This window comes from Pseudorasbora parva, chromosome 14, assembly GCF_024679245.1.
Source record: "Pseudorasbora parva isolate DD20220531a chromosome 14, ASM2467924v1, whole genome shotgun sequence".
Lineage (NCBI taxonomy): Eukaryota > Metazoa > Chordata > Actinopteri > Cypriniformes > Gobionidae > Pseudorasbora > Pseudorasbora parva.
The window spans coordinates 45,873,284-45,945,372 of record NC_090185.1 but is presented as its reverse complement, the minus strand read 5'-3'; the positions used below and the strand labels follow the sequence as shown (position 1 = coordinate 45,945,372).

General features: G+C 39.7%; 3 protein-coding genes and 1 pseudogene across 3 annotated transcripts; 2 read left to right on the top strand and 2 right to left on the bottom strand.

Moving 5' to 3' along the window:
- Positions 1 to 24,260: 24,260 nt before the first annotated feature.
- LOC137039811 (N-lysine methyltransferase KMT5A-like) lies at positions 24,261 to 28,240 on the bottom strand. The gene is made up of 5 exons (XM_067415084.1): positions 28,233 to 28,240; positions 27,886 to 28,130; positions 27,560 to 27,775; positions 27,023 to 27,458; positions 24,261 to 24,481 (listed from the first exon to the last, which is right to left on the bottom strand). Exons 1-4 carry the CDS (start codon positions 28,238 to 28,240, stop codon positions 27,085 to 27,087), a joined length of 843 nt encoding a protein of 280 aa, XP_067271185.1. The 3' UTR covers positions 24,261 to 24,481; positions 27,023 to 27,084.
- LOC137039660 (uncharacterized) lies at positions 27,923 to 35,711 on the bottom strand. The gene is made up of 6 exons (XM_067414945.1): positions 34,812 to 35,711; positions 31,035 to 31,311; positions 30,492 to 30,818; positions 30,195 to 30,387; positions 28,279 to 28,629; positions 27,923 to 28,130 (listed from the first exon to the last, which is right to left on the bottom strand). The coding sequence occupies exons 2-5, from the start codon at positions 31,046 to 31,048 to the stop codon at positions 28,282 to 28,284; spliced, it is 882 nt and encodes a 293-aa protein (XP_067271046.1). The 5' UTR covers positions 31,049 to 31,311; positions 34,812 to 35,711; the 3' UTR covers positions 27,923 to 28,130; positions 28,279 to 28,281.
- Positions 35,712 to 53,288: 17,577 nt separating this feature from the next.
- LOC137039810 (uncharacterized) lies at positions 53,289 to 57,558 on the top strand (annotated as a pseudogene).
- A 538-nt stretch (positions 57,559 to 58,096) lies between these two features.
- Positions 58,097 to 62,983, top strand: LOC137039658 (uncharacterized). The gene is made up of 9 exons (XM_067414944.1): positions 58,097 to 58,127; positions 58,648 to 58,708; positions 58,791 to 58,841; positions 58,931 to 58,975; positions 59,078 to 59,139; positions 60,341 to 60,395; positions 60,512 to 60,553; positions 60,657 to 60,810; positions 62,699 to 62,983. Exons 2-9 carry the CDS (start codon positions 58,706 to 58,708, stop codon positions 62,893 to 62,895), a joined length of 609 nt encoding a protein of 202 aa, XP_067271045.1. The 5' UTR covers positions 58,097 to 58,127; positions 58,648 to 58,705; the 3' UTR covers positions 62,896 to 62,983.
- The last annotated feature ends 9,106 nt before the right edge of the window (positions 62,984 to 72,089 follow it).

The window sequence follows — 72,089 nt, the reverse complement described above, 5'->3', positions numbered from 1 at the left end:
ATATATGTAGAAAAATAGATGGTATATAAAATCAATACATGTTGGCTAAAGAAAAACATCTATGGTATAAAAGTTTAATGGATTACGTGTAAAAGTTTACTCGTCCATTGTATCTATGAGGACGAGAATAAGATGATGAAACATAAGTACCAATTCACGGTGGTATTGGGCTAACTGCCGACCCCTTCTATCAGATTCCACATCCAGGATTGATTTCATGGTATGGATACAGCGAAATATTTCGCAGTACATATTTCGAATGAAATCATCATGGCTGCGCGTCTCGAGACGTGAGGCTCGAACCTCACTCCCGCATGCATCTAATCTACGTCGAGTGTCGCGCAACTCACTACTCAGCTCAATCAATCTCCTGTTTGCGTCACGCAACTCACTACTCTGCTCAATCAATCTCCTGTTTGTGTCGCGTGACTCGCTACTCAGCTCAATCAATCTCCTGTTTGCGTCACGCAACTCACTACTCTGCTCAATCAATCTCCTGTTTGCGTCACGCAACTCACTACTCTGCTCAATCAATCTCCTGTTTGTGTCGCGTGACTCGCTACTCAGCTCAATCAATCTCCTGTTTATAGCCTCATGGCTTGTGCTAAACTGTTGACCTAATGTCTCTATAGAAGGTGTATCAGTGTGTGGGGTGTCAGCAGGGGTAGGCACAGGCGACGCCTCTTGGACTTCGATGTCTTGTTCCGATGGCGACTGAAAAGGATATGGGGTATGACCCGCGTTTGAGCTCGTCCAAGAACTACTGACCCAAGCGGCACGTTGAGGCGTATTCCAGTTAGCCGCGTCGTCGGTACTTCCACCCGGCCCTGTCACGTAGAAATATAACAAAAAAACTTAATGGAATAGTAGAAATTGAGTTTAAATAAAATAATGTAGCTAATCTCACCGTCGGGAAATAGACTGTCACAACTCAGCGCCGGACTGTTCTGCGGGGGAGGGGGGCAAAGCGATTCTCTGGCCTTCTTTCTCAAAGGCTCGTCGCTAGGTTCAGAGGTCTGGTCTAAACTCGATGTGGTAGGGACTACTTGATTCTCAGTGTGCTGCGGTGGTGCGGGGTCTGGTCCGTCTTGGCTATCTGTTACGCTGACGGTCTCCTCTTCATCGTCTTCTCCAGTGAGGTCGACCAGCGGGAAGTCTGGTTGAGTTAGAAAATAAATGAAATCTAAAATAAATAAATAAATACGGTTGTTTTCTCATAGAACATTGAGAGATAAATATATACAAAAATATATACATAAAAATATAGCTGCTACGGTTTTATTTTACCGTCCGCAGTGCTGTCCGCATTGATCGTCTGAGTGCTCGCTGTAAATAAAAATAAATAAATAATTAAAGATAGCAAGAAAATTTAAATAAGATCGTTTTATAATTTATGAATGAATAGAAAAAAGATCGCTGCTAGGTTTCAATATCCAAACCTGCCGGGAAAAAACCTCTGTTATGAATGGAAAACAATTGTGAGTCGTTATATACGCCTGTTTGATGACCCGCCTACAGATAGATGACGTATAATGGCTGAATCCTGAAATAAAACATTATTTTCAGAATGTTATATCACTCCGACGCACTAGGGTGAGCAATTTCACCATAACCGGATATAGTTTTAACTCCGGGGGAGTGGGTGGCGCTGGAGAGCCGGCTGTCGTCCCGTATCAGCGATGTGGGGTGTTATATCACTCCGGCACGGTAGGGTGCGCAATTTCGCCATTACCGGATATAGTTTTAACTCCGGGACGGCCGGCGGCGTCGGAGAGCCGTAGGCATTTAAGACAGTGACTAAAACATGATTTTATGTTTTTAAAATATACCGTAGATATATCAAAAACAGATCGATAGCCCTTGTGAACCGGATAAACATCAAAACTACTTTTGCTAGAGGATATCATAAGGTTTAAGAGCTGTTAGCAATGTAGCACGCGCCGCTAAGCTAAACCACGTTTTCCTAACAGGTGCCGTGCTTCATAACCACGAGGGTAAACAGTAATGCTATGCCGCCTTAATAAAAAACAAAGATAACGCAACGGTGAATAACGATTTAGCGTAAGCAGAATTAAAAAACATAAATAGAATAGCTAATCGCAGCATAGCTGCTAAGCGGCTATCGACCGCTTCCTGTTAGACCGACGTTTTCATAATAAAAGTCCATTATAATCACGTACTGGTAAAAAACGAATTTGATATAAGATTTAAGCGGATAGAACAACCTAACCGAACGGTCGCACCACGCACGGATTTAAAAAACAAATAGTGTAGACAGAATATGTCTTTTTGATATATTTTTAAAATGAAATCTAATTACAATCAGATTTACAATCTACATTAATAAGTTGCGTCTGTCACAAAATATGTTTTAAAACGTCATAGCGGTAGTACATTTATATTAAACTGATATGGATTTAAAGCGAGTGTGTTACAGAAAATCATCAGACCATCAATGCATGCTTGAAATCCACAAATAAAACAGCATAGCAGTAGAACAATCCACACAACATTTATATTAAACTGATATGGATTTAAAGCGAGTATGTCGCAGAAAAAACATCAGACCATCGATGCATGCTTGAAATCCACAAATAAACCATTATAGCAGTAGAACGACGGTTAAAGCAATAAGGCTGATTATACTTATAACAGATAAAACATGTTAATAACCAAATTGTATGTTCAAAGCATTATAGCATTAAATATAAAGAAAAAAATACATACCGTTTTGCATTTTTGCTGAGAGGGATGACGAGCCGTGATGGTATCTCCAAAATAATATCAATGGTTTTCCCGGACACAGAGACAGCTTTATTTATATAGAAGATAGCGTATATTGTAGGAAAAAATACACCGCCGCGTCCAATAGATGGCGTCATTGCACTATGAATTTTCGTCTCACAGGTCACGACCTGTGGGGCCTTACACGGCTTGCTGTCAGACACCCCCAACACCCGTGGATGAGCTACGTTTCAAAATGGGATAATTGGCTCGTATATTACCAGGGATCTGAAGCGGTATAGATATTTACGGCTAGCAACTGTCGGTAATACACACGCACACACCACATCCCACGGGTGAGAGAGGCTACTTCGGAGACATTCGGATGCGTGTTAAGAAACTATGTTTTTAAAAAAGATGTGCCATGTTAGATGCAGACTGTCTAAATATCTCTAAATGATTTTGATGGTATCTCCAAAATATCTATGGTTTTCCCAGACACGCAGACAGCTCTATTTATATAGAAGATAGCATATATTGTAGGAAAAATACGCCGCTGTGTCCAATAGATGGCGTCATTGCACTATGAATTTTTGCCTCACAGGTCACTAGCGTGTTGTGACATGTGATACAGTGTAGCATATTTCACGGCATACTGTCACACACCCCGACAACCATGGATGAGCTACGTTTCAAAAGGGTAGAACGGGTCCGTATTTCAGGTGAGATCTGAAGCGGTATAGATATTAAAAACAACAAGCTGTCAGGATTGCAAACGCACACACCCGACCCCATGGGCGAGAGAGGCCGCTTCGGGAGATATTCAGGAACTTTTGTTTTTAAAAGATGTGGAATGTTAGATGCGGACTCTCTAAATTACTAAATAATATCTCTAAATGATTTTGTGTGAACCGTTTCATACATTGTATTGCTTTATAACCAGTGTGTTTTTTCTTCAACTCTATAAACACTTTTTGATACAATTTGCTAATTTTTGTGACTCCTTTTTATTTAAAACCGAAATGGATGGTTCAGGGTTTTTTTATTAAGCTATTTTATAAACATTCAACTTTTGCAGGGTAGATTTTCGTTTATATTATTTTAAAAAACATATAAGACTTAACAGAGAAGGCTTGTGTGAGACACACTTCACAGTACAGCATGATAATACGGAATGAGGAGGAGGAGGAGGAAGCTCCTGATAGCCTCAACTTCAAAGGATAAAACTTTCCGTCACAAATATATATCATACCCTCTTCAAAGGATAAAAAACAACATATATTATCATTATTAACGACTTCATATATTATTAACGACTTCAAAACATCATATATTATACCCTCTTCAAAGGATAAAAACTTTATCATACCCACTTCAAAGGATAAAAACATCTGTCAAAACATTATATATTATACCGGTAATCCCCATCAACCCCGGAAGGTCAAAGGGCACATCATAAATTATACCCGTAATCCCCATAACCCCCGGAAGTTCAAAAGGTCACGTCATAAATCATACCGGAAACCCCTCCATGACCGTGACCCCGGAAGTTCAATCGGGCAAAAGGTCAAAAGGTCAAAGCCATAAATCTTTTTGTCATATGCCGCATCCTATTACTACTGTTGTGTTTTTTACAGTGCATGTTTTGAATATCTTAGGTCAGTTCAGCAACATCTCTGGTTATAAATTAAATATGCATAAAAGTGATTTTTTTCCAATTAATCAAACCACAAGAGCTCTTTCGGCATCAACTCTCCCATTTAAATTAGCCTCAGATAGTTTTCGTTACCTGGGAGTTACAGTAACACGGAAACACACAGATCTTTTTAAAACGCAACTTTATTCCGATCTTGGAGAAAACAAAAGAGGATCTTGCTTAGTGGATTACTTTACCACTTTCACTTGTTGGTAGAATTAATGCCATAAAAATTAATGTTCTACCAAAATTTATTTTCTTATTTCAAAATATCCCAGTATTCATACCAAAAGCATTTTTTTAAAAATCATTAGATCAAATTATTTCTGATTTTATCTGGAATGGGGGTCCAGTAAGAATTCAGAAACTATCTCTCCAAAAGCCTAAAAAACTCGGTGGATTCGCACTTCCGCATTTCTTGTTTTACTATTGGGCGGCAAATATTCATACTATTTTATATTGGAGTCAATCACACTACGGTCTTTGCCATTGGGTCCCGACATGGGTTGAAATCAGGGCTGGACTGGTAATCTGGCATACCGGGCATTTGCCCAGTGGGCCGACGCACTTTGGGGCCGGTAGTGTTTTTAAAAAAAATAAAAAATAATAATTCTGTACCAAAATTTTGTAATAATTTTGTATAATAATGTGTAATTTTGACAACATTCAGTGACAGCGGCCCATTGGTTTGTCTTCTAAATTGACATGCCGCCGCGAGAGAGACCTCCCCTCCATATTAGGTGCTTTTTTCTATGTATTCATTTATTAGTAGGCCTATTTGAGCGCATGGACCTGCAAAAGGCGAATATCCGCACAGCGCAGCCGCTGACGAACGTACGCTGTGTTTAAATGCTGCTGTATACGGCACTTTGACTCTGAATTTTGTTTTATACAATCTATGGAAACATTACAGGTTCTGTGTTGAATCAGCTGAAAACAGCCGCGAGCATGTGTTCATGACGAGGTAAAGTGGAAAACGGCAACACACACATTCAAATGTGCTTTTGCGTTGGCTTGCACTGAGCCAGAGACAGGCGCGCTCAGAGCTGCCATATATCACAACTTTTCAGTGTTTTCAGCCACATAATGTTTATTTTAGGTTTCAAACGTATACGTACTAAACAATACATTTAGAGTTTGTAAAATACACAATGATGAAAAATGAAGAGGCAATAAATATCCTTTCCATTATAATTAGTTTTATTCATATCAGATACACATTGTGTAAGTAACTTTAAAGTTTACTCTATTCTTCTACCAGTTCACCTGCCACTTACTTTTATGTATTTTGGGAGAATTCACATCTTGTAACTTAAATCTAACAGATCCGATTTTCTGAACTGCGCCTGCTGCGGCGATGGCGGCGCTCATCGTGCATAAAGCTCAACTAACGCGATCATTATAAAGTTGTTTAAACGACAAAACACTGCCACTTGTATATATTTGACAATCGGAATATCAGATATTTCAGGCCATATCTAAAAAAATTGTGAATATTTTGAATAAAAAAGGAAAAATGTCATAAAAGCAGATCATCATTCATTCTCTGTTGTTGCTGCGGTGTGTCACGTGACAAGCAATGACGCGTCACCATGGAAACCATAAAGTGACACATTAACAACGGTCGCTTTGAAAAACAGAATGTTTTAAATTTACGTGTGAAAGGGTTAAACATATTAGCGGATTATACTCTGTTCATTACTGTCTAAATAAACAGGACATTTGCATTTAAATTTGGGTTATGCAGTGTTTTTAAATTATATTTTAAACTGGGGTGTCTTGAAATTGTATGCACTTTTGAAAGGTGCCCTGACTGAAAAAAGTTTGAGAAAGGCTGGTTTAGAAGGGGCATTGTAAGTATTAATGATCTTTTCAATGAGAACACTTTTGTAACATTTTCATATCTATGAGAAAAATTTAATCTCCCAAAAACTCTTTTTTTTTTGGTATCTTCAGACTCGTGAATTTATAAAAAATACATTTGCCCATTTCCCTCATGCACCTCCTAAACAAGAGATCGATCAAATTTTGGAAATGCAAATTTCTAAAGGTGCCGTCTCCAATATTTACAAAACCATTTTTTCATTCACTGCATTCGCAGATTTGTCACCCATGTCTAAAATAAAGCAGAGTTGGGAACTTGACCTTGACCACATTTTTACTGATGAGGAATGGTCTAAGGCCCTTTTTCGTGTTCATACCTCCTCTATTTGCGCTTGTCACTCACTAATACAGTTTAAGTTGCTACACAGAATTTACTGGACAAAAGCAAAACTGTGTAAAATAAATCCGGACCTCGACCCTTCTTGTGACCGTTGCCGACAAGCTTCGGCTACTCTTTATCATACTTTTTGGCTCTGTCCAGCATTGACTTCTTTTTGGACATCTATCTTCAAATCAATCTCTAACATTTTTATTTTAGATATTGAGCCGTGCCCCTTGGTAGCGATATTTGGTCTTAATCCTGCTAAAGTGTCCTTATCACCTCTCCAATCAAATGCTCTAGCATTCTGCTTAATAATTGCTAAGAGGCTTATATTAATGAACTGGAAAAATCCTTCCCCACCCAGTTATATCCATTGGATGCATGACTTGTTGCAGTTTATTCAAATAGAAAAAATCTGATTCACAATGGTCGGTAAATCAGAACAATTCCACATGATTTAGCAACCTTTCCTTTTGTACTTCAAAAAATAATTATTTTTCTAAAATACCTTTCCTTAACACTTAATTCTTATTGGCCTTATTGTCTGGCTCCTCCCTGATTGATTAAGAAACATCAGAAATATTCATAAAATAAAGGGAAACAATTTTTTTTCCCAGAGACTCTCTATGAAGGTGCATGGTGTTTTTGTTTTTATTTATATTTTATTTTTATTTTTTATTATTATTATTTTTATTTTTTATTTTTTCTCATTTTGTCTGTATGTAACTAATCCAGAGAGTAAGGAATGCTTTTGCTTAATTCTACTTGGATTTCTTAATCATTAAGCTGTAACAAATTCTGTATCTTCCCTTTTATAACAACTCTTTGATTGAAAAATATTAATAAAAAGAGTTAGACTAAATATCTCAACGCGTGCGCTTTTCGGGTGTTTCATCGTCGCGCCTGTGGTCTTTTATCTCAAGGGATGAAAGCTAAGTTAAATATGTTGTAATCGGATCGAATCTCACGTTTGCCGAGGCAGTGTGTAGTAGACCATTCCATATGAATAAATATTAAAACAGTATTGATTGGTGGTGATTATGGCTGAATTTTAATTCTGAGGAATTCAAATTAATTTAATATTATCTGACTTTAAGGAGTTAGATATGTTTATTCAGTCTATCATTCAGAACATGTTCATTGGTGGGTGATTATGGTGACATTTAATTCTGAGGAAACTGACTTTGTGAAGGTAGATATTTTATGCCTAGCATCCAAATCATGTTCTCTTATCTATACATTAATCTAAACGAAAATCTTCCGGAGAGCGATCGAGGTTGCTTCCTATGTGGAGTTTTCTGGAAGTCGATGCTGCGATCCGCCGTCTATGACGCTCAGACCACATCGATTTCCAGTTAATGCATGCTGCTCCAGCCGCCTCTAGAAGACTTGCAGCTGGGCAGCAAACGCGTTCGCACAACGAAAAACCTCCCTGACTAAGCTCTGCCCGGTGGCTGCTTCAGGGGGTCGGGCAGGAGGCTCGGTGGGTACCGGAGGCCAGCATTGAGAGGCTGGTCTCCCTAGTAGAGTATTTTGTGGCATGGTTATGCTTCCCGAATATATTTACTTTGGCTCTGAGTCCCGTTGGAAAAAGGGTGCAGACTGCTCAGTGTTCCACGCCCGAGGTCATCGGTGTGGTCTGGACGGTGATGTGCCCTGCCCAGTGGCAGGTTATGTACTGTGTCAGTTGGAATATGATGACGTGTCTGATAGGCTACATAGCCTACCGAATGCAGTCATGTCAGTTTTCTTATTTGCTGTTTTTCTGGTTACCAGTTGAACATATCAGAAAACCAATCATGGAAAATCGGGGCACAAGTCGGTTCTAGGGCATTTTGAGTTATTCACAGATTCTGAAAGTGTAGTCTCCAAGCTTTCCAACGATGTGTAATACATGCAAATCTGATAATATTAGGAGAAGTTGTGTACCTTTGAATGTAAGCATTTAAAAAAGTTTAAAGGGGAGAAATTGGCCTCTAAAGTTTTGCAGTTCTCACCTGTTCTCACCTGCTGGGAGTGACAATAGGGCTCATTTACATAAGCCACACCCCCTGTAAAGCTGCATGGTTGCATAATGCATAGAAATGACAGACGCAACAGGAAAAATCTGACTGCATACTATTAATAATAAAGGATAGCAGATGCTAACATATCTAAAAGCCCATTATAGTAATGATGGTTTTCGCAAGTGATATGATGCTAACGTTTACAATTAAAACGACAGTTAAGAACAATTGGTAGGTATGGGAAGGTCTAAACATGAGATAACGTGTGTGTGTTCTTAGAATGAACACAAAATGACAAATATTGATGTTTATGGAAACACACCCCATAAGAAACAGAAAAGTATTCTTGCAGATCTCGTTGCCTTACCATAGAGCGTTATCTACAGATCAAGCGTGATAACAGGAACATTAAATCATCTTAGAGAGAGTTTCATCGTGTTGACTGTCGTAACTGAACGTGACACACACACACAGTTTAAAGCTGAACGGAGAGTGACTGACATCCGCGGCGGAGGGAAGCATGCATTGACGTGAACTTGAATTTAATGACTTAAATATTAATCTGTCCCTCACATTAAACTATGGAATGGCTTTATAACACTTATAATATAGAGCACAAATCGTTGATGATGCTTTATAATGTTTTTGTGCCTTTTGTGTGGCGCTGGAGCTTAACAATAACACAGAATATTATACGCGCAGTATCACATTTGGATCGGTCCGGTCTTACTGATACCCAATCTGGCAAAAAAATGGCAGATCGGAGCCGATACCGATGCTGAGTATCGGATCAGTGCATCCCTATTCAAAACAATCCTCAATGCCTCACCCCACTCCATGTCTCCAGACATATGCGCATCTTATGTATAACCTATCTTACTCAAGCTGCTTGTTTATATATATATTTTATTAAACGCAAAGTTTTTCATTTTAAAAGCATTTTTTTTAAAAGCAACGAGGAAAAGAAAAACCTTTGAGTTACCACCATGCAAATTCAAACATTTAGTTCTTTTAATTTTAATGAATGCGTGGATAACACGCCTATCCTTCCATTAAAAATAATGGCTAATGCGGTGCTGGGATATACACAAACTTACCAACATACGTTGCATACTTTTTGGAATGACTTATCATGAGAGGGAGAAAAACGTTTTAGACGCATAACAGCGGTTAATGGAAACGCCATTATTTCGCAAACGTTTTTTAATCGACATTTATCAGCCTAAATATCGCAAAGGTTTTGTGCAAATCTGTAATGGAAACGCGGCTACTGAGAGAGCAGTCCAAACTAATTCAAGTGGATTCTGGCCAATAATGTCCAATAATTCATGTCCTGCCACTCTCTTTCCGCAGCTAAAGAATCCAGCCGTATGTTGTACATAATGTCTGGAGGAAGTTTCTGGCTACAGGACTGTCTCCCATGCAGAGAGTTCTCATATAAAAGTAGACTTATAGTCATTTACTGTATAATTACAGTTTTTTTAATCATTATTTTACGAGGTGTAACATTAAGCTGTAGTTCAGTCATGAAACTCTAGAGGGTGCAGATTGATTTTTGTCCTTAGCTTGCAGATTGCATGTAATCACATCATTAACACATGGCACAAGCTGATTGGCCACTGCTGAACCTGCAGCCAATGAGGTAGCTTGCTCAACATTTAAATAGACTGGTTCAGTGGTTGCTGTAAGCTAGCCCTTTAGTAATGTTGCATGGGGTGCGGGTATCAATGAAACTAACATGGTGAAAATTACGTTTGATGGTTTATAATTTGTGTTGATACAAAGAATGAAGACTTAAGCTCATATAAGCAAGCTAGCATGAGAATATGCATTTTGAGTCAATGAAAACAGCAGGAAGACAACCTTCCTGTGATGTTAAAGGCAAGCATAGCTTGGACGAGAACACATTTTAAGTGAATTTAGGTATTTTTTTCATGAAGAAATAATTGCATGCAGCATTTGTGCTTGCTCAGGTGGGGTTATCTCCATCTGTATTATCTTTCATCTACATAATTTGTTAAAATGACACATGCATGCTCTAAGATACATTTGAGCCATATTGGCTCAGGCACATAACAGGTTTAAGTCAAACGTAAAACAAACCTAAGGGTTTCATCCTGGTTCACATTACTATTCAAGTAGTTAAATAACTTGTTAAAGTCCAGACACACATAAGTCAAGCCACTAGATGTTAAGCCATGAAGCATGAAGTTGTGTCTAAAAAGGCCAACTGGAGCCTGAAGGTCAGGATGGCAGTGTTTGCAAAGGAACTTCTGAACTGTTTGTCTTTGCTTGGCCCGTGTAATCTTGTGGTCGTTCAGGAGCACCACATTACATTGCACCTCCTCTAGCTTTACATCCATATTTGTCATGTGTGGTGCTTTACTTTAGCTTGACATGAACACATTAATCTTATTGTCCATTACTATGAACATAATGCTTTGGGTGTGTTTCCCATACAAAGACACATCTTGCTGCTTAGCCACAGTAATACTGAAACTGTAATGACATGGTCACACTTCTGTCGTTTGAAACGCGTTGGTTCAACAATATAGAACTGGACTATCTCAACATTATATTTAATTTACACAAACAACTGAAAGCAATCCTGTTTTTAAATCATGCTAACATGCAGTATGTAATTGGTGTAGGTGGGAGTGGGGTAAAGTGAGACATTTTTTAAATGTGCTCTCCAAGTGAATTAAAATTATATATCAGTAAAATTGACACACATTTCCCATTAATTCGGGATGATTCTTAGCAATGGAAATGATCAGAATGTATTCAGGACGAAGGTCAGTGAAAATATATGATTGTTTTTTTTTAAATAATCTTGTCGCTCTTTACCCCAGATTTGGGGTAAACTGGGGTAGTGTCTGGGGGTCAGAACACAGGACCCTTAGAGACCGCTATAGTGTCTGGGGGTCAGAACACATGACCCTTAGAGACCGCTATAGTGTCTGGGGGGCAGAACACAGGACCCTTAGAGACCGCTATAGTGTCTGGGGGTCAGAACACAGGACCCTTAGAGACCGCTATAGTGTCTGGGGGTCAGAACACAGGACCCTTAGAGACAGCTATAGTGTCTGGGGGTCAGAACACAGGACCCTTAGAGACCGCTATAGTGTCTGGGGGTCAGAACACAGGACCCTTAGAGACAGCTATAGTGTCTGGGGGGCAGAACACAGGACCCTTAGAGACCGCTATAGTGTCTGGGTGGCAGAACACAGGACCCTTAGAGACCGCTATAGTGTCTGGGGGTCAGAACACAGGACCCTTAGAGACCGCTATAGTGTCTGAGGGTCAGAACACAGGACCCTTAGAGACCGCTATAGTGTCTGGGGGGGCAGAACACAGGACCCTTAGAGACCGCTATAGTGTCTGGGGGTCAGAACACAGGACCCTTAGAGACCGCTATAGTGTCTGGGGGTCAGAACACAGGACCCTTAGATACCGCAATAGTGTCTGGGGGTCAGAACACAGGACCCTTAGAGACCGCTATAGTGTCTGGGGGTCAGAACACAGGACCCTTAGAGACCGCTATAGTGTCTGGGGGTCAGAACACAGGACCCTTAGAGACCACTATAGTGTCTGGGGGTCAGAACACAGGACCCTTAGAGACCGCTATAGTGTCTGGGGGTCAGAACACAGGACCCTTAGAGACCGCTATAGTGTCTGGGGGGCAGAACAAAGGACCCTTAGAGACAGCTAGTGTCTGGGGGTCAGAACACAGGACCCTTAGAGACAGCTATAGTGTCTGGGGATCAGAACACAGGACCCTTAGAGACAGCTAGTGTCTGGGGGTCAGAACACAGGACCCTTAGAGACAGCTATAGTGTCTGGGGGTCAGAACACAGGACCCTTAGAGACAGCTATAGTGTCTGGGGGTCAGAACACAGGACCCTTAGAGACCACTATAGTGTCTGGGGGTCAGAACACAGGACCCTTAGAGACCGCTATAGTGTCTGGGGGTCAGAACACAGGACCCTTAGAGACCGCTATAGTGTCTGGGGGGCAGAACAAAGGACCCTTAGAGACAGCTAGTGTCTGGGGGTCAGAACACAGGACCCTTAGAGACCGCTATAGTGTCTGGGGGTCAGAACACAGGACCCTTAGAGACAGCTAGTGTCTGGGGGTCAGAACACAGGACCCTTAGAGACAGCTATAGTGTCTGGGGGTCAGAACACAGGACCCTTAGAGACAACTAGTGTCTGGGGGTCAGAACACAGGACCCTTAGAGACCGCTATAGTGTCTGGGGGTCAGAACACAGGACCCTTAGAGACAGCTATAGTGTCTGGGGGTCAGAACACAGGACCCTTAGAGACAACTAGTGTCTGGGGGTCAGAACACAGGACCCTTAGAGACAACTAGTGTCTGGGGGTCAGAACACAGGACCCTTAGAGACCGCTATACTGTCTGGGGGTCAGAACACAGGACCCTTAGAGACAGCTATAGTGTCTGGGGGTCAGAACACAGGACCCTTAGAGATGGCTATAGTGTCTGGAGGTCAGAACACAGGACTATTAGAGACCGCTATGGTGTCTGGGGGTCAGAACACAGGACCATTAGAGACCGCTATAGTGTCTGGGGGTCAGAACACAGGACCCTTAGAGACAGCTAGTGTCTGGGGGTCAGAACACAGGACCCTTAGAGACAGCTATAGTGTCTGGGGGTCAGAACACAGGACCCTTAGAGACCGCTATAGTGTCTGGGGGTCAGAACACAGGACCCTTAGAGATGGCTATTGTGTCTGGGAGTCAGAACACAGGACCCTTAGAGACCGCTATAGTATCTGGGGGTCAGAACACAGGACCCTTAGAGACCGCTATGGTGTCTGGGGGTCAGAACACAGGACCCTTAGAGACAGCTATAGTGTCTGGGGGTCAGAACACAGGACCCTTAGAGACAGCTAGTGTCTGGGGGTCATAACACAGGACCCTTGGAGGCAGCTAGTGTCTGGGGGTCAGAACACGGGACCCTTAGAGACCGCTATAGTGTCTGGGGGTCAGAACACAGGACCCTTAGAGACAGCTGTAGTGTCTCAGGGTCACAACACAGGACCCTTAGAGTGGCTATAGTGTCTGATGGCAAAACAAACAATCTGTTAATATCTGTTGGTTCATTGCTAGTGTTACTGCATTTCATGGTAAGACAATTTATCCTGTACAAAGTGTTGCATTGTCGCAGTATTGTGTTCGCTTACAGCCATGCACACCTTTCCCCCAGAATGTTTTCTGTTGTCCCACTCTGCTGTCTAAAAAACACACACAGAGTGAATAACTGACATAAACGTCCTTGTTGCAGACTACCTAATATAATCTGTTTAGGCTGATGCCCCCTGAAAACTGAGGTCTTAACACTTACTGTTATTGCCTCCACCGCTCCTGGTCTCTGGAAGTGACTGAGGATCAGGATTGCTTCACAGTAGTAGTGGAACATGGTCTTTTCCTCTGAAGCCACGTGGTCACCTTCCAGCAGCCTTCCATAAACGGACAGCATGTCTTTCTTGGCCTTCCGGAGAACGGCCTGGCACTCCTGAAGGCTTTTCTTACCCTCTTGGAACCGTTCATACCTAGAATGATATACAACACAACAATGCGGCGGAGAATTACACACATCAGGATCTGATGCAGCAGTTCAGGTGGGTCTTCAAAAAACATGGGGTGGGGGGTTGTTCTGTAAAAATGTGAAAAGCTGTAAATAATATTATATATATATATATATATATATATATATATATATATATATATATATATATATATATATATATATATATATATATATATATATATATATATATATATATATATATATATAAAACTGAACAACCGGATCATGTTCTTGATGTAGTTCAGAATGGTGGCTGGGCCCATGTCAGCGCGCCGGAGTTGGGTGAGGTAGTCTTTGGTCTCAGTGGACTTTAGCAGGAAGTCAAAGCTGACTTCATCCCCACTTGGCTGGATGTACCTCAGCATCCTGGAGACGTCGTCTACCTGTGATGAAAGAAAAAGAGAAATGTGAGATGATGCAGTGAGAAGAAAAGCCACACACCAGCCAGCCACTCACAGACACCCCTAATAAAGCTGTGTTGTATCCGTTCCTTTATGGAAAGTAATAGCTGCTCTACACGTGCTGTGCTACTATATATGAAAACATTTCCCAGTTACTAAGAGCAATACGGAACAGACTTAAATAAAAACTTGCATCATCTTGACCCTGACACTTGTGCTGTACTGCGCTTGATCTCTGAAAAAAATACAGACAGAAGAAAATGAGCTCAAAGCAACCTTACAGTTTGTTCACAGTTTCTGCACTGTGTGTGAGGTTTAGAACTTACTTTTGCCATGTTCAGTCGCTTGGATCGGTGGAGCTGCCTTCATATGGAATAACTTCCGTGCCAATAATAATGAAAGTACATTTTCAAGAAACTGATGAAAATATAAATTGAAACTGAAAAGAAATATCTTTGAAAATGATAGAATAAATCGCGGGCACTTAAGTTTAATGTCAAATCTAGAAACAAGTTTTTGTTTTCTGCTATCCAAGTTATCTGTCTTTATGTATAGTAGATCGATCTTGACGTGTTTATATTCTAATTATTCACATGTCTGCAGTGCAATTTTTGTCATTTGAGTACTTTGATTGCTATCCACAACATTTGTATTATACCCCAACAAATGTGATGCATTCAACGATGTTACATGATGTAATTTAAGCAAAGATCTCAGACTGATCTTTATTCTATATTTATACTTACACTGGAAATACACAAAAACTGCCCACTTAATATAAAGTGTGGAACCTGTGTTGATACCCAGGAACTAATGTGTACGTACACTGGAAATACCTGTTAGTATTGTCTACATTAAGTCTACATCATCCGACCCAAAATTTTTAAGTCAATGTTGTAGGTTTATATGTGTTCAGGTTAGTATTTGTGTTTGGATAAACAACCAGAGCCTGCAAACATATACCTGTCCAGCGGATGGCGATGTGGATCTAGAATCCTAAATGAGCGTGGAGGGAGTGGGCTGATGAGACCAGGCTAAGATTCTCCCCAGGTGATGCCGTTTATCCTGGACTCAAACAATTTTACATAGTTTACTGTAAAGTGGTTACACTATACGGTAACACTTTAAAATACTGTTTCTTACTTAATGCATAACTAATAAAGAGTTACTGCAGTTCTAATGAATAATTCTTCATTAACACTCAAGTCACTAATATTAACTACTAAGGAATGTGTGTTAACTAATCAAAATGTAATAGCATTTTTTAATTGTGTTAAGTATCAATTGGTTAATCAGTAACTATTCAATTCAGTCATGTCTCCTTAAGAACTACTATTAAGTAACTACTAATTCAGCTTCACAAGGAATAACTATTAAGTAACTACTAATTAACAGTGATGCACAGTATCAGATTGAGGCCCTTTCTTCTTCTTTAGTACTAATGTTGTTAGATAAATGTACTACTGTTATGTGTACTATATTCATTTACATTCACTCGCAAATGTGCCGATTAATGTTTCTGTCTGTGTGTGTCCCCACTCTATAATGTTGCAGTTCTTGCAGCATTAAAGAGTACACAGATTCATGAGTGCACATGCAGAGTGCACAAAATGTGAGCGCACACGCAATTTCTGTGAATCCAGTTTTGTGCGAGAGAATGGATTGAGATTCCGCTTGTAAGCAGAGATTCGTTGCTTCTAAACTTGATGTGCTCTCGTGGTGCAATATTAATACTACATTAATGAGGATGTTGATGATTTTTTTTTTTTATGTAAGTATTGTCTGCAACCAGAAGTTCAGGATGGAACCCCATCCCCAATCTAAGTGCCTTGCCAACATGGCTCCGGCATTTTATGTTTATGTGATTCCAAATGATTTCTGTATTTAAGGCAATGACTGAGGGGAAAATGAGAATACAGGGAACCTATGAGTCATTAAAAAAGAATTACCAAATAGTTCTCAAGGAGTTACTTAGAACCTGGAACAGTATTCTAAAGTGAAAACAAACCCATTCATAATTATTGAAGAATTACCAAATAGTTCTCAAGTAGTTACTTAGAACCTGGAACAGTATTCTAAAGTGAAAACATAAGGAACCCATTCTTAATTAATATGTATATGCGAGTATTTATAGGTGTATATGCATGGAAGTTTATATGTATATGCGAGTATTTATAGGTCTATGCGTGCGTCAAGTTTATATGTATATGCAAGTTATTCACAAGTGTGTATGCATTCATTACTTACATTATATGTATTGGTATGGATTTCATATTAGTGTGGACGTGTATTTCATATATGTATTTTGAACGTCCAATAGTATACATGTATATGCGAGTAATGTACAGGTGTATATGCACGTGTGTTATGTATGTATTGATAAGCGAAGTTTGATTTAAATCCTACGTGGCGCCTCATAGACTTCTGTTCATGTAACGCCAATGCTTCTGATTAAAGAAAGGAATGTAAATCACCACCATTGTAACCATTGTAAATGTGTTTATTTGATGTCATCCCCGCCGAAGAGACTGGAGTACGTAAGACAAGAAATAAGGGTTACAATAATAAAATAATGCTTTTTTCTTTTCTTTTCAGGTAGGTCTAACATTAGTTTTTAGGTAAATAAATTGAATAAAGTAATCAAATTAAAAATTACTGCATATTTAACTGTTTCAATTAAATATTAATCCTTATTCAACTTACAAAAGCTATTCAATCAAGAGCAGTGAGTGATTCCTTATCTTCTTTGACATTAAACAGACAGCAGTAAAGGCTACTGCCCCTTTAAGACCCAGGGGTATCGCTTTCTCGACTGTATGTTCACTTAAGGCATATTCAGACTATGTCTGCTTGGATACTCATCAAGATGGACATGTTGACATCGGCTACTTCTTGTGTGAGTTTGTCCGTTCAAGCGCAAGACTTGAAAGAGAACTCAATAGTTGCGCCCTGTTTGTATTAAAGCCCTGCATTTATGCCCGAGCCCGACGGGCCCCGACTTTCTTACTCCCCTAGGGCCGGGCTTCGGGCCAATTTTCAAGTTATACCTAAAACGCAGGCCTGGCTTCGGGCCTTTTTTAGGCTTCTCCTTCTTTTTATATTTATTTTATTAATTAAAAGGAACAATGAGATGTTCTGCGCTGGTGAACACGAGACCATAATAGCTAACGCGACTCAAGATGGCTCGCTCAGTGTTCAGAGCATGTTCAGAGTCCGCGCCAGCAGCAGCAGCGCGCGTTTCTTCAGCGCAGCAGCTAGATTTAAGGCCAGGGACACACTGCAAGCGTGGTGTGAGCGTGGCGTTTCTGTTGCGTGTCATCCGCGGGGCGTCTGCTGCTATTAATGAACAGGGCTATCAATGTAGTCCGATCACTAAACAAACCAATTCAGAAGGATGAAAGCATTTCAGACGAAACTGGACAAATGTAAATGTAGCCTATCTGGTTGTTTAAACCACATGTATACATTTTACTCCTGGCAAACGGTTAAAAAAATAAACGTGTGAGAGCGTGTTATGGGCTATATGTTGTAGTCAGATAGATATGATGGCGCTGCACGCATCGCCGCAAATGACTAATGCAAGCCAACGCAAATGGCCGTAAATGAAACTTAAAATAAGTCTTAGATGCTCAAAAACACATCTTCAATAAAAATGAATGAGACTTATGATCTTACCAGTGCGCGATTTCTTATGTTGTCTTTGAATTTGAAATAAGCTGCTGAATAAAATGCATCTTGAATCTTTTGCTTCCGTTGCTGTAAACTCTGTTAAATGAGCATATACCACGGGAATTGAAGATCAGATTTATATTCATTTTGCATAGGTGTAAGGTAGGCTATAAGACAACCTGCATTTTCTTTATTTATTATTTGATTTTAGATTGTTTAGCTCCGTTTGCGAGAGCCGCGAGCAGAATCAGCCTGCCTCAGCTCGTCAAAAATGCCTTTTAGGCTACTGTGGTGGTAATAGTTGGCGAAATTAACTAACATGTTATTCAGCAGCCATTGGCAACAAGTACAGTTTGATGAAGAGAGGCGTAACATGCGCTCTCTTCGGCTCATTAAAGACCACTCTCGCCGCTGCATTCTGGATCAGCTGCAAGGGTTTGATAGTGCATGCTGGAAGCCCAGCCAGAAGAGCATTACAATAGTCCAGTCTGGAGAGAACAAGAGCTTGAACCAGGAGTTGTGCAGCCTGTTCTGATAGGAAGGGTCTAATCTTTCTAATGTTGTATAAAGCAAATCTGCAGGACCGGGCTGTTGCAGTAATGTGGTCAGTGAAGTTTAACTGGTCATCAATCACAACTCCAAGGTTTCTGGCTGTCCTTGATGGAGATCTGGTCGATGAACCAAGCTGAATGGAGAAATTTTGATGAAGTGCTGGGTTGGTTGAGAAAACAAGTAATTCTGTCTTTGCAAGATTGAGTTTAAGATGATGCTCTTTCATCCAGTCAGAAATGTCTGTCAGACAGGCAGCGATACGAACACTGACTGTAGGATCATCTGGTTGAAATGAGAAGTAGAGTTGAGTGTCATCAGCATAGCAGTGATAGGAGAAGCCGTGTTTCTGAATGACAGAACCTAATGATGACATGTAGATGGAGAAGAGAAGTGGTCCAAGCACTGAGCCCTGGGGAACCCCAGTAGCTAGATGATGTGACTTAGACACTTCACCTCTCCATGACACCCTGTAGGACCTACCAGAGAGGTAAGACCTGAACCACTGGAGAGCAGTTCCTGAGATCCCCGCCTTCTTAAGTGTTGACAGGAGGATCTGGTGGTTAACTGTGTCAAAAGCAGCAGACAGTGCGATTCAAATGAATTGGCCGGTAGAGACGGTAATGGATCAAATTTCCAATCATTTGAGATAAGCAAACCAGTACCCCCACCCCTCCCAATAGGCCGAGGAGTGTGTGAAAAAGTTAAATTGGTTGAGAGGGCTGCAGGAGTGGCAGTGTCCTCTGGTTTGATTCAGGTCTCAGTTAGGGCCATGAGGCTGAGCTGAGAATGAGTCCCAATAGATGAAATAAAGTCTGCTTTGTTTACAGCTGACTGGCAATTCCAGAGACCAATTGGAATAGAGAGTAAAGTAGCAGAGGATGTTAGGATATAGCGCAAATTATTAGGATTACTGCGTCTCGTGCGTACAGAGCATGATTTACGAGTGCTAGTAGTAATAGTTGAGATTTGAAAGCACATGGTGAATACAGGTCAGAGAAAAGGCCAGATAGAAATAAGAAAACTGAACACAAATAATGAAAAGTAAAATGATACTCAAGTGCCTTGTCGGGGTCCTTGCTTGGGAGGAGTTGCACAGGGAAGAGTTGAAGTCTTTACACTCGTTGGTCTTGCACAGGGAAGAGTTGAATGTCTTTACACTCGTTGGTCTTGCACAGGGAAGAGTTGAATGTCTTTACACTCGTTGGTCTTCACACAAGGAGGGCTTCACACTGCCGCTTCCACTGACGCGGACTATCACGCTATTTATACTCACTTGAGTATCGTTATTGAAAGCAGCTGGGAACGCCCCCAACGAACTCACTCCCAACGTGGCAATGACCAAACAAATGCTAACTCCCACACACACCAAAACTAGTAATACACACCACTGCACTACACAGACACACTTATTCAACAACAAATGAACAAATAATCAAATGAGAAGTTACAAACACTTACAGAGTAGTTGTCTATCAGTCAATTAATTGCTCCTCTCAGCACTAGTTCTTGCCTACAAAACAACCACTGGCTCTGCACCAATATACCTAAACTCACTTGTTCAGACTTACACACCCTCCAGAAGCTTGCGTTCTGCGAGCGAGCGGCGCCTCGTGGTTCCATCCCAAAGAGGCATGAAATCGCTCTCACGGACATTTTCCTGGACCGTTCCCACCTGGTGGAATGACCTGCCGATCTCAATTCGTGCTGCCGAGTCTGTAGCCATTTTTAAAAAACATCTTAAGACACATCTTTTCCATTTGCACTTGACCAATACAGAATAGTACTTACTGATCACCACAGCAACGACCAAAAAGCGCACACTCCTGGATCATATCTACGTCTCTCATCCGGATTTGTGCCTTCAGGCGGATATGTTAAATAGTTACCATAACTATCAAAATCCAGTGTTCGGCATTTTGCGTACGTGAGTTTTTGTTGTAGATGGCTATTGCTGCGCGTTTAGCTAGAATACTAAACCAACCCATTGGGCCACTGAATCTGCATTAACGACAACAGCTGGGGCAACAGCCTTAGTCCTAATGGGTTGTTATCATAGCTATCAAAATCCAGTGTTCGGCATTTTGCGTACGTGAGTTTTTGTTGTAGATGTCTATTTAAAAAAAATAAAAATAAAAAATTGTGTACTGTGCTAATTAATTGAGATTTCTTACAGCTCTTACAGGTTGTTGGCCTTGTCTGTTTCGTTGCTTCTATTACTCTCCCCTTTTTTGTAAGTCGCTTTGGATAAAAGCGTCTGCTAAATGATTAAATGTAAATGTAAATGTAACATTGTGATGCTTGAAGTGTTTTATATTTATGGATTTTATTATAGGCAAGACAAGTCAAGAGTTGATTTGAGAGACTATTAATATGCGGTTAACTCACTGTCGGCCGCTGGTCGCTTGGTCATCACTTAAAAAAAAAATAAAACTATAATTTAACAAACAAAAAAATGCTCTAAACATTTTTCTAAATTAACTTAATAAAGAAAAGAAACGAAAAATAACAACTTTGACATTAAAAACAAAATAGAACTATTTTAATGGCTGAAAAAAAAAAAAAAAAGGGCTCCAGTCGGACTCGGGCCGGGCTAGGGCCTCAGCGTCTCGGGCCAGGGCCGGGCTAGGGCCTAGATTTGAGGCCCGTGCAGGGCTCTTGTTTGTATAATGTTATGAATTAAAAATTGAGTATTGTATCTCAAACCCCTTGGTAAAATTTATCATTTACAGCAATAAACAAAAATTACCTATTTTTGTCATTTTTATGGCACTTTGATGATCAAAATCTCATAATTAAATTTTGCAACTTTAGCCGGGGTTTCACAGACGGGGTCACGTATAGCCTATCACATTAAAGGTATGTATCAAATATTTATTTTTATTTACAAAAAAACAACAACATCCTGCCGCTCCAGGACATAGATGTAGTCTGCGTTCGGAACTGCATACTCATTGAGTAGGTACTCAATTTCAATAAGTACTTACTTAACGAGCGCTAAAAGAGTAGGTACTATATATCCAGATCTTGTTAAGTATGAATGCGATCCGCACTTTATGCGCCATGTTGACGTTATCATGTGACCCATGACGATATCACAAGTGCAACAACTTGTGTGGCAGGTTTAATTTATCTATCTCTATATATTAATATTGGTTTAAACATGCTCATTTTGTGGTCTTGTTTAAGAAACAGCTGCACATTCATTTTGTCATTGTAGTATAAGAAATACATTTTAACCCTACAAATCTGACAGTTTCATCTTTTTTTATCCTTGCGAAAACCCCAAATCATGATCTCTTGAATATGTTTTTTTATTTTATTTTATATGCAAAAAATATCATCTACAAGCAAAAGTGGGCTAAATCTCCTTTATATTTCCCTTTTTCTTGTTAAATTTAACTCCTTTCATCCCAGGCTTAAGAAATAACAACTAAAACAAAAAAAATAAATAAAAATTATTGCATAGGCAAAATCATTGAAAAAGTTGTTTTCAATCAACTAAACAAATTCTTAAACTCAAACGGATTCTTTGACAATTTTCAATCTGGTTTCCAACTGCATCACAGTACAGAGACAGCGCTCATAAAGATTATAAATGATATTCGCTTAAATACTGATACAGGCAAAACATCAATTCTGGTTCTACTCGATCTCAGTGCTGCATTCCACACTGTTGACCACACCATACTTCTAGACAGGCTGGAAAACTGGGTCAGGCTTTCTGGGATGGTCCTCAGATGGTTCAGATCATACTTAGAAGGGAGAGGTTATTATGTGAGTATAGGAGATCATAAGTCTGAGTGGACGTCCATGACATGCGGAGTCCCACAAGGGTCCATTCTAGCACCACTCCTGTTTAACCTGTATATGCTGCCACTGAGCCAAATAATGAAAAAGAACAATATTGCTTACCACAGCTATGCTGATGACACCCAGCTCTACTTAGCACTGTCACCTAATGACTACAGCCCCATTGACTCCCTGTGCAAATGCATTGATGAAGTTAACAACTGGATGTGCCAAAACTATCTTCAGTTAAACAAAGACAAAACTGAAATCACTACATTTGGAAACAAAGATGAAATTCTCAAGGTGAACGCATATCTTGAGGCTAAAGGTCTGATAAAAAAAAATCAAGTCAGGAATCTTGGAGTGATTTTGGAGTCAGACCTGAGTTTCAGTAGTCATGTCAAAGCAATAACTAAATCAGCATACTATCATCTGAAAAATATTGCAAGGATTAAATGTTTTGTCTCCAGGCAAGACTTAGAGAAACTGGTTCATGCTTTCATCACCAGTAGGGTGGACTATTGTAACGGCCTTCTCACTGGCCTTCCCAAAAAGACCATTAGACAGCTGCAGCTCATACAGAACGCTGCTGCCAGGATTCTGAGCAGAACCAGAAAATATGACCATATCACACCAGTCCTCAGGTCTTTACACTGGCTTCCAGTTACATCTAGGATCGATTTTAAAGTACTATTACTTGTTTATAAATCACTCAATGAGCTAGGACCTCAATACATCGCAGATATGCTGATTAAATACAAACCCAACAGATCCCTCAGATCAGCAGGATCAAGTCAGTTAGAAATACCAAGAGTTCACTCAAAGCAAGGAGAGTCTGCCTTTAGCTATTATGCCAGCCGCAGTTGAACCAGCTTCCTGAACAGATCAGATGTGCTCCAACAGTAGCCACATTCAAATCCAGACTCAAAACACATCTGTTTAGCTGTGCATTTACTGAATGAGCTCTGAGCACTGTATGTCCGACTGATTGCACCTTATCTATGCATCATTTTTTAAATTATTTTTTATAACTGTTTTAGTTTACCAGCTCTTTTATCATCATTTTATTATTTTTAATTCTCTTTACATTGTATTCTTTTTCTTATGCATTTTTTAACCCTATTTTAATTCCTTTCTATGTAAAGCACTTTGAATTGCCATTGTGTATGAAATGTGCTATATAAATAAACTTGCCTTGCATTATGATGATTTATTCAAGATATCTAACCTTATTATTATTATTTTTTTCTGTGTATATACTGTACACAAACCCATTTGTTTTATCACTATGATTGTTCTCTGTTAAATATACCACCATGTAATTATAAAACAATAAATGAAAAGATATGAGTGACCGGTGCAGTAAGAGCTCATAGCATCAGTAACACCACAGCCCGACCTGTGCGGTTTCCCTCAGTGTTTGTAATATCTGCTCAGAGACGTCTATCAGCTGCTTGAAGATCTCGCCTTTGGAGGAAAGATTTGATTGTATACTCGAAAAATGTAAGTATCACTATACAAAAATTAAGATTTCCCCCAGAATGAACTGCACTGATAGCCCACCCGCAGACACTTACAATAATAATGACAAATGCTGCACCACCAGTGTGTCCTTGAGCAAGGCTCTTAGCTCCAGGGGGATCGTCCCTGTAATAAGTGCACTGTAAGATGCTTTTGGTCTTTTTCTAGAAGTCTCACTGGCTCTGGGTTTACTGAGGATGAAGAGACCACAGCAATATCTGGCCCAGATGAGGCGCTAAGGGCAGGTGAAGAGATGGAGGTTCCAGGATCCTCAGTGCTCACACCCGTCTGCTGACATCTCAGATCCTACACAAATGCACAAACATAATACAAAAGCACTCATTTAAACAGCACATTGATATTTGATTTCTGTATTAGAAGTAAGGTTGTCCCCGACTAAGGATTTACACATTCGAATCTCTCTATGGTCGACCGATAGTCAAATAATCTATGTGTGTGTAAACCACAGACCGGAAAAAATAAACGGTATAAACGGGTTGGGAAGGGCAGGACACTAGTCAGCAGGAGGCTAAGACTATTATTATTTTACTTTACACGGCACACAGCCACCACTTTTGATAAAGTGATCAAAACTAGGCTACACTATACATTTGTAAATTATCCGTTCTCTCATAACATTTAAAAGCCGCGTTCGAAACACAGAACATCACACAAATATATAAAAGAACATTTTGATAAATAAACCTAAAAAAATACTTGCCTAGAGAGGAAAAGAACACTTTGAGTGCGTTTATATGCCCGTTCTTAAGCTGATTGTGCCTAAAGGGGGGGTCGTACACCGGACTGAAGCTCAGCGCCGTGTCATTTTTGAATCAACTTCTGACAGAAGAGCTGCACGATGAGTATATCTTGTAGCACAGGGTGAAATCAGTATGTACATTCATGATTTGAGGGAATTATATACATTTAATCGCCGCGGACAGTGTTCGAATTTTAAAGGCGTGGTGCAGTGGTCCGGTGCGAAGCTCAGCGCCGCGACACGTCTTTATAACACTAATATTGAGCACCCCCATATTGCCAAATTGGTTTGATCCTTTTATAACACCCGCGAAGATTCGACCATGAGATCAGTGGTCGAATCTGGTCCTGCATATCGATGCATTGAATCTTCGACTATTAGGGGTCACCCCTAATTAGAAGTAACTAAATTATCTTAATTTATATTTTTGTTTCAGGTTTTCCCCACACATGACACCATCCCCGTGTCTTGCAGGCCCTGCTTCACCACAAAAGCTCTGCAGCAAAATGCAAAGCCATCAAGAATCAGAAAAGTGCTGAATTAACTCTGTTTGAAATAAAATACAACTTAAGATTTAAATAGATGTTTTATTCATTTCTGTAGTATACTGACTCAATGCCTTTGATGACAGCATCCCTTTATCAGCGGCTCTCCACCAGATAAACAGACACTCTAACACACACACACACAAGCTCTTCTGTCCCTGTAACATCAGACAAGATTAACGTTACTTATGTGATTTATGTTCAATACTACATTTAAATGTAGTTGCTGATGTGTTAATGTTCCTCAGTTTATCAACAGTACTAATGGACAAATTAAATTGATAACTTATGTTTAGTTAGTTTACATTGCTCAGGTTCATGTAAAGTAAGCAGAGTTGACAACAGTGAAATCTGCATGTAACAAGTTCGTGAGTGTGGAAGGAAGAGGACAAGGACGTCTCTTTATTCTGATACTCAAAAACAACGTGCACACTTCAGTGTATGTGACTTTCATTCAATAACTCAGTTAACTTCCGGGTTCGCAACACTTCCGGTATCCGGGCACTCTGTGGATCGTCAGCAGTCCGTCTCTCTCTCCCATGCTTCCGATTCCACAGGCGTTTTATTCTCTCTCCACGTCCATTACTGGAACAAGAGACAGGTGTTATTAATCTGCGTCCAACCCACTCACTTACCGCTCGGCCCGCGGCTCTCTCTCCCGCTGCAGACCTCGCTGAACCACGCCCCCCTTGCCACACTGCATTATATCTCTCACACACCATTCTGATCTATTCAGGTGTCTATTTTATGTTGTGATGTGCTCATCTGCAATACTTATCAAAAATTCCTGTCAGATGTTAAATAAACATTTAGTAAGTATCTTTATCTTTAAGATGTATATGTAAGACATGTTGGAGACGTGTGTGTGTTACTGGAGCTCCCCTGTTAGCTATACACAATAAAACGTGTTTTTACAGCACAATCACAACTAACTTTACACCTTCAACAATTCAAAAGTTTACTCTACAGAAGCTCAACAAATGTTATTTGAACACAAGAGAATCGTGATTTTAGTTTGTAATACTCACGTTTGAAAACACCCGCATCGCTTTCCTCCACCTGACGTATCCTTTCCTGTGGCCTTATGGGAAGGCAGGGATAGAAAAGTATCCGATGATGAGTGCTTCACAATCTGAGCGGAGCGCAGTAGGCCATCCGGGGATTTCTCGCCTACTCTTTTATGATTACTGAGGTTTCGAACATACTACTCCTTTCACGTACTGTATAGTAGGTATAATCGGACGCAACTTAAGTACACGCACGTCCAAATCTCACGAGATATAGTCCAACCCCCCCGTAGTTCTCACCTACTCTTTTATGAATACAAAGGATTCGGATATACTATTCGCTCGCCTACTGCTATTTCCGTACTATATATTAGGGAAGTATGCGGTTCCGAACGCAGCCATTGTCTTGTAACATAAAACAAGAATCTGCTGGTGAATGAATGGCCTGATGTGGCCTGGTCAGAAATGTGAATTATGTTACTTTGGTTATACGGATATGTATTTTTTTTTTTTGTAATCAAGCACATCGACTCACACAAGAGGTGCTCCTTTCCCGTTTGTTCACTCATCCAGCCAGTCGAGGATCAGTCCTTCTCCTCAAAAAGACTTGCGCTTGATGCCGTAGTCAATCAGCAGCTCCTCGCACACACGAATGTCTCTGTTTTCCTGGAACAGAATCACATCCCTCTGTCCTTCAGGAAAGTTCATCATGCAGTGGACCGGCCTCAGGTTTGCTCTCTTGGAGGAATGGTTGATCTTCCGGCCCATGGTGTTTTCTGTTGGGTGACACTCGCAAGGGAAAGTCTCAGAATCCACACAGAGGTCCTGGCCACCATAGTGGAACAAGAAAAGGTAGTCTATGTCACCCTTGATGAACTTGACCAACTTCCGGCCCTCTGCTCCTGTGATTACCTTCCCATGGTAATCACAAACGATGGAGCCCATGGCAAAGGCTTTGGTGGCAACAACTACTGTGGACAAAAGAAGGTGGAATTAGTATTCACTCCAGGAGTACAAATATCTGCACACAAAACAAAACTGGTATGTATTTTTATGTATTATGTTTGCATACCATGTCCTTTTGCACCAAAGTCCTTGAGGGCCAGGCCTGTCCACTTTTGGTTCTGGACCATAGTGATGATCCTTGGATCCGACTCCACGTGGACCCTAGTGACGGGTCTCCACTTAGCCACTAGGTCCTGGGGTCGAGGACAGTTGCCAGTCCAACCCTCTTTTTGGATCAGCAGTGACACCTTGCTGACAGTCGGGGGGCGCCTTGAACACTGGGCTGTCAAAGACAAATGTTAAATTAATAATCTTTTTAATATTCTAAAAATGTGAATTATGTTACTTTGGTTATACGGATATGTATTTTTTTTTTTTTTTGTAATCAAGCACATCGACTCACACAAGAGGTGCTCCTTTCCCGTTTGGCAAACTGCACAGGCCTCCACCTGTCATAGAACACTCTGTCAGGTGAAAACCTTGCAGCGGTCCTCTTCTTTTTCGTAGGCGGCCTGCTGCTCGCGGCCGCAGGAAACTGCAGGAGAAACGCTCCAAAGTCCCTGTCATCCTGGTCAGCTGCACCTCTGCCTCTCTTCTGTTTCCGACCTCTCCTCTCGTCCGCCGGCTCCTCAGAAGAGCTGAAAATTTGAGAAGATTTCATGTTCAAACTCTAGACAGACCTGGGAAGTAGCTGACAAACAGAAAATATATGAATGTGTGTTTTCGATGATGACACATACCATGCCATAGTTGATGTACATAGTACATGATTCTGCTAAAACGTACTGTTCATGCAGACGCCTGAGGTCGCTTGTGACGTTGCCAACTGGCAGCCCTTGTTTGGACAGAAAAAATCTGCCCTGGTCGTCCAAACTGTCCTGCAGACATTCTGGACGAATCTTCTGGAAGTATGTGTCCAGCATATGTGGAGATCAGACATGAAGTTAATGCATTAATGAAAACTTTAAGAGATCTGACTTCTGACCCTGATGAGATTCTCCCCAGGTACTGCATCCCTGTTAGAGAACTTACAGCAGAGTCCTCCTCTGTCATGGAAAATGTTGCACTCTGCTTTGTGGATTGCACCTCCATGTGAATTCGTCCATCAACATTTGTCTTGTTGATCCAGTCTGAAGCCTGGAAAACAAATAATGAACACAGTGAGTGACTGACTTTATAAAGGGAGTGCAGAATTATTAGGCAAATGAGTATTTTGACCACATCATCCTCGTTATGCATGTTGTCTTACTCCAAGCTGTATACGCTGGAAAGCCTACTACCAATTAAGCATATTAGGTGATGTGGATCTCTGTAATGAGAAGGGGTGTGGTCTAATGACATCAACACCCTATATCAGGTGTGCATAATTATTAGGCAACTTCCTTTCCTTTGGCAAAATGGGTCAAAAGAAGGACTCGACAGGCTCAGAAAAGTCAAAAATAGTGAGATATTGCAGAGGAATGCAGCAGTCTTAAAATAGCCAAGCTTCTGAAGCGTGATCATCGAACAATCAAGCGTTTCATTCAAAATAGTCAACAGGGTCGCAAGAAGCGTGTGGAGAAACCAAGGTGCAAAATAACTGCCCGTGAACTGAGAAAAGTCAAGCGTGCAGCTGCCAAGATGCCACTTGCCACCAGTTTGGCCATATTTCAGAGCTGCAACATCACTGGAGTGCCCAAAAGGTGTGCAATACTCAGAGACATGGCCAAGGTAAGAAAGGCAGAAAGTCGACCACCACTGAGCAAGACACACAAGCTGAAACGTCAAGACTGGGCCAAGAAATATCTCAAGACTGATTTTTCTAAGGTTTTATGGACTGATGAAATGAGAGTGAGTCTTGATGGACCAGATGGATGGGCCCGTGGCTGGATTGGTAAAGAGCAGAGAGCTCCAGTCCGACTCAAGGTGGAGGTGGAGTACTGGTTTGGGCTGGTATCATCAAAGATGAGCTTGTGGGGCCTTTTCGGGTTGAGGATGGAGTCAAGCTCAACTCCCAGTCCTACTGCCAGTTTCTGGAAGACACCTTCTTCAAGCAGTGGTACAGGAAGAAGTCTGCATCCTTCAAGAAAAACATGATTTTCATGCAGGACAATGCTCCATCACACGCGTCCAAGTACTCCACAGCGTGGCTGGCAAGAAAGGGTATAAAAGAAGAAAATCTAATGATATGGCTCCTTGTTCACCTGATCTGAACCCCATTGAGAACCTGTGGTCCATCATCAAATGTGCGATTTACAAGGAGGGAAAACAGTACACCTCTCTGAACAGTGTCTGGGAGGCTGTGGTTGCTGCTGCACGCAATGTTGATGGTGAACAGATCAAAACGCTGACAGAATCCATGGATGGCAGGCTTTTGAGTGTCCTTGCAAAGAAAGGTGGCTATATTGGTCACTGATTTGTTTTTGTTTGGTTTTTGAATGTCAGAAATGTATATTTGTGAATGTTGAGATGTTCTATTGGTTTCACTGGTAAAAATAAATAATTGAAATGGGTATAAATTTGTTTTTTGTTAAGTTGCCTAATAATTATGCACAGTAATAGTCACCTGCACACACAGATATCACCCTAAAATAGTTTTTTTGTGTTCATTGAGAACATGGTTGTTGTTCAATAATAAAATGAATCCTCAAAAATACAACTTACCTAATAATTCTGCACTCCCTGTACACACTGAGGAAACACTGTAAAGTAAAAGTACTTACTTTAAATGCCTTCACTGCTTCTGGTCGCTGGAAGTACCTCAGGACCAAGATGGCTTCGCAGAAGTACCGGAACAGCGTCCTTTGGTCTTCTTCCAAATGCTGCTGGTCCAGGAGCTTCCTGTGGATGCCCAGCATGTCCGCCTGTGATACTCTGAGGACTCTTTGGCAGTCTTGGAGAGTCGGCTGAATGGGCCTAGAATGATTAGATGAAACAAAAAACCAATAAGGCATCGTTCCAATATTACATTTAATGACTCTGCATTAAATTAAAAGTAATACTAGTGAATAACATCTCACTTTGCAGCGCCTGGTGGTCTGTGACGGGATTCAGCCTGTGCGTCCTGTGCTGCCTTGGGGTCATTCAGGATCAAAAAATTTCTTTCACGCAGGTCTTCCAGAAGAGCCTGTCTGGATGCCTCATCGGGGTACAGCTTGACCATGGCATTGTAGTCCCAGGTTCTGCCTCGGAGGGTCCAGGCCTTCATGGACTTTTTGGCTCTCTCCACCTCTGCTTTCCTCTCCTCATCAGTCTGATTCTTCATGCAGACCCTCAACAGGTGGTTAGGCAGCATCTCCTGTGGCTTGAAACACTGCAGACAGGAAATTATGCGACGATCCTTGTCACTGTGAGAGAAAGAAAAGGAATCCAGAGAGTTGACTTGTGAAAGCTATTCTTAATATTTGTTGACTATATTTTTACACGTAATATACTTTATATTTAGTGGCCCTAATACCTGTAAGCTTGCATAGTAACTACATGTGTACGTAGTGTGTAAGCAAAGTTTAGAATAAAATCAAATGTTTACAGTTTATGTCAGGTATATCAAATGATCTGCTTACCACTCGGGAGACATTCTTCACAGATGAAAAAGCTGGTTTCAGCGAGCAGAAAGTGCAGGAGGAATCTTCAGTGTTGTCTTCACCCTGTTCTTGAAGAAGTGAGTAACTTGTGCCTCTAATCCTCAACTTTATTGACCACTTGAAGTCCCACCCCTTTTTCTGCAGAAGGTGACACCCATTTCACACATACTCCATCTGCGTTGCGTGTTGCGTTGCAGGATCCGCACGCCCTGTTGTGCTTTCGCATATGCTGCATTTGCAGTCCACATCTGATCCGCTGTTGCATACCACAAACACAGCATTTATTAATTATTTTTTAAATCCAAAAGTTGTTACTGAACATGGCACGTTCAAAAAATAGACTTGGTACGAAAACGATCGCCTCACTGCTGCAGACGCAACGCACCTGGACTGACGGACAGCATCCGCGTGCAGTGTGAAAGCTGTAATCCGTTAACATGGGTACGGAAAAAAAATATGCACCGCATACGCACTGCATACGCACTGCAGGCGGAGTATGTGTGAAATGGGCGTGATACAATATTTTAAACCTTGACCTGAATAGGCCCAATTACAGGATGAAAATGGGCCAATTTTAAATCACTTAGTGGGCCATCTACACGAATTAGGGGCCATTGTCAAACCAACATTGGGCCATCATGGTTGTGATCATTGGGCCATCAATGCTTGCAGGGCAATAACATATCTTATCAGCCTTGTAAAACTGCTCAAAATAATGTGAAGATGAAAATTATGCATTTTTACAAAATTATGCATATCAATAAAAGTATAACATTTTGAATTGTATTCATGTTAATAAAGTTGTAACGTAACCTTTTATTAATATTGTAATTGATAAAATAGTACAAAATCAAACTATGAACACTCGTCTCTGGAAACCACAGGGAGATGGATTACGCACTCCAGGAAGAACTACAACATGCAGCCACTCCACTGCATACTGAAGCTTCAGGAAGGAGACAGGCACGTCCTGCTCTTTCAGGCCACCAATGACATTGCGAAAGATGAGAAGATCCGCTTTGACCACGGCATCAAGAAGAGGTCCTATTGTGGGAAGGAAGTGGAGCTGGAGTGGCTGGACGTCTGATTTCTGAAAGATTCTGAAACTGGGAGCTTGTGTATGGACTATCAATGTTTTACATCAATACTGGGAGCTTGCGTATGGACTATCAATGTTTTACGTCAATACTGGGAGCTTGTGTATGGACTATCAATGTTTTACGTCACAATACTGGGAGCTTGCGTATGGACTATCAATGTTTTATGTTGTTAGGGGTTAAACAGCTTATGAGCCAGGACCAGTAGTGAAGAAATGAAGACAGAGTCAAGATTGCAATTAATTAAAAGAAAAATTTACTTAGAATAGTTTGCAGTTTCAAAAGCAGAAGCCAGCTTCAAGTCTCACAAGGAGTTCGTAGGCCGCGCTCCCGCTCTCACCGTCTCGTTGCCTCGCCCTATCGTACATACAATTGTCCCAACAGTTATACCATTTTCAAGGTCTTATCCACGTCATTGAGCCAATCAGAACCATCCACATTGCAGTAGAGACAATGCACAGTCATGGTAAATTTCCACTTGAGTCAGTTAATCTGATGCACGTTTCCACTGACGTGTCACTTGTTGACGCTTTCACCCCAGAATCAGGCCCGTAGTGACCTTCCAGATCTGGAGCAGGCGCCAGCTTGCCCAGAACAAGTCCACCCATCTCTTAGGGTGCCCATTGAACACCATTCTGATCTGTAGCATAGAATATTGCGCACATACACAGATACACAGTCTCTCCAAGGTTGGAGCTGATTAAGCTCCAGTTCTAACTAGTTCTTACCATTATCTGTATTAGCTGAGCTCGATAGCCATGTTTTTTTTGTTTGTTTTTTTTTTAATTCAAGAATGTGCAAATACAAAAACCTTCAGGAAAACATTAGAGTTAAGACATAAAAGACATTTGTATGTAGAGTCAAATATCTAAGCAAGTAAATAAAAAAATAAAAAATAGAAATAAGTACAACAACAACAAAAAAAACATTAACATACACAAGAAATGGACATAAGAGGCATGGGACAATGTAAGTATATATATATATATATATATATATATAAAGGGGGGGGGTGTCAATACATGAGAAAGCTGGTTAAACTTGAACATCAGATTCATTACAAAATAATTGTTCATATTGTTTTAGGAATCGATCACATTTTTTATTGCTAGTTAATCTAAAAGATTTAAGCAGTGAGTCTACCTCAATCAAAAAAAGTGAAAGAGAAGGAATTGAGCTCATAAATTTCTGTTTATGGATGAAAAATTTGGCAAACAAAATAAATATGAAATGAAATGAAAATGAAAATATATTCTTTAGATTTGTCGGAGTCAGAGTAATAACAAATGACATCTTTCAAATTAAAAGAATGTGTATTTTTGGGGTTTTTATTTAGATGGGAACATAAATTAGACCAAAACTTTTGAACCAAATCACAAGAAAAGAATAAATGTATCAATGTTTCATCTTCATGACCACAAAAAGAGCAGGTACTTAGAATATCAACATATTTGGATATAGTTGAATTAACCGGGTATATCTTATGTAATATTTTAAAGTGGACTTCTTTGGTTTTATTGGGAATAAAATATTTATATGCTAACAGCCATGCTTTTCTCCAGTCTATATTGTCGATTAGGGCAGCCCACTGAGATCTGCCTCTAGGGCGAATTTTGTCTCTTTTCTGAAAAATTTGTCAGATATGTTTATTATTACATTTCTTATCGTAAATGCGAATGCCATCCAATAACAAAGCCGACTCCTTTGTATCTTTCTGGTTGTACAATATGTGGCTCTTAACCAGTTGCACTAGACCAGAGGGAATAGCCTTAATCACGGTATTATATTCTTTAAAAGGAATCGGGAAGTCATGAACAGTCATAAAGCTTTCATAAGATAGTAGCAGATTTATCAAATAAAGAAAGTATATAAATGAAACCTCTTTGGAACCAATTAGGGAAAAAGATAGATTTGTTTCTAATGGTTTTATATTCATATTCCACAGAATTTCTTTATGCGGTGAGAAATTGTGGCAGTAGCACATTTTCCACGCAAGAGCCTGTTGATGAAAATTAGATAATTTAACTGGGAGTTTATTATACATATAATTACATTTTAAGATAAAAGGTAGGCCTCCAATTTTGTTAAAGATATAATTAAGAATAAAGAACCATATAGAATTTGGATTTATTATACATCTTTTAAGCCAGTTTATTTTAAACATTAATAATATTATGATAATTCAACACTTCTAGTCCCCCATCACTTCTCAAACTCAAAAAAGCAGTGATTTCCAATAGTAGATCTATTTTTCCATATAAAGTCAAGGAAAATTGTCACAGGTCGGGGAAGTTTAACCAGACTTCACCCACCCTAAACCCCAGGCCACCTCGAGGAGCGTGCCAAAGACCGGACAGAAGACGAATGAAAGTTTAACAAGTTTTATTGAATAAAGTTAAAAGTCCTAATGAACTTCTGGGTCCCCCAACAAGGGCGGGGACCAAACTTCTGACCCCAGGGGAGGCGTGGAATTCTTCAGAGCAAGGCGTGCCGGGGCGTGACGACTAGAAAAGGAAGGAGTTGGCCACCAGCCCGACCAACATGCAAGTATCCAGGTGAACAACACCTCTCGGACCGTCAAGCCGTGGCCGGCACAGGGGCTAGTGGACAGAAGGGGGGAGATATTTTACCAGGCAGGTGAATGTCCAGGTACGTATACCTTCTTGAGCGCGGAGCGGGACAAGGAAGGAGAGCGGCCCTCTTCCAAGCGAACAACGTGAATGCTTCCAACACGAGTCACTTCCTTCAAGCAGGCCTCCACCAGAAGAGCTTTGGCAGAAAGGTTCTCTATTAAACAGGCAGAGGGAGTTATACAAGTGCAATCATGCTTTCAACATGTAAAGATTAAATATTCACATTCAGCATCCGAAATCCTCCTTCCATGCCAGCGAATAAGAATAAAACATGGGGAGTGCAAGGCAGTCAGTAAATATAATCCCCACACACTGCAATCTAACTTCAAGCCCATACGGTGTGACACATCAAATTAAGCACTGCATATCCACTTTCTCTCCGTGCAATAAGGCCAGCACTCACCCAACGATCGATCCCTTCACTGTCGTACTGAGACAGTTCTCATCACATAACGAAGGAATTCGGATGCCTCCTTACTGGCACAGTAAACAGAGCTTCCTCGGCATCACTCACACTCAAAAGAAAAGTTCAATAATAATCCGAGCCAACCACTCCCAAGTGACGATTACACTCGTAAATAATACACTTCACAACGTCGTCTTCAGCTCAGTGCAGGTACAATGCATTCAATCAAAATTGATGTCAAACTACTTATCTCCCTTCCAATGATGATGGTGTTCTCCAGTCCTCACTCAATCTCCATGTCTCACTCACATTCCAGCATTTAACATCTTCCACTCGTGTACAAACACAATCGCCGTTGCACCCTTAATACAGCCAAGCTCTTTCAACACTTCTCCGGCCGCCTGCACAAATCAGCGACACCACCCGATAACAACTTCTCTCCGGGGAGGCCCAACCCAACTGTCTCTTCAATTCTGCTTTTGTACACTCTAATCGTCTTAAACCCTCCACACCTGATGTGTATCCGTCATTATCCACCGTTGTTATGGTGACAGATACACAGCCGGAACCTTCCTGGTGTTACACTGGTACTATCCCGGAAGGAACACAAATTCAACGGGGCTTGGTTCCGCTTCAACTCTGTCACCTCGTGACAAAATTTTATTGACACCTTTAGCAGTACAATCAGTCACATATAAAGAAAGCGAAGGATACACAAAGCGAGAAAGACCTTCTGCTTTAGAGAGGAGAACCCTACCATAGAGAGATAGATCTCTCTCTTAATTCCTGTATAAAACATTTCAATTATGTTAACAAAAGAATCTCCAAAACCAAACAGCCTGAGTGATTGCAGGAGAAATCCATGTTCAATTGTGTCGAAAGCCTTGTAAAAATCTAAGAAAAGAATAATAGCTTTAGAGTGCACAAAATCAGCATAATCTAATAAATCTAAAACAAGTCTTATATTATTGCGTATATGCCTACCTTTGACAAAACCTGACTGTGTTTCTGCTATAATTTGATTGAGCTTAAATTTCAATCTATTAGCATATACCAAAGCCAGGATCTTATAATCAACTGTTAAGAGTGTAATTGGTCTCCAATTATCTATTAAGAGGGAATCTTTTTCAGGTTTTGGAATAAGAGAAATTATACCCTGTTTCATTGATGTAGTCATCTCCTTCTGAGCAACACATTCATTGTACATGCAAAGAAGAGGAGATTTTATTAAACCCCAAAAATGGACATAAAATTCTGCAGAAAATCCGTCAATACCAGGCGATTTTCCTCTCTTCATAGAGAAGAGTGCAGATTTAATTTCCTCAATTGTTAAAGTGGGCTCACAAAGGTATTTAAAATCATTATCAATGATAGGATTATAATTTTTAATTATTTCAACAAAAGTCTTACAATTATCCATATTAAATTCGGAAGTGTAAAGTTTGTCATAAAAGTTTGTGATAAACTTAGAGATTAGGGAAGGATCAGTGCACTTGACACCATTGATATTTAAAGCCGTCAATGAATTTCTCCTGCAATTCCTTTTCTCTAACGCAAAAAAAATAACTAGAGTTAGTCTCTCCTTCCTCTAGCCATTTGGCTTTTGACCTAATAAAGACTCCTCTAGCCAAATCCAGGTAAACTTGATTAATTTATAGACTTAATTCTCTCAAAAGCAGATCTTCCTCCTGATCTAATGTTTTCCGTAATAAAATATTGATTTTATTTAGTAGTTCATGTATTTTTTTATTTTTGAATGCTTTTAATTCTTTACTTCTCTTAATGGCAATCTGCCTCGCCTTATATTTAAAGAATTCCCATTTTGTTTTATAACCCTCATTGAATTTTTCATAAAATATATCTGAAAACAAATTCTTAATATCATCATTAAAGGATGCATCTTTTAAGAGAGAATTATTACATTTCCAGTAACCACGAAACTTTGAAGTATTATCAGTGTTGCTACACAATTTTAGATTTATTTGTTTATGATCTGAGAGGGGTGCGAAGGAATGAGAGACATCTCTAACAAATTAACAAGTAATTGACCTCGGTAACAAGAGGTCAATTCTCGATTGGGAGGACATATTACTATTAGACCAAGTAAATTCCTGCAGATCAGGGTGAAAAAAACGCCATGTATCCGTAAGAGAAAATTCTGTACATAATGATAAAATGTTAATATTTGATAGCAAGCTATCATTGCTTCTGGGAGGAAATCTGTCAAATGTGTTATCCATACATTCATTAAAATCCCCGCCCAAAATCAGAAAAGAGTCTGTATAATTAGAAAGTACTTCTTTTAATTTAGAGGTTATTTGAGAAAAGAGAGATTTGTTGGCAGAACGGGAATTACATCCATAAATATTACAAATAGTAAATACTGAGTTGTCCTGCTGAAGCGATAAAATAATCCATCTGCCTTCATCGGAAGACTTCACTTCTAGTATGTTCCCTTTAAACTTGTGCAACAAAATGGAAACTCCAGCAGAATGATTAGAGCCATGGCTACAGTAAATTGTATTTCCCCATTGATTTTTCCAAAATTTTACATCCATTTCACACGAATGCGTTTCCAGTATGGAGCCAGAATGGTGACTTTAAAATTTGGCATCACAAATTAAAATTGTCATTGAAAACAAAAGCAGAACTGAAAAAGGAAACATTGGCATTGAAACATTTGCACTGAAAACAGTTGTATTGGCATTGAAACAAGTATTGGCACTGAAAAAATAAAATTATTAAAATATTACAATCGTATTCTTTTATTGAATTGGGATTTATTTGTATTTTTCAATGACAATCTTCAGATTTTTTCTTCATGTCACTCTTTTTCAGTGACAGTTTTTTTTTACAATGTCAGTTTTTTTTCAATGTCACTGATTTTCAGTTTCAACTTTCTGTCACTGTTTTGGCGTGGAGAGGGGCGGGGTCTGAGGGGAGGGGTAAGTAGAGCGTAGTTTGCATATCATTTGCATATAGGTATACTGAAGCCGTCACCAGCTCTGAAGCTGCATGACTAATGTCCAATTTACCGGGAACTTCCAAGCCGCAAGTTTAAGACTTAATATTTTTTACCTGCCATTTATATGTTTTCTCGTGCAACCTGGCCGGCTTGGTTAACTTTTAACGGCCTTTATGCTGTTTTGTTTTTTCCGACGTCGACTGGAACATGTAAATTAGCCTACTAACATTAGCCGTGTTGGTTAACTTAACTGTGGTTAATGCGGCTGTGTAAGTTACACTACTGACATCCCCAACCACACACACACACACCGGAGACAGACGTTACTCCTAGGGCCGCGAGTGTGCTTTTATCTTTTTAATTTAGTTGTGCTGCTGCACAAGACCTCATAAACGTGCTAACGCAAAACGTTCAGCAGTATCACACCAGCATAGCAGAATCCAGTGCCGTCACATGAGCACCATTAAATACAGATAGAAGCACTTTCGCGGCCCTAGGAGTTACTGTGTAACGCTGCGTTTAAGCCGACCTAGCGGCTCTCCTGTGTGTGTGTGTGTGTGTGGTTGGGGATGTCAGTAGTGTTACACAGCCGGCGCCCTGCTGATTATCATGTGTTAACGTCACAGGCTATGTTACTGTTAGCCACTGTTGTGCTGTACTCGACAGACACCTAACGTTAATTATTTTTTGCCAAACCGGACTTTTAGCCTTATTCTGTGCATATGGTGACCGGTGTTTATATTTGACCCTGCATTAACCACAGTTAAGTTAGCCAACACGGCGTTAGTAATTTACATGTTTCAGTTGACGTCGGGGGGGAAAAAAACAGCATAACGGCCGTTAAAAGTTAAGCAAACCGGCCAGGTTGTACGTGAATAAACATGTAAATGGCAGATAAAAAAAACAGACTTGCGGCTTGGAAGTTCCCGGTAAACTGGACATCTGTCATGCGGCTTCAGAGCTGGTGACGGCTTCAGTATACCTATATGCAAATGATATGCAAACTACGCTCTACTTACCCCTCCCCTCAGACCCCGCCCCTCTCCACGCCAAAACAGTGACAGAAAGTTGAAACTGAAAATCAGTGACATTGAAAAAAAACTGACATTGTAAAAAAAAACTGTCACTGAAAAAGAGTGACATGAAGAAACAATCTGAAGATTGTCATTGAAAAATACAAATAAATCCCAATTCAATATAAGAATACGATTGTAATATTTTAATAATTTTATTTTTTCAGTGCCAATACTTGTTTCAATGCCAATACAACTGTTTTCAATGCAAATGTTTCAATGCCAATGTTTCCTTTTTCAGTTCTGCTTTTGTTTTCAATGACAATTTTAATTTGTGATGCCAAATTTTAAAGTCACCATTCTGGCTCCATATTCCTGAAGGAGAATTATATCCGACTCGCTGCTTTTACAAAATAAAAAAAAGCTTTCCTCTTTACTGCATCACGTAAACCCCTAACATTTAACGATACAACAGAAAAGGAATTGAACTTAAAGTCCATTAAAAGCAGAAATCAGATCTAGTAACTCTTATATCTGAACAAACACTAACAAAAGCTATTTTGAAATAGGAACAATATATAACCAAAGATAATTCACAAACGTTAAATTCGAGAAAATTCACTTCACCACCTTGCTCGTCACCAAAAATTAAGTAAAAAACAAAAATAAAAAAAACAAATGGCAACCAAAAGGGGAAAAATGTCACTGTATAGCGAGCCTTAGTTATGATGTAGGCTGTTAAAACAAAATTAGCGGTCCAACAAAAGTATCGATTCAAATCAATTTTCCCCACAAAATTCGTTGCACATGGATAGGAGCAAGAAGTAAGAGATGATTATAAAAACTTGAGTGTAACGTGGGTCAAATAGGCCTATACCTAAAAAGAAGAAGAAAGAAACAGCATATTCTGTATATTCCCTTAAAGGAACATAGGCCTACCGCATAAACTCACTTAGGCTACATCAGAGTAGTTGAATCTTTTCCCGTCGATTAAGGCAAACAAACCACAAAAAGAAGCTTTCTTTCCCTCTTCTCTGGCTTTCTTAACACGGGGCCACAGTTTTTCTCTGGCAGCTCTATCTTCTGGTGAAAGGGCTTCCGTGAGTCGCAACTTGTTTTCGATGATATATATCGTCATCACTGTCATGTGTTCTGATTGGTCTAAGCTCTATGTATCGTCATCACTGTCATGTGTTCTGATTGGTCTAAGCTCTGTGTATCGTCATCACTGTCATGTGTTCTGATTGGTCTGTGCTCTATGTATCGTCATCACTGTCATGTGTTCTGATTGGTCTAAGCTCTATGTATCGTCATCACTGTCATGTGTTCTGATTGGTCTGTGCTCTATGTATCGTCATCACTGTCATGTGTTCTGATTGGTCTGTGCTCTATGTATCGTCATCACTGTCATGTGTTCTGATTGGTCTGAGCTCTATGTATCGTCATCACTGTCATGCGTTCTGATTGGTCTAAGCTCTATGTATCGTCATCACTGTCATGTGTTCTGATTGGTCTGTGCTCTATGTATCGTCATCACTGTCATGTGTTCTGATTGGTCTGCGCTCTATATATCGTCATCACTGTCATGTGTTCTGATTGGTCTAAGCTCTATGTATCGTCATCACTGTCATGTGTTCTGATTGGTCTGAGCTCTATGTATCGTCATCACTGTCTTGTGTTCTGATTGGTCTGAGCTCTATGTATCGTCATCACTGTCATGTGTTCTGATTGGTCTAAGCTCTATGTATCGTCATCACTGTCATGTGTTCTGATTGGTCTGAGCTCTATGTATCGTCATCACTGTCATGTGTTCTGATTGGTCTGTGCTCTATGTATCGTCATCACTGTCATGTGTTCTGATTGGTCTGTGCTCTATGTATCGTCATCACTGTCATGTGTTCTGATTGGTCTGAGCTCTATGTATCGTCATCACTGTCATGCGTTCTGATTGGTCTGCGCTCTATGTATCGTCATCACTGTCATGTGTTCTGATTGGTCTGTGCTCTATGTATCGTCATCACTGTCATGTGTTCTGATTGGTCTGCGCTCTATATATCGTCATCACTGTCATGTGTTCTGATTGGTCTGTGCTCTATGTATCGTCATCACTGTCATGTGTTCTGATTGGTCTGAGCTCTATGTATCGTCATCACTGTCTTGTGTTCTGATTGGTCTAAGCTCTATGTATCGTCATCACTGTCATGTGTTCTGATTGGTCTGAGCTCTATGTATCGTCATCACTGTCTTGTGTTCTGATTGGTCTGCATTCTATGTATCGTCATCGCTGTCATGTGTTCTGATTGGTCTAAGCTCTATGTATCGTCATCACTGTCATGTGTTCTGATTGGTCTAAGCTCTATGTATCGTCATCACTGTCTTGTGTTCTGATTGGTCTGCATTCTATGTATCGTCATCGCTGTCATGTGTTCTGATTGGTCTAAGCTCTATGTATCGTCATCGCTGTCATGTGTTCTGATTGGTCTGAGCTCTATGTATCGTCATCACTGTCTTGTGTTCTGATTGGTCTGCATTCTATGTATCGTCATCGCTGTCATGTGTTCTGATTGGTCTGTGCTCTATGTATCGTCATCACTGTCATGTGTTCTGATTGGTCTGTGCTCTATGTATCGTCATCACTGTCATGTGTTCTGATTGGTCTGCGCTCTATATATCGTCATCACTGTCATGTGTTCTGATTGGTCTAAGCTCTATGTATCGTCATCACTGTCATGTGTTCTGATTGGTCTAAGCTCTATGTATCGTCATCACTGTCATGTGTTCTGATTGGTCTGTGCTCTATGTATCGTCATCACTGTCATGTGTTCTGATTGGTCTAAGCTCTATGTATCGTCATCACTGTCATGTGTTCTGATTGGTCTGAGCTCTATGTATCGTCATCACTGTCTTGTGTTCTGATTGGTCTGCATTCTATGTATCGTCATCACTGTCATGTGTTCTGATTTGTCTAAGCTCTATGTATCGTCATCACTGTCATGTGTTCTGATTGGTCTGAGCTCTATGTATCGTCATCACTGTCATGTGTTCTGATTGGTCTAAGCTCTATGTATCGTCATCACTGTCATGTGTTCTGATTGGTCTAAGCTCTATGTATCGTCATCACTGTCATGTGTTCTGATTGGTCTAAGCTCTATGTATCGTCATCACTGTCATGTGTTCTGATTGGTCTAAGCTCTATGTATCGTCATCACTGTCATGTGTTCTGATTTGTCTAAGCTCTATGTATCGTCATCACTGTCATGTGTTCTGATTGGTCTAAGCTCTATGTATCGTCATCACTGTCATGTGTTCTGATTGGTCTAAGCTCTATGTATCGTCATCACTGTCATGTGTTCTGATTTGTCTAAGCTCTATGTATCGTCATCACTGTCATGTGTTCTGATTGGTCTAAGCTCTATGTATCGTCATCACTGTCATGTGTTCTGATTTGTCTAAGCTCTATGTATCGTCATCACTGTCATGTGTTCTGATTTGTCTAAGCTCTATGTATCGTCATCACTGTCATGTGTTCTGATTGGTCTAAGCTCTATGTATCGTCATCACTGTCATGTGTTCTGATTGGTCTGCGCTCTATGTATCGTCATCACTGTCATGTGTTCTGATTGGTCTAAGCTCTATGTATCGTCATCACTGTCATGTGTTCTGATTTGTCTAAGCTCTATGTATCGTCATCACTGTCATGTGTTCTGATTGGTCTGTGCTCTATGTATCGTCATCACTGTCATGTGTTCTGATTGGTCTGCGCTCTATGTATCGTCATCACTGTCATGTGTTCTGATTGGTCTGTGCTCTATGTATCGTCATCACTGTCATGTGTTCTGATTGGTCTGCGCTCTATGTATCGTCATCACTGTCATGTGTTCTGATTGGTCTGAGCTCTATGTATCGTCATCACTGTCATGTGTTCTGATTGGTCTGCGCTCTATGTATCGTCATCACTGTCATGTGTTCTGATTGGTCTGTGCTCTATGTATCGTCATCACTGTCATGTGTTCTGATTGGTCTGTGCTCTATGTATCGTCATCACTGTCATGTGTTCTGATTGGTCTGCGCTCTATATATCGTCATCACTGTCATGTGTTCTGATTGGTCTAAGCTCTATGTATCGTCATCACTGTCATGTGTTCTGATTGGTCTAAGCTCTATGTATCGTCATCACTGTCATGTGTTCTGATTGGTCTGTGCTCTATGTATCGTCATCACTGTCATGTGTTCTGATTGGTCTAAGCTCTATGTATCGTCATCACTGTCATGTGTTCTGATTGGTCTGAGCTCTATGTATCGTCATCACTGTCTTGTGTTCTGATTGGTCTGCATTCTATGTATCGTCATCACTGTCATGTGTTCTGATTTGTCTAAGCTCTATGTATCGTCATCACTGTCATGTGTTCTGATTGGTCTGAGCTCTATGTATCGTCATCACTGTCATGTGTTCTGATTGGTCTAAGCTCTATGTATCGTCATCACTGTCATGTGTTCTGATTGGTCTAAGCTCTATGTATCGTCATCACTGTCATGTGTTCTGATTGGTCTAAGCTCTATGTATCGTCATCACTGTCATGTGTTCTGATTGGTCTAAGCTCTATGTATCGTCATCACTGTCATGTGTTCTGATTTGTCTAAGCTCTATGTATCGTCATCACTGTCATGTGTTCTGATTGGTCTAAGCTCTATGTATCGTCATCACTGTCATGTGTTCTGATTGGTCTAAGCTCTATGTATCGTCATCACTGTCATGTGTTCTGATTTGTCTAAGCTCTATGTATCGTCATCACTGTCATGTGTTCTGATTGGTCTAAGCTCTATGTATCGTCATCACTGTCATGTGTTCTGATTTGTCTAAGCTCTATGTATCGTCATCACTGTCATGTGTTCTGATTTGTCTAAGCTCTATGTATCGTCATCACTGTCATGTGTTCTGATTGGTCTAAGCTCTATGTATCGTCATCACTGTCATGTGTTCTGATTGGTCTGCGCTCTATGTATCGTCATCACTGTCATGTGTTCTGATTGGTCTAAGCTCTATGTATCGTCATCACTGTCATGTGTTCTGATTTGTCTAAGCTCTATGTATCGTCATCACTGTCATGTGTTCTGATTGGTCTGTGCTCTATGTATCGTCATCACTGTCATGTGTTCTGATTGGTCTGCGCTCTATGTATCGTCATCACTGTCATGTGTTCTGATTGGTCTGTGCTCTATGTATCGTCATCACTGTCATGTGTTCTGATTGGTCTGCGCTCTATGTATCGTCATCACTGTCATGTGTTCTGATTGGTCTGAGCTCTATGTATCGTCATCACTGTCATGTGTTCTGATTGGTCTGCGCTCTATGTATCGTCATCACTGTCATGTGTTCTGATTGGTCTGTGCTCTATGTATCGTCATCACTGTCATGTGTTCTGATTGGTCTAAGCTCTATGTATCGTCATCACTGTCATGTGTTCTGATTGGTCTAAGCTCTATGTATCGTCATCACTGTCATGTGTTCTGATTGGTCTGTGCTCTATGTATCGTCATCACTGTCATGTGTTCTGATTGGTCTGAGCTCTATGTATCGTCATCACTGTCTTGTGTTCTGATTGGTCTGAGCTCTATGTATCGTCATCACTGTCATGTGTTCTGATTGGTCTGAGCTCTATGTATCGTCATCACTGTCTTGTGTTCTGATTGGTCTGAGCTCTATGTATCGTCATCACTGTCTTGTGTTCTGATTGGTCTGAGCTCTATGTATCGTCATCACTGTCTTGTGCTCTGATTGGTCTGCATTCTATGTATCGTCATCACTGTCATGTGTTCTGATTGGTCTGAGCTCTATGTATCGTCATCACTGTCTTGTGCTCTGATTGGTCTGAGCTCTATGTATCGTCATCACTGTCTTGTGTTCTGATTGGTCTGAGCTCTATGTATCGTCATCACTGTCATGTGTTCTGATTGGTCTGAGCTCTATGTATCGTCATCACTGTCATGTGTTCTGATTGGTCTGTGCTCTATGTATCGTCATCACTGTCTTGTGTTCTGATTGGTCTAAGCTCTATGTATCGTCATCACTGTCATGTGTTCTGATTGGTCTGCGCTCTATGTATCGTCATCACTGTCATGTGTTCTGATTGTTCTGTGCTCTATGTATCGTCATCACTGTCATGTGTTCTGATTGGTCTGAGCTCTATGTATCGTCATCACTGTCATGTGTTCTGATTGGTCTGTGCTCTATGTATCGTCATCACTGTCTTGTGTTCTGATTGGTCTAAGCTCTATGTATCGTCATCACTGTCATGTGTTCTGATTGGTCTGTGCTCTATGTATCGTCATCACTGTCATGTGTTCTGATTGGTCTGAGCTCTATGTATCGTCATCACTGTCATGTGTTCTGATTGGTCTGTGCTCTATGTATCGTCATCACAGTCATGTGTTCTGATTGGTCTGAGCTCTATGTATCGTCATCACTGTCATGCGTTCTGATTGGTCTAAGCTCTATGTATCGTCATCACTGTCATGTGTTCTGATTGGTCTGAGCTCTATGTATCGTCATCACTGTCATGCGTTCTGATTGGTCTAAGCTCTATGTATCGTCATCACTGTCATGTGTTCTGATTGGTCTGAGCTCTATGTATCGTCATCACTGTCATGTGTTCTGATTGGTCTAAGCTCTATGTATCGTCATCACTGTCATGTGTTCTGATTGGTCTGTGCTCTATGTATCGTCATCACTGTCATGTGTTCTGATTGTTCTGCGCTCTATGTATCGTCATCACTGTCATGTGTTCTGATTGGTCTAAGCTCTATGTATCGTCATCACTGTCATGTGTTCTGATTGGTCTGTGCTCTATGTATCGTCATCACTGTCATGTGTTCTGATTGGTCTAAGCTCTATGTATCGTCATCACTGTCATGTGTTCTGATTGGTCTAAGCTCTATGTATCGTCATCACTGTCATGTGTTCTGATTGGTCTGAGCTCTATGTATCGTCATCACTGTCATGTGTTCTGATTGGTCTGAGCTCTATGTATCGTCATCACTGTCATGTGTTCTGATCAAGTACACCTGGCTGCAGCCTGCAGATCGAGGCGGGGCTGCACACGGGGGCGGGGTTGCACGTGTCACCCCGCCCACAACGCTTCTCATTGGTTAGTGCCAAAATATGACGTCAATTGAGGCGTGGTTGCACCTGGGGCTGGACTGCACGATTCGTCCCGCCCGCAACTCTTCTCATTGGTAAGTGGTTAGTGACGTCGATTCATGTGGTTTTCATTTCCGCTGTTCATCGCTGCATGGTGAGTACAGGCGAGCTACGCAATTGAGTAACCCCAGAGTGCAGTCTGGACGATGGGGCGGGGCGACACATTAAGGCGGGGCGACACGTGTCGCTCCGCCTACACCCAATTTCATTGGTTTATAATATAGCGAATCTTATTGCCGTAGACGCTTGCGGCTTGAGCATGCGCATTCCTTTATGTACGTCTTTAGCAGTGGCGATTTCTTTAAGACTGCAAGGGAAGCTCGGCTTCCCTTATAATGTCACAAAATTAATGGTCAAATATGTACTATTGTATTAACATTTTATTGACTAAAAATGCGTTAGAAAACGTTCATCTCAAAGACGAGTTCGTTCAGAATCAAGTTACATATAGCAGGTCGGCTGACTTGATTTCCTTCTCATACATTCCCGCAGCATCAGTGCATTTCCCTATTGAAGCCCAGCGTCCATTGACTTCAATGGGGCTGCTTTGAACGTTTTTTTTCAGCGCTTCGAAACTAGATGGTCATTGGATAAACGCTGCGATTATGTCCCGCCCACGGACGCTCAGCGTCTCTGGGAGTGAATGGAGAGTGGGCTGGCCCGGACGCCGAGCTTCTGCGTGATGATTGGAGGGTCTGCATCTCCTTTTGACTGACAGCGATTCTGTACTATAAGGAATCACTGAAGCGCGCTCAGTCCCATCGCGGATTTCTCAAGTTCAGTCGAAATAAAAGCTGCTGCAACCTATTTCTTTGATATTTGCTTGGCGAAATTGCTTATTTTTCATCATACATTTCACACAATTATACACCACATTCCTTGTTTCAGTTTTACAGAGTTTAATATTTTTTTTATAGCTCTGCTGGCCATTGAGAGGACACTGGTCAAGTCACTTGAAAAGACTCCTAGTTGGTACGACAGGGTCAGAGACCATTTTCTTGAAAAGGAACAAAAGGCCGGATTTACTTTTAAATAAATAGACAATTTTATGATGTAGGCCGAAAATGAGCTTCCCCTCTCTGACAGACCAGTAGCCGCCACTGGTCTTTAGAAATGATCTACCTACGAGCTACCTGCATCTGTGTGGGGAAACGACAAACATGCAGTAAAACTTCGGCTCTCGCTGTTGTTTTCGCTGCATTTAAGGTGAGTTTAGTCCATAAAATCACACAAGTAATGCACATTACTGTTCCTGACACTTTTCTTAACTTTAATTGAAACGATTCTATGTTATATTTACTTGATAGAAATGTAACGTTAGTGTCTTTGAAGAAGTAGATATGCAAAATATAACACTTTTTTTTTATTTTAAAGATGTCATTTAGGCTAACTCTTGTTTTTGAACGTTTAATCACATTTTATGTTTAGATGAGAGGTTTTGATAGTTATGTAAAGGTTTTGCTGATAAATTTGTCAATGGATGATAGCAATAAGCACATTTATTTACCTAACGGACCTCGCAGAGTGCGAAAATCCAAGTTGTTGAAACCTGTTCTGGTCTCTCATGGTAAACAAATATGGATCAAATCAAATGTTCTGTGATTTCAGGAGCGACAGAAAAAAACTCTACAACAAAGGAAAGCTTTAATACATTTAATAATATGAATGTGCATTATTGAAAGCCACTAAACTACGAATACAGTTTGTACACAAACACAGTAGATAATGCTGTACATGTAGCATTTATATAGCATCTATCCATAAACTGTAAGGTTTAGCCTTACAGAAATACAGGTGATGAACTGAAAAAGAACACCCAGAACACCCCAGCTTATTGTTGGAGAGGAGACAATCAGTTCTCTTTGTCAAAATAGTATTTATTGATGTCTTGCTCTGGAAGCACTCTTGTGCTAATATAATTACAGATCCTGCAACATCTATTTTTGGATTAAATCAATGCTTTGTTTATAATGAGGAGGATGTTTTAAGCTATGAAACTTGCAGAATGCAACAAATAACTTAATCACAACTACCTCAAGTGGCCACTGACTAATCCAACATTTTTTATCTTCTTTCTTGTTTCAGATGCTGCCATAGAACGGCATGAGAAGGCAACGGTTTGGTAGAACTGAGGTTCCAATATAAGAGTATGCACATAATGTCCCAGTAGACGGCGTGTAACTGTATTACACCAACTGAGTGGCAAAAACACTGAGTGGCAGGATTGGTGTTCAGCGTGAATGCTGCAAAAACAGCGCAACACCCAAAACACATCTGGGAAAGGGTTAGGTACAAATAGATACAGTTGATTGCACATTCAACAATAAATCAGAGCAATCTTTGTACAACCTTCCGAAAGCTACAGAAAGACAAACAAATAAATTGCTGCTATTAGCAGAAACAACCTGAATCCAGACATCAGAACATTTTATGTTAGATATGTAAAATTTTGGGCTAAAATCATATACTAGGTCATATACTGTATTGACAACTCGCCAATTAAATATTTATATTTTTGTTAGCGTTTATTAAAAAATATCCATTGTAATGAGCATTGTGTTCTACAAAGGTGGATGGTTAAATAGACAAACCCAGTTTTTCTTCGAAAGCAAATGTGTACAGTGCAGAACTCTGTATTGTCTGGCTCATGGTAATAGCTGACAGCTATCCAAGTAAATTTAAAAATCTACACAAAATATAATTTAACAACCAGTATATACATTAATGTCCTCAACACTTTAATTTCACCAATAAATCCCAACTAGAAGTATGACCACACATCAAGTCAGATGTTATGTCTGAAATGCCTTATTGCGTTAACAATTTTTAAGCCTGGGTAATATGACGATTATATAATCATCTGGATTTAGAGCTACCTAAACTGTATTTATAGTATTTGTTTAGCAGATAAAGTGTTCACAGGCTTTGCTTTATATATTTCCCCGGCATCGGAATCAGGTACATATAAATGTCTGAACATCCAATTCCTGGCCAAACACTGGTTCTTTGGCGAGTTGTAATAATCACTGTTGAATCCAAATACATTTAATTTATTTCAGGAAAAAAAGAAGCTTGTTTTGCTCCCATTTCTGCAATTTCTCTTATTAAAGTAAGCCCTGCTCCAGAATGTTTTGCCACTCAGTCCAGCTGAGGGTCGTGTCCCAACGGGAAAGTGACATCAGCGCACACCCTCTATTAAAGAAAAGAGACTGGCCTATTGCAAATCCAAGTTTACATTAAAGCTTTGTATTTTGAGTTAAAGTCTATTTGTGTCTGGATTTGCAAAATTTAATTTTTTGTGCAGTTAAGTTTATATGTGCTCTCTGTACTTTTACTTTTTGTTAACATCAATAAAAATCACAAACTATTGTTGTTCAGCACGTGTTCTCTGCAGACAAACTAATATATTAACATATATTAGAAATTAAAATATGCACATATATTGCAAATTATGGTATTAACATATGTATAGCTAAACTTATTCACACATAAAGGAAATAAAAAATATTAATAAGGTGCCAATCTATTTTGATTTAAGTAATTTTAATATATGAAAATCTATTATTAAAATATTCCACACGGTGTAACTTCTTTGTGGGTATTTATGTGCTCAAATGCGTATATTGCAATAAATGTTTCTATCACTTCTCTTCTTGGTATTTACTGCAAGTCCTCGGGTAGTGTTGCACAGATTTACAGGAGTGAAAATTATTTTCATCCCGTTTGTACACAGATTATAGCATGCACAATGCGAGGGTAGATAAATAAATGGATTTTTAATATCTCATTTGTCACATGTTAACCCGTTGACACTTAGCTATTTAGTCCTACAATAAAATATGGACCTTTAAAACTCTAAATTCATAGCCCCACATATGTTATTAACAGGGAAATACTTTTTACCGCTTTAGCACTTTATACAATTGGACAACAATCTCGTTTAAACGATTGGTCATGCTTTAAACTAAAATTAGCCGTTTGTGTTCGGAGGTGTCCAATACTACAGTTAATAATTAATTATCATTTGCGTAAAATCCGGGTTTGTGCTGATCCACCGAACCTGATGAAGAAGCCAAATGTTAAACAGCTCTATAGCCTTAATTATGCCGGAAGTACTGTCACCAAGCGCTCGTTTTTGCGTTTTGTTTCATTTAAAACAATATATGAATCTATTCCGTGTGGTTCATTCATAAAATCGCACATTAAGGAATGCGCATGCGCAGGCTTAAAGCGTCTACGCCAATAAGACTTGTTGTATTGTAAACCAATGAAATTGCATGTGGGCGGAGCGACACGTGTCGCCCCACCCCAATGTGTCGCCCCGCCCCATCGTCCAGACTGCACTCTGGGGTACTTGACGCAATTTGTTTATTTACCATTTTAAATTCTAAATTGACGTGTGGAACGTTGTTAAAAGGAAATGTGATCGCGCGCGCGTGTGCGTGTGTGCGTGCGTGCGTGCGTGCGTGCGTGCGTGTGTGTGTGTTCCTAAATTAAGTCCCTTAAAAACATATGCAGTGGTAAACTAAACCAGAAGAGATATGACAAGTTCATGTACAAAATTACTTTTTTGCATGAATAAAATAATTAGCCTAAATGTCAAATATATTGATATTATTTATTAATATTTACTATTAATGATTATTAATTACAATAATTAAATTAAATGTATTATTAAGTTTAACATTCCTTGAAAGTAGGGTTCATTTTCTGTTTTACATACTGTTGTGATGCTATATAGTATGTGCAGTAAAGCAGGGGTGTCCTGTAGAGTTCCGCTACAACCCTAATTAAAAGCACCTAAACCAGATAATCATGGTCTTATTAGGTGTTAAAAAAATAAAGACAGGTGTGTTGAGGCAAGTTGGAGCTAAACTTGCAGGACAGTGGCCCTCCAGGACCTATTTCGGACACCCCATGCAATATAGTGATAAAATAATGAAACATTTTATAGTAATACTGATGCTGTTTTTCCTTCTGTTTGCAGATCCTTGGCCCCATTTATATATTCCCTGTGTACCACGTTTGCTGTATTTACTTATTTGCTTTGCTGTGTTTAGTATTCTCCAATACTTACTCTCCATTTCACTCCTGTTGTTTTGTCGTTCACTTTATAACTCAAAGGCTCTTTTAAGAGCCATTCCCCCTTGCAAAAATGCACAAAACTGTTTTAAGCAAGGGGGAGTGTGAGCGGTATTTAAAAGACTGCACTAGTAATTGCCCATTCTGCCAGTACACTAGCATGCCACAGCTGATGTATTACCACATCCAAAACCACTTTCAGCGGGCTGTGCAACACCTTGGTGAGTCTTTCCTTGTCACTTTAAAGTATAATGTGGTGACAATCCAGTCATCAATACACTCTGCATGCTTCTGATTTAATTGTGTTTGAGTTTGTAATAGAATGTTTAATTTTAAGGCTTAGGTTAACTTTTCTGCATCCTGCACATGCACAGTGTAGTGTGCAAACATTCAAAATATATTTCATTGACCTGGGTCTTTGTTGCTCAAATCACAAAAAATGTTTTTGCTCATGCGTCTTGTGGTGGTCCACTGTCTAGAGCAAAATGCAGACAAGTGAAGCTTAATTTTAGGCCATTTTCAACACCCCTTTTTGTTGTTTTTGCCCTTTCAGATTTCACTATTTTAAAATGCAGTTTGACATGTCGTGCAAAGTCTCACTTTTACTGCTGCTATTGTTCAGTGACTGTGATAACTCGGGGAAATTTGTTGAAGCACATAGCCAGCCATCCCTCACCACCAAACCAGCCTCAGCCACCCTCTGTCCGGCCGCCTGGTCCTCAGTCACCCTCTGTCCGGCCGTCTGGTCCTCAGCCACCCTCTGTCCGGCCGCCTGGTCCTCAGCCACCCTCTGTCCGGCCGTCTGGTCCTCAGCCACCCTCTGTCCGGCCGTCTGGTCCTCAGCCACCCTCTGTCCGGCCGCCTGGTCCTCAGCCACCCTCTGTCCGGCCGCCTGGTCCTCAGCCACCCTCTGTCCGGCCGTCTGGTCCTCAGCCACCCTCTGTCCGGCCGCCTGGTCCTCAGCCACCCTCTGTCCGGCCGTCTGGTCCTCAGCCACCCTCTGTCCGGCCGTCTGGTCCTCAGCCACCCTCTGTCCGGCCGTCTGGTCCTCAGCCACCCTCTGTCCGGCCGCCTGGTCCTCAGCCACCCTCTGTCCGGCCGCCTGGTCCTCAGCCACCCTCTGTCCGGCCGCCTGGTCCTCAGCCACCCTCTGTCCGGCCGTCTGGTCCTCAGCCGCCCTCTGTCCAACCGCCTGGTCCTCAGCCGCCCTCTGTCAGGCCGTCTGGTCCTCAGCCGCCCTCTGTCCGGCCGTCTGGTCCTCAGCCGCCCTCTGTCCGGCCGCCTGGTCCTCAGCCGCCCTCTGTCCAATCACCTGGTCCTCAGCCACCCTCTGTCCAATCGCCTGGTCCTCAGCCGCCCTCTGTCCGGCCGCCTGGTCCTCAGCCGCCCTCTGTCCAATCGCCTGGTCCTCAGCCGCCCTCTGTCCGGCCGCCTGGTCCTCAGCCGCCCTCTGTCCGGCCGCCTGGTCCTCAGCCGCCCTCTGTCCGGCCGCCTGGTCCTCAGCCGCCCTCTGTCAAACCGCCTGGTCCTCAGCCGCCCTCTGTCCGGCCGTCTGGTCCTCAGCCACCCTCTGTCCGGCCGCCTGGTCCTCAGCCGCCCTCTGTCCGGCCGTCTGGTCCTCAGCCACCCTCTGTCCGGCCGCCTGGTCCTCAGCCGCCCTCTGTCCGGCCGTCTGGTCCTCAGCCACCCTCTGTCCGGCCGCCTGGTCCTCAGCCGCCCTCTGTCCGGCTGTCTGGTCCTCAGCCACCCTCTGTCCGGCCGTCTGGTCCTCAGCCACCCTCTGTCCGGCCGTCTGGTCCTCAGCCGCCCTCTGTCCAGTCACCAGCCATCCTCCCCAAATGCTCGGCAAAGAGGACTGTCACTTACAGCCAATGTGATTTGACCTTGTTGGCTAAAAATCTACGAACCCACATTAGAAGGCATCACACTGAAAAGCACAATACAATTACTCCTGAGAGGCACTTTCTATCTCAGTGCATTGATGAAAAAATTGGCCTTTTTGCTGTTGAAAAAGCTTTTCATGGTCACGCAATACCCATACATGTTATAAAAAATACTTGGGGCCCAAACTATCGCTCGGAATGTGAACTTGACCAGTGTATTTTAAATTCAGAGTTTGCTCATAACACTGGGATACTGCCGTTTGAGTGCTGCCATATCAAATCACTATGTTTTTTTAAGCAAGTTGCCAATCCTGATGTTGCACTGACAGAGGACAGTCTCGCTCAGCTGGTGCAACAAAAGTGGTTTGGTGAAACAAGGAAAGCCCAGCTGTTAAAGTTGCAGCAAGAGGCAAATGCTGCAGAGACACCGCTGTCTTTTCATGTCACTGTTGGAGGACCATCAACAAAGTGTTTCATCTCTGTATTTGAACCAACAGTGACCTATTACAGCAGGATGGGAAGAGTCATGGTGGCTTACAATAAAAAGAAAAATAACTGGCATTGTCCTTGTGCCCGACCTCGCCACTCATGCGTCCATAAAGCTACAGCAAAGTGGCATCTTTTTCAGATAATGCCAGAGCTCTTTAAGAGGGTCAGGAGTTCGGAGGAGGTTTTCAGCACTGCACATACAAGTAATGTTGATGCAGGCTGTCAAGATGTTTCATATCCCCCCAACTCTCCTACCATTAAAAGGATGATGAAATATGTGCTGGAAAATAAGAAAATTCCAGTAGAAATTCCACAGACCACTCTGCAAATGTCAAAACATGGAAAGGCTTTGAATAATTTCCCAAAACATCTTGTGCCTGAGGAAGTTGAATGCCAAGTTTGCAAGGGAGTTTTGAGTGACCCAAGGATGATAACCTGCCGGGCAAAGATTGTTACGTTCAATGGGGGGATTATGGGTATGATACCTTTGTATTTCTTTGATAAATATTTTTTAATGTTGTTGCTTTTGATAGATATCAGTAAATATTTTTTTAATATCAGGTGTATCTACTTACTACAAGCTGTGCCATAAATGCAACCTCACATACAGATACCAAGAGTGGAGTGAGGGTTTGCACAACTTCAACGATCACGTAATCCTCTCGCTACATTTGTGTGTGGTTTTGCGAAACTCTCTACAGGTACAATATTACTAAAATTATACCTGCTATTTTTTTTATATATATATATATATATATGTGTGTGTGTGTGTGTGTGTGTGTGTGTGTGTGTGTGTGTGTGTGTGTATATATATATATATATATATATATATATATATATATATATATATATATATATATAGAATATAATATAATTTATATTTATATATTTCTTCTATATTCTATATTCTTCTTCTTTTCTGTGGTCCTTCCAGAATCACACAGCTGTAGGTAGGGTTGTGCAGATAATTGAAGGCACAGAGAGAGAGTCCTTGCCCAAAGGTGACCTCATCATGCAGGCGTATCTTCACTTTGAAGCTTTGTGTGATCTGGACTACCTTTACTCATGCGTGTCCTGTGGATACAGTCCATGTACCGTCATTATGGACCTTCATAAAAAAGGAGTTTTCAGCATCCCAGGTATGTATAAAGTTATTGTAGTTGAATTGGTTCCAATTATAGTTTTGTGTTTTGGTTTAAATTTGATAATTCACATATGTAGCTGAATTAAGTTTATTTATGTCGCAGTCAGTGAAATTCCGTCTCCACCTGCGTCTTATGATGGTCATGTTGACATAGAGGAGTTTTGGAATGCAGTGGCAATGGACATTATAAGCAGAGGGTTTTACGCAAGTAAGTTTTGATTCTGATGCAGATATTGTGATATGGCTTAGTGTTGTTCAATTATTATTTCCAAACTTACACTGCAATATTTGCAGCAGCTTTCCATATTTCTAAAAGTCCCAAATATACAAAACTTATAAAATGAAGAAGCATTTAATAGAGAAGCCAACTTACATGTTTTCTCTAATCCTACTGGCAAGTATTTACCATATATATCTATAAAAAACATGCAATACATGGCTGTATTTTTATCCTCAAGGTGGCAAAGAAAACCCATTTACAGTTTCACCTAGTTACCACAACTGGTCCCCATGGATAGGTCCAAAAACAAGGAAATCTGCCATGGTATTAAACACAGAGAGTGCAAAGGTTCAACCCTCAAATATGAGAGTGACATTGATGTGCCTTTTACTGAGGAAAGGCTTGGTGATGAGCTGCTCCACCTCAAGGTAAATGGTTGTTTAAATAGTTCAGCGTTTTGGTTTATCACATGAAGCTATTATTACACTGCTGTCTGCATAGTACAGTGGTATGTATAGGGTTGCTTTATATATGTGCTATATATATATATATATATATATATATATATATATATATATATATATATATATATATATATATATATATATATATATATATATATATATATATATTAAAAAAAAATCTGAACCGGCTCTCAAATTGACATATTTTATCAGATTGCAGATTTGAAAAAGCTGTGTCGACAATGTGGGGTTGAAGTTGTTGGCTCCAAAATGGATCTCATCCTCAGACTTCGCAATAAAATGTCAAATAGAGTGACTTACAACAAAGTGTTTCAACAGGTGTGGGGTGCTTCTGGTAAGTGATGTTTTTTTGTTACTAAATGAAGTTAATACAATACAGTACTACAAAATAAACATTAACGAAAATATAATTACTCGTATCCCTATAATTTCATATGTATTTATTGGAAGGATTTCACTGATCTTTCAGAATCGTTTTCATTCAAATATTTTGTTCTTTTAGGTGGCCTGGGTGTGATCATGTGTCCTTGTGGGATTGTGTATTCTATTAAATTTAACTTGAGAGCAGAGAGTCCACGTGACTTTGCAGACCTTTTGTTGTCTTGGAAACATTTTCCCAATGTTACAATTTATGATTACCCTAGAGGATTAGTGGCACACACAAATAAGAGACAGCCAATTCACCCACCTTTCCATCCCTTTGAGGGCAGAGTACAAGACCCCTCGTCTGAAAATGTACAAAAAGCAAAAGAAGGGAAGCTAAAGGTTCATCTTCCCTGGCTTGCTCACAGGAAAAAAACTGTGGATCCTGATTGCCACCCATTGACCGGTTCTTCCGAGCACTATTGTCTGTGTGACGTTTTCCACCAAAACAATAGTAAAGACAAGAGAGATGTGCTGCACACTATTGGTCTTGTACCAGAGCTGGCTGGAAAGATCAACAGTCAGTGTGCAGAGCAGCTGTTCTCTGAAGTAAAGAGAAACAATTACTTCATGAATATGTTAAGACCATCTGTGCACATATTTCTTGCTCGAAACATTCTTCACCACCGGAACCTCGCACGGAACCGGAAGAAGTTGGAACAATTCAAGAAATTGTTCAGTGGCAATCATAATTTGCTATTAGATTTCCAATGGAAAGGTCATACTCGGTAATGTATACATTTTATTAATGTGCTGCATGTGAATGGATCATTCAAATTGATTTATTGTAATAACTATATATTTATAACGCATACATAGGAGCAGATGCGGAACCACATTATTCAAAGACAACCCAAACTTTGAATACCACTCTGAATGAGACAGAAATGCCTACAGGTTGAGGGTTTTCTTCAACTCATTGAAGTTTGTGATTTTTCTTAACTTTAAGTAAAAACATTTAATCTTTTCCTTATGTACAGCTGTCCAGTCGCAGTGTGACCCTAAATGTCCAAATCCTGTGGTAACAAGCCTAAACATGGTTACAGCAAGGAAATCATTTTGGGGAACCATACCAAATGAGAGACAACAGCAGTTGGTAAGTTATTTTTTGGGATTTGCCTTTACAAAATGCTGTTCATCCGGCTAAGCATGTATGTGTCTTTATCTGTATGTTAGCTAAACAATGCTTTGGATGTCGGGAAGAGCAAATACGAGCTTCTGGCAACTGTATATAACACAAAGCTGAAACGATCAGACCTGTGCTCTCTGGGACTGGAGAAAGACATTGAGGGAACGGTACACAGTTCAAAGACACATTCGAAGATAGTAATTAATGGGGAGATTTGTTTATATTGAGTTTCTATGTTTTATTTACACGCAGGTTCTCAACTGTTGCCTGAAAGTGGTAGAGGCCATAGCGAAATCACAGGTGAAATGGTCTATATTTTGTGCTCCTATTGCTTAAGCTGCTTAAAGGGATAGTTCATCCCAAAATAAAAATGTTAATTTAGTCACACTCAAATTCTTTCAAACCAGTATGAGTTTTTCTTCTGCTGAACATAAATGATGATGTTTTTTTGTTTTTGTTTTTATTCAATGGAAGTATGTACAGGTACAATCATACACCAAACTTTTCCATTTTTGGGTCATCCTTTTAGCAGCTCCTTAGCTGAAATGCATACTTTTGTAGTTGTACTTACAGTGGTCTGAATGTGAATACTCTCAGCTGTTGGTGTATTTAAATCTAACCCAAGGCAAAATCAAGAATTTTAAAGTATGTTGAATGTTTCTATACAGGATGTGAATGTTTTCTCGGCCAATTCTTATGTAATTGCAACATGGCCAGACAGCACGCTTGAAGAGCAACTTCTACACCTGCCTGTATGTATCAGAGACATGTGTCTGTTTAAAATTAAACCAAGACACAAAGTTTCCAAATTCTGTTGATGATCAATATTATTTGTTTTCAAGCTGGATGAAAACATTGACTGGTTTCTATTCCCAACATGGATACCAGGACATTGGATGGTTTGTGTAAGTAATTCTGAATCTGTAGTGTTTACCTGGGATCAATTATGCTGACATAAGTTTTAGATGGTTTTGATCTATAAATTGTAGTTGTCTTCTTTTGCTGTATATATTGTAACCTATCAACAGATTATGAAGCCAGGGGAGCATGAGATTTTTTTCCTTGATCCTCTGCACGGCAAAACATTCAGTCAGGAAGAATACATGCTCATCTACAGGTTTTATAGTGCACTGTTCAGAGTTCAAAGATTGTGGTCGTTCCTAACCACATTTTGATAAAATGTGGTCGTTCCTAACCACATTTTGATAAAAAACTATTGCCGCAATTAACTATGTTTTTATGTGACTTGTTCATCTGACTTTATTTTTTAGTAGACTTATTCACTTTTTTGCAAAGTGTCAATGAAACTAGTCATGGAATACATGGAAGTTCTGGTTCTGCCCCCCATTTCAGTTATTTTGTATTACTTTGTTTGATCCAGTGCAGTAACTGTTTTTTAAAGCTATGGCCTTTTTGTCATCACAGAAACATTGCACAAATCCTGTCTCCTGGGCCTTGGGATGAATACTGTGTCAATGATATTATGGTACCAATATTCATTTGAATAAGTAACTGTAAAATCATTTGAGATTGTTTAATTTTGACTCTGTACATGTCAATATCAACAGGGCCTTCCACGACAACATCTCAGCAACAGCTGTGGAGTTTTTGTCCTGATGGTAAGTTTATGAAGCTGATGTGTTCTTTACTAGATGTTTATCCAGTACTTGTATCTGAGCAAATGTATTTGTACTGTTTACCATTTCAGTATTCGCTGAGCTTTGTGACAGCAGGGCCCTTTGATTTTACAGAGGTAAGTGAAATATGAAATGGCAAACGCTTGATATGTTTCCAAATTTTATTAAATGTTTCCAAATATTATTAAAAGTAAACTGAGTATTTCTTTTTATCTTAGCCTGATGTGCCTTGCATCAGGAGGTGGTGGTGTTTGTTGCTTTTGGAGAATTTCCCCTTGAGGTGTGTTAATTATTAACATTTTATGTATTTATTTTTTGGAGCGAACTTAAATTTTTGCTGTTCTGTCACTATCACATTATACGAACCATTGAAACTCTGATTAGCTTTTGAGAGAACATTTTATAGAACAGAGCTTTCCTGTAGCTCAAACAAAAGAGTGTGGCGCTAGCAACGCCACGGTCATGGGTTTGATTCCCAGGGAAAGCAAGAACTGACAAAATGTAAAATGTATATCTTGAATGCAATGCATGATTTTTGTGGATAAAAGCGTCTGCCAAAAGCGTAAATGTACATAGAAAGAAAAAAATCCTTCATTTGAAAAATGGAGCCATGAACAACCTGGAAACGTCATGGAATTCTAAAATGGCAATTTCCAGGCCTGGAAAAGTTTTGGGAAAATTAATGGAAATTTGTTTCAAATATGTATATAATAGATATACATAATAATGTATATAATGTATGTTATTATTCTTCAGGGCTCGACATATTTTACCTTTTATAAAGGGCATCCCCCCCCCCTAATTTTATTAAATATAAGCTATGCTTCAGGTTTCATATTATATTTTTAAATTGTATCTATATATTAAATTAAAATAAGACACTATAGGGCTGTTACCAATCAAATTAAATAATTTACACTGAAACGTTACAACTGCATTAAATTATGTATTGAGATTTGTATTTTTGAATAAACAAAATAAATGTTGAAAAGTAATTAAACTAAACCACCAGTAGGTGGCAGCAGGTGAGTCATAATAAGTGAGTCATTGAGTCATTAATTCAAACGATTCAATCAAACTGATTCATTAAGTAACACGTGAGACACGTTATCGTTCTGCTGTTTGTAACTTTGTTGCTTAGAATCTTTGCTTAGAACTATTTTTGCAGCTAAAAAATAACAACTCAACATTGCTAAAATGTAAGTTACTAAATGTTAATTAATTGTTTATGGAACTGCCATATGAAAGTGTCATTTACAGTCCTGATGGTATTCAGGAAAACGGCACACTTGGTTGTGTGATGTTTAACTGTATCATGTAATAAATATAAAAACTTCACATTTTGAATGTCCCTTCAAGGGTGTTAATGTCGAGCCCTGTTCTTATTTTAAAATTAAATGAAAAAGTAATTGAAATGTATTGGTAGAAATGTGTACGAACCCTATGAATAACATACCTGTCTCTACTACTTTTCATTACAGGTCTGATGAAGAAACTCGGGCAACAAAGAAACAAATGAGGCACATTGAAAAGAATGTATGAGAAATTTAATATGAAATGTTTTCTTACGTATATGTGTGTGTGTGTGTGTATATATATATGACATACATGCATGCATACACACTGACTTGTTTTCTCTGCTATCCTTTTAGGCACAAAAGGCAAACGTGACTCCTGACTTGCACCTTTTGAATGTAAGATGTCTGCATGCATTTTTTTTTTTTTTTTAAGTGCTGGAATACTGTCATATTCCATTCAAGCAAAAAAAGGACTAATCATTTTATAAATACTTTCCAGCTACCCATGGAGATCTTGGAGATGATACTCCTAGAAGTGGTGCTACAGGATGGAGATTCTGCCTACTTGAATCTGTCACTTACTTGTAGCAGCTTTAGTGCAATTGTTAACACGGACCTGTTCAGACAGAAGGCACACTACGAATGGCTTGACAGTAAGTTTGTTAAAGTTTAAATGTGTGCAATGAAGTGTGCATGAGGCCTAATGGGTATAAGTTTGGCTTTACGTAATCTTGCTGCTTGCATTCTTTAAAGCAGTACCCATGGCTAACAATCTTATATGTTCAAAAGTGTGTTTAACTGTTTGGAAGCAGATCTCCTAGAAGTGGTGAACTCCTCACTTCTCTATGGGACTTTTCCAACCGCCCTTAAAACTGCAATAGTTAAGCCTCTTCTGAAAAAGAGAAATCTGGATAACTCCATACTGAGCAACTACAGACCAATCTCAAATCTCCCCTTCATTGGCAAAATCATTGAAATAGTTGTTTTCAATCAGCTGAACAAATTCTTAAACTCAAACGGATTTTTTGACAATTTTCAATCTGGTTTCCGACCGCATCACAGCACAGAGACAGCGCTCATAAAGATTATAAATGATATTCGCTTGAATACTGATACAGGCAAAACATCAATTCTGGTTCTACTCGATCTCAGTGCTGCATTCGACACTGTTGACCACAACATACTTCTAGACAGGCTGGAAAACTGGGTCGGGCTTTCTGGGATGGTCCTCAGATGGTTCAGATCATACTTAGAAGGGAGAGGTTATTATGTGAGTATAGGAGATCATAAGTCTGAGTGGACGTCCATGACATGCGGAGTCCTACAAGGGTCAATTCTAGCACCTCTCCTGTTTAACCTGTATATGCTGCCACTGAGCCAAATAATGAAAAAGAACAATATTGCTTACCACAGCTATGCTGACGACACCCAGCTCTACTTAGCACTGTCACCTAATGACTACAGCCCCATTGACTCCCTGTGCAAATGCATTGATGAAGTTAACAACTGGATGTGCCAAAACTATCTTCAGTTAAACGAAGACAAAACTGAAATCACTACATTTGGAAACAAAGATGAAATTCTCAAGGTGAACGCATATCTTGAGGCTAAAGGTCTGATAACAAAAAATCAAGTCAGGAATCTTGGAGTGATTTTGGAGTCAGACCTGAGTTTCAGTAGTCATGTCAAAGCAATAACTAAATCAACATACTATCATCTGAAAAATATTGCAAGGATTAGATGTTTTGTCTCTAGGCAAGACTTAGAGAAACTCGTTCATGCTTTCATCACCAGTAGGGTGGACTATTGTAACGGCCTTCTCACTGGCCTTCCCAAAAAGACCATTAGACAGCTGCAGCTCATACAGAACGCTGCTGCCAGGATTCTGAGCAGAACCAGAAAATATGACCATATCACACCAGTCCTCAGGTCTTTACACTGGCTTCCAGTTACATCTAGGATCGATTTTAAAGTACTATTACTTGTTTATAAATCACTCAATGAGCTAGGACCTCAATACATCGCAGATATGCTGATTAAATACAAACCCAACAGATCACTCAGATCAGCAGGATCAAGTCAGTTAGAAATACCAAGAGTTCACTCAAAGCAAGGAGAGTCTGCCTTTAGCTATTATGCCAGCCGCAGTTGAACCAGCTTCCTGAACAGATCAGATGTGCTCCAACAGTAGCCATATTCAAATCCAGACTCAAAACACATCTGTTCAGCTGTGCATTTACTGAATGAGCTCTGAGCACTGTACGTCCGACTGATTGCACCTTATCTATGCATCATTTTTTAAATTCTTTTTATAACTGTTTTAGTTTACCTGTTTTTTTCTTTTATCATCATTTTATTATTTTTAATTCTCTTTACATTGTATTCATTTTCTTATGCATTTTTTTTATCCCTATTTCAATTCCTTAATATGTAAAGCACTTTGAATTGCCATTGTGTATGAAATGTGCTATATAAATAAACTTGCCTTGCCTATATGTGCATGTAAAAAGTATTCTCTTTTACGTGTTTTTGCGCTTACAGGTGTTGTGAACTGGGGGATATGGAGTGAAACATCCAAGGCTGAATTGCGGGTGCCTTTTGAAATTAAAGAGTGCCAAAAATGTAAAACCTTCTTCAAGTCCTGCTCGGGTTTTTACGGAAATGGGAAGTGTGGTTGCCTGAGAGGATTTTACGATAGCATAGAGGACCCAGACAGCTGTTTCATGTGCCAGTATTAGTTTGTCAGGGAAAGTGTGTAAAGGAAAGATGAATGGTGAAAGGTGAAGAGGAAAGTTTGTAAGATGGATAGAGATGGATACAGATGGATGGATGCACATAATGTCTTATTTTAGTTCTATTATTTATTACTATTGTCTCTGAATATTTAATAATTAGTTGTTACAAATCATTTTCTGTTGTTTTAATGCTTTGGCAATACAAAGTGTATGTATATATGTATAGATGTACAAATTTCACCTTTCTTTATCAGAAGTAATTAAACTTATTCATACCTAAATAACAATGAACTGTTTGTCTTGCCATGTTATTCATATACAAACCATGCTGGTATTTTTTACCATAACCCTTTTCATTATCAGGTACATTCATATCTATTAATTTTAATATCTTAAGACTTGACACTCTTGCTGAGAATATTAAAGTTTTATTTAATTGTTAAAAATGCATACATGTAACCATAAGGGACATACAGAAATAACAATATAAACAACCAGAAATAACTTACCAATAAGTTGTAAATAAACAATATAGCCCACATGAACAAAACTAAACTGTTAAACTATATTCGTTAATATTGCAGTAATTGGATTCTTGCTAGGTAAGTACATAAAACGTTTTACAAAAAATAACAAATTTACAATGTATTGTGTTTGATACTATATTATCACCAGGTATATGTAATTAACGGATTCACATTGTTTTATACATGTTTGTACTTCATATAGGACTATAGAAACTATTAGCATTGATTTCCTGTTTGCCGTGACTGACGACGACGTCAGACTTGACGTCACTAACCAATGAGAAGAGTTGCGGGCGGGACGAATCGTGCAGTCCCGCCCCAGGTGCAACCCCGCCCCCGTGTGCAGCCCCGCCTCGATCTGCAGGCTGCAGCCAGGTGCTTCTCGTTTCCTCTGTCCTAAAAACGGCCTGATGATTTCCTTGTTCTATGAAGTCCCTCCTTCAGAAACACGTATTGAGTTCTGATTGGGCCAGCGCTTCCCGTGTTGTGATTGGACAGCAGCTTAGCGCACTTTGCCCGGTGTCATGACAAATCCTGTCCGCCTATGAAATCGTGTCCGCAAGGACCCCCAGATCGATTCTATTGGCTGAAAGAAATTTTAATGTGAATCTGTTCAGAGCCTGATTACAATTCTTACAAAATCGCGTTTTGATTTTTGGTGTTTAAATTGTGTTAAAATAGTCTTTAATGTCTTACAAATCATATGTTTCATATACTAGTAGTATATAACTGAAGCTATTAGTGCTTATATAAGTATATAAGATTTATTGTCGTGATTTTGTATTGGTACTTAGTTTATCAGTCAAAATAATTCAGAACATGTTTTTGCTCCCATTATAGCAATCAGTTAGTATGGTAATGAATTCATAGTTTATTTTAAACAATTGCTTGTCCAAAACCATGTATAACAACTTATGTTCAGGCATTTAAAACCGCTACCAGCGGACACGATTTCACAGGGGGACAGGATTTGTCATGACACCGGGAAGTTTGAAAGATGGAATCGCGAAGAACGGGACCTTTAATTAAGATGTTTTGTTCTGTCATTGTGTGTAATAATTCTGTTGCTATTTTTCTTTTTGTTTAGGTTGAGGAAATTAGGGCCCTTTGTAAGGGGTGTGGAATAGATAACAAAGGTTCTAAAATGGATTTAATCATCCGACTAAAACAGAGGATGTCAAATAGAGTCACCTACAATAAGGTTTTTGAGAAAGTGTGGGGTGCATCTGGTAAGTCAGACTGTACAGTTATGTATCAGGGTGGCATTCAAGTATTGATATAACACAGTTATTGTTTACATAATAATTTGCTGTTCAATATGAGGAGAAGGGATTTAATCATTTTAAGATGTTGGGATATAAAAATGTATAAAGACAGACATATTGAGTACTCATGGATTCTTCTCTTCCCCCCTAGGTGGCTGGGCTGTTATAACCTGCCCGTGTGGAGTTGTATATTCTGTGAAATTTAACATCAGAGCGGAGAGCCCTCGTGATTATTGTGACCTCCTGCTTTCATGGAAACATGTACCAAATGTTACAGTGTACAACTACCCAAGAGGACTAGCCTCACATGCAAACCAACGTTCAGAGAAATTCTTTCATCCTTTTGAAGGTCGTTTACTGCATCCATCAGATGAAAATATCAAGGCGGCATCTGAAAATGACTTGGAAGTCAGTTTGCCCTGGCTTAATCACAGAAAAGAACCAGCTGATAAAGATGGTCACCCAGTTACTGGTTCATGTGACCACTATGCGTTGTGTGATGTGTTCCATCAGAACAATAGCAAGGACGTTAGGGATTCCTTAAGGAAGATTGGCTGTGTCCCTGAGCTTGCTGGAAAAATAAACAGTCAGACAGCTTTATTGTTTTATTGTTTTATTGTTTTATTAGGATCCCCATTAGCGGCCCATTTAATGGCAGCTAATCTTCCTGGGGTCCTCTTTTAAAATTATTCACATCATAAAATCACACAAAACAATAATCAACACAAATTACAATAAAAATAATTCAAACATTGCGCTTACATTCAGAGAGAAGAGAGAGAGAGAGAAAAAAAAAAAAGAAAGAAAGCAAAAAAGACAATTTACTGCTGGCACTAGATTACTTGCAACAGTTCCTTGGTTACTGTCCTCTTAAATTTGTATTTGTTCTGAATTCTGCGTGATGAGATAGAAAGTCTATTCCAAATAGATATTGCTCTGTAAAGTGATGTGCGTTTCAAAAAATTTGTCCTGGGAAGCGGAAGTTTTATATCACCACCTAGTGCCTGCCTGGTGGCGTGTAGGTGTCCACTTCCTACAAAAACAAAGTTCTCAGAGAGAAACTGTGGCTGTTTCATAAATACTGCATTCCACAACATTAAAAGTAATCGTAATTTAATTTTGTCGTCAACTGTGAGCCAAGAAAGACGTTTATGCATCAGGGCCACGTTAGTTTTTAAAGAGCACTGGAGGACAGTCCTTGCCGCCCTATTTTGTGCCACTTGAAGCTTACGAAGATGTTTTTGTGATGTAGACGACCATATAATTGGACAGTTTTCTAAATGGCACAAAACAAGAGACTGGACCACCTGTCTAGCAATGGACATAGGAATATATGACATACATTTTCTGGACATTGCAATACCCTTCCCCATTTTAGCAATCAGTCCATCAATATGAGCTGAAAAAGACAAGTAAGAATCCAAGGTGACGCCCAGTAACCTGGCTTGCGTCACTTGTCTTAGCTGCAGCCCATTGACTGACAAGTTCAAAGATGGCTGGGTAGTTAATTTCAATCATTTCCAGAAAAACATAGATGTTGATTTGTCTACATTTAAAACTAATTTGTTATCTTTTACCCACTTGCTTATATTCTGCAAATCATGATTTAATAGATTTGAAACATCATGAGGATTTTTTGCAGAACAGTACAGTGTGGAATCATCTGCATACATAACAACAGTTGAATGTTTCACAATAAAAGGTAAATCATTTGTAAAGATCAAGTATAGCAAAGGCCCAAGGCAGCTACCCTGGGGCACACCACAATGTATTGTCTTAGTAGATGAATATTGACCATTAAAGAACACACGCTGCTTCCTATTGAATAGGTAACTCGCCATCCATGACAGAGACGAAGGTGTAAAACCATAACATTCTAATTTTTGAAGCAGTATTTTGTGATCTATCAGGTCAAACGCTGCACTGAAGTCCAACATCACTGCTCCTACTAATCTGTTTGCATCTATTTCTTCTAACCAGTTGTCGGTCATATGAGTTAAAGCAGTACATGTGGAGTGACCCTCCCGATATGCATGCTGATATTTTGTAATCAAACTATTAGAAAAAAAATATTTATAAACTTGTTCAAAAGCAATCTTTTCCATGACTTTGCTGAGTAAAGGTAATAGACTGATAGGTCGGCTATTCTGTCCTGTAAATGTGGCTCTTTTATTTTTAGGCAGTGGTATAATTTTAGCCTCCTTCCATTTCTCAGGAAATACGCCCTGCAACAAACTTAAATTGACCAAATGAGCAATGGGAAAGGACAGAGCTTCAGCTGCCACCCTGATAAGCCTGGAGTCCAAATGGTCCATGCCTGATGCCTTTCCATCAGGAAGAGCTGCAAGAATTTTTCCAACAGAACCTCTGTCAACTTGACTGAATGAGAAAGTGACAGAATGGTTCTTCTCACTCATTATCTTACTTAATATTGCATCATAAGATGCTGAGATATTTGGACTCATACCAGATCTAAATTTCTCTACCTTACTAATAAAATAATTGTTAAAATAATTAGCAATTCCCTCTGGATCTGTGATGAACACTCCATCATTTTCAACATATGAAGCAGCTGAGTACTTACTCCTGCCCATTATTTGATTTAAAGTGTTCCATAATTTTTTACCATCATTTTTTGCTTCATTAATCTTTTCTTGAAAATACTCTTTTTTCTTCATTCTATTCATTTTAACTACTTTATTTCTGAGAGTTCTATATTGTTTTTGATCAGCTAGTTCGCAAGAAATGTTAGCTTTTATTTTAGCGTTATCTCTAGACAGCATTAATTTTTTTGTCCAACCAAGGGGCACTTTTATTTCTCACAGCTCTTTTTCTGAGAGGAGCATGCTTGTCAACTATTTTCATTAGTATGTCCATAAACTTATTAAGGGCTGAGTCAGGGTCACGGTCTTCATACACTTCTGACCAGTCCACACCTTGAATTTCACCCACATACTGCTCTTGGTTGAAATATCTGTAAGTTATTTTATGAATTATTTTACAGCCTCCTTTAGGCAATTTAGTTTTCCTTGTGACTCTTATGATATTATGGTCACTACAACCAGTGGGCACAGAGACTGCTTTGGAGCATTGTTCAAAAGCATTTGTAAATATATGATATACATGTTGCAGATGAAACCAATGTACTTGTTGCAACCCTAGTGGGTTGAGTTATGATTTGTTTTAGGCCACATATTGCAGCTGTGGATTTAAGTTTCTTATACATTGGACAGTTTAGTGACAGCCAGTCAATGTTAAAATCACCTAAAATAAATATCTCTCTGTTTTGATCACAAACAGCATCAAACATTTCACATATGTTATCCAAATATTGAGTATTGGCACTGGGAGGTCTATATACACACCCAACTAAGATAGGCTTTATGTGTGGTATATGAACTTGTACCCATAATGCTTCAATGTTCTGCCATATGAAGTCATTTCGAACATTAACTGGGATGTTATCCTTAACATAGAATGCTACACCACCACCATGTCTATTTCTGTCCCTCCTAAACAATCTGTAACCATCTATCTTCACATCAGCATCCGTGAAGCTAAAATCTAAGTGTGTTTCAGATAAAGCTAGGATTTCAATACTATTGGACTGCAAAATCTGATATATATCATTAGTTTTGTATCTCAAACTGCAGATATTCAAGTGCGCTATTGTAATACCCTTAATTGGAAAAGCTGAATGACACAAGTCAATAGCCATGATCTAAATTACAAATAAAAACAGACAAATATACAAGTAAGCAAAACAAAAAGATTGAATGTTTACATACTTCTAACTAGGCTCCTCCACTCTTGGATTTTATGACCAGTTTATCATATTTCAGAGTGGCTATTTCTCCTCTTTCCCGGGCAGCTCGCAGCTTGGGCAGCAGTTCTTTTCTTTTCTTCATTACAGCCTCAGAAAAGTCCTCATTTATATAAATACGTGTGCCTTTTAATTTCTTTGCAGAGGATAAAATGGTCTGCTTGTCCTTGAATCGCAGGAGTTTGACGATTATCTGTCTGGGTCTTCCACCCTCCTGATACAGTCCAATCCTGTGGGCCCGTTCAATTTCAATATTGTTGTTATTTAGACCCATTTTGCTGACCAACATATCCTTGATTTTCTTCTCGGATACATCCCAGCTCTCTCCTCTTTCCTCAGGAATGCCATCCACTATAAAGTTGTTTCTTCGTGACTGGTTCTCAATAAAATCCAGCTTTGTAACCATCTTGTCCAACTCCTCCTTTGATTTAAGTATTTCCGTTTCAAGCTTCTTCAACTTATTCATTTCCTCTTGTGCTTTAGCCATTTTGTCAACTTTGTCTTGAGTAAATTCCAGGCTGATTTTGATTCCTTGAACATCCTTAAATACATCATCTAAGCGTTTGTTGGTGCCATCAATTATGAGCTGCACAAAAGATTTAAAGTTGTCCTGTTGTTGTTGTAACATGTCTTTGTAAAAAAATATTTTTGCTGCTCAAGCGTCTGAGTGAAGAGGCTCATGGTCACCAGTGACTCATCCTCTGGTGGTACAGCCTTTGATTGTTTGGGAGGCATGTTGTTTCTTACCCTGTACGTCCACCTGGGCCCTGGGTGTGAAAACAGGAAATACCTGGGTAGCTCAAGGGCTTCGGCCTACTCCAAAGTTTCGGCCTACTCCAGACCTCACTTCAAACAAAGTAGACTTTAAGGATAATTCAGTGATATCTGCACTCAATATTATGGAACAGATTGAGTTAGAAGCTCCCCGACACAGATACCAAAAGCAAGATGAAGAAAAAAAGAGGATTTAGGCTGAGCAGCTCTTTTCAGATATGAAGAAAAAGAACTACTTCCTAAACATGATGAAACCATCATCCCACATTTTCCTTGCAAGAAATATTTTGCACCATAAAAATGTTGCACGGAACAATAAGGTTGTGAAACAGTTAAGAAAACTTGTTGACAAGAACACTGAATTACAGTTTGATTGCAATGGAAAGATAATTTTGGGTAATGTATTATCACTGTATGTAGTATATAAATGCATAAACATTTATGAATGTAATGCAGTGTACTGTGTATTTTAGGTGCAGCCTTGGCCATGAATCCTCTACCCTCCAACACTATTGATGCTGCTACATGCAGTCAATTTTCAGGTATGCATGTTGTTGTGGTAGGAAGATCCGTTATCTTTGATTGAATTATGATGTTTCTAGCATGTTATATGTTGACAGCAGTTTTTAACCCTAAAATATAGTGTGTAGCTTTTCATTTCTTATCTTCACATGGTGCAATAATAATCCAATCAATTGACCCATGATTTATTTTTATAAGAGTGTTTATGTATATGTTCATTTGTATTTTTAGGTGCAGCTATGGCCATAAATCCTCAACCCTCCAAAACAATTGATACTGGATTATGCAGTCAAGTTTCAGGTATGAATGCGCTGTTGTAGTAAGTTTATGAAGTGATAATTTATGTTGTTGTTGTTTGTTTCTTTTCTTTTTGTATTATAGCTGCTGTCCAGCCACTATGTGAAGAGCAAACATGTCACAGGGTGACTACAAGCCACAAGACCTTCTGGGCCATGGAGGACATGCTTCCAAATAAAGCAGTGTGGGGCCAACCATTACCAGAACACCTTCGGAAAATGGTAGTCATTTGTTTGTGGCCACTAAAAATCTGAACATGATCAAATGTTATGCTTAAATATTGTTTAATTAATTTTTTTCAGGTTGCACAGGTATTGGACCCTAACAGTGACCTGAAGGAACGTATTGTAGTTAGATATCTTTTTTTTTTAAAGCAACTGATTTTATTTGTTTTATTAAAAAAATATATAGATTTTGAAGTGTTGCCTAAGAATCATAGAGAACATCACTTTCCGCATGGTAAGGTAGCAGTCTCAAAGATTTTATTAAAGCCAGGATACATTTGTATGTATGACAATTGTTCCTTTGTTACAGGATATCAGTGTGCATGTTGCTAATCCCTATGTGGTAGTGACCTGGCTTCCACCATTTTCTTGTTGTCCAGAGTTGTCCCTTCCGGTGAGTTCTGGAATGTTTTATCTTGTGAAAGATTGTACTATCACTGAATATAAACAACATTATAGTTCCTAGGCTCTGATACGTTTCTACATACATTTTAGGCGAATATCAGCCAGAAAGACATTGTGGCTCTGCCAGCCTGTGTACCTGGCCACTGGCTGCTGTGTGTAAGTAATGGAATTCAAATGAGAACTAAGTTAACAGTTGTACTTTTAGCAATATCCAGTAATGTGCTGTTGAATTTAGTTTACTTGCACATTACCATTAATTACATAAACCATTACAAAGATGTTTGTGTAAAGCATTGCACGTGCGTTTTGCAGATTATGAAACCAAAGACAAGAGAAATGTATTTTCTCGATTCTATGCGACAAGAAGCATTTGGACCATACATTGACACATTCAGGTTATAGAAACGTTCAGAATGTGTTCAGAGATTACAGTGGTTCTGTTTTAAACTGTAATCTTCTTTATTTTTTGTTCATTTTTGTTCATGAACTATTGCTTTGTATTTATTGGCTTTTTCAGTGATGTGCATGAACTGTTACGCAGTTAACAAAACACATGACGCTTGTTTGCAAATGAGATATAGATAGGTTAATTGATATGGATGTCTACATCCCTAACGATTGGGCATAATTTTTCTTTACAGGAACATTGCAAAACTCATTGACAGGCGAGAGTGGACAGAGAAAACTGCGATTACATTTGAAGTGAAACATTTTATTGAAATAAACAAAAGTCTATTTCATTACACAATTTTTTACAATAAATACACAAAAATGTACAATAATTGATGGGATGAGAATCTATAAAGGTAAAAGCATATGCTTGTTTTAATCTAAACCTCACAGGGAATCCCAAAGCAGATGGGTGGGAACAACTGTGGGATGTACATACTGATGGTAGGTAAAGTTATAATAGTTATTGTAGTTAAATATTTTAAGTTATTATAGCATGCTCATTTTCTTGTTCTTTGTGGGTTCTAACAGTACACTCTATACATGGCCTTGGGGCTTAGATTGGATTTTACAGAGGTATGTCATTACTTTGTGACATCTTTCAAGTTAATTGAAGAGACATGCATGATGATTGTGTGTGTGCGTGTGTGTGTGTGTGTGTGTGTGTGTGTATATATATAAAATATTTATTTAAATCTATTTTGTTTTTCAGGATGACATGCCCATGATCAGGAGGTGGTGGTGTGCTCTTATACTAGACAACTTCACTCTGCAAATGTGAGTAGCTGTTTCCATGTCCCTACATTAAACATTACTCTTTACTATATATACACCAATCTACCTCATGTCATTTTCTTCTTTTAGCGCTCGGCCACTGAGGGGAGGAGGTTCACCGAACAAAAGGCAATGT

What these genes read in the sequence shown, in the direction of transcription:
- LOC137039811 (XM_067415084.1), bottom strand. An exon ending in CACCTCTTGTGTGAGTCGAT is followed by an intron (nt 27,776 to 27,885) that starts GTGCTTGATTAC and finishes TGTCTTTGACAG; the next exon opens with CCCAGTGTTCAAGGCGCCCC. An exon ending in CTTTGGTGCAAAAGGACATG is followed by an intron (nt 27,459 to 27,559) that starts GTATGCAAACAT and finishes TTTTGTCCACAG; the next exon opens with TAGTTGTTGCCACCAAAGCC.
- LOC137039658 (XM_067414944.1), top strand. An exon ending in TTGGAGAATTTCCCCTTGAG is followed by an intron (nt 59,140 to 60,340) that starts GTGTGTTAATTA and finishes TTTTCATTACAG; the next exon opens with GTCTGATGAAGAAACTCGGG. An exon ending in TGAGGCACATTGAAAAGAAT is followed by an intron (nt 60,396 to 60,511) that starts GTATGAGAAATT and finishes CTATCCTTTTAG; the next exon opens with GCACAAAAGGCAAACGTGAC.
- LOC137039660 (XM_067414945.1), bottom strand. An exon ending in AGACCACCAGGCGCTGCAAA is followed by an intron (nt 30,388 to 30,491) that starts GTGAGATGTTAT and finishes TAATCATTCTAG; the next exon opens with GCCCATTCAGCCGACTCTCC. An exon ending in AAGCAGTGAAGGCATTTAAA is followed by an intron (nt 28,630 to 30,194) that starts GTAAGTACTTTT and finishes TTTGTTTTCCAG; the next exon opens with GCTTCAGACTGGATCAACAA.